General features: G+C 44.1%; 1 long non-coding RNA gene across 1 annotated transcript; it reads right to left on the bottom strand.

Moving 5' to 3' along the window:
• Positions 1-33204: 33204 nt before the first annotated feature.
• Positions 33205-67616, bottom strand: LOC125400198 (uncharacterized). Its single transcript, XR_007231894.3, has 3 exons — positions 67305-67616; positions 34397-34461; positions 33205-33881 (listed from the first exon to the last, which is right to left on the bottom strand). It is a non-coding gene; the product is annotated as an uncharacterized LOC125400198 (long non-coding RNA).
• Positions 67617-72089: the final 4473 nt, after the last annotated feature.

Here is a 72089-nt window from a genome sequence, read left to right as displayed (position 1 = left end):
CTTAGGTAAACAGTCCCGTTCACCCCAGGAGGGCACCTGGGGAAGCAGCTTGGGGCATCACGGGCTGTGCTGGATGCTTTGCCAGCTGGCTTTCTAGACAGGATAATTTTTAGCAGCGGGCTGTGCTGCCTCTGCCAGGAGGGAGGTTATAAACACCCTCTCCTCTCGGTGAGGGGCTTTCTGCTAAACCAGTTCATCTTCCTTCTTGCCCATCTGAGATGCAGGCTAAGCAGGGCCTTTATTTACAAAGGTTAAACATGCCTTTAATTGGATTGCTGGCATTTGAGCCCCAGCCTCCCTCTTCCTTTTGCTTTGTCCCTCTGGTGCATACCTGGAGATGTGCCTGAGAGAAATGCCAAGGGGAGATTTTGTTTTTAATAAAGCTGAGATGAGGCCCGGTCCCTTTAGAGACTTATGTTACAGCTTTGAGGCACCACACACTAATGAATTGCATCACAAAAGGTCCCCAGCTGCTGGCTTGTGGAGCGGAGCAAAGGGAAGAGCTCTCTAGGCTGGAGAGGGGAGCGGGGGGAGCCGAAGTCAGACTCTGCTCGGCCTGTTCTACACAAAGCCCTGTTTCCTGTACTGAGGACGGTGTCACCGTCACCGTGGGATGCACAGTCCTCGTCTGTCCCTCTGCCAGGAGTCAGGAGATCAAGTGCAGATAGCCAAAGAGAGGCAGGACCTCCCCAGTGCCACACTTCACTATGGCCGTCCACAGTGACCATGTCGTACCCTCGCCAGGCCTCAGGTACGTGTTCAAAAACAATTCCTAAGTTCTCCTTGCACCTCTTCTTCTTCTAGCTCACGTGTGTAGGCGGTGTAGGTGAGGCAGAAGAATAAGGCAGGCGGGGAGGTTCTGGAGACTTCAGGGTTAACACATGAGGGCTGGGGAGATGGCTCAGTCAGTAAAGGGTGTACCTTGCAAGTCTGAGGACCTGAGTTTGGATCCCCAGAACCTACCAAAGAAAGCCAGATGCAATGGCGTGTGCCTGTGATCCCAGGAATGGCAATGTTGGAGGAAGAGACAAAGGGATCCCTGGAATCTCAGCGCCAGCTAGCCTGGTCTATGAACTCATGTTCCGGGCCAATCAACAAAAAGGTGAAAGATAACTGAAGACCAGCACCTGAAGTTATTCTCTGACCTCCACACATGCACTGTGCATGCATGCAGCTGCGCTTACATATGTGCCATTATACAAACACACATACATGCGCATATGTGTACACACACACTGTGCACGCATGCAAGTAACTTCACTCATGCCTGCACCCTTACACAAACACACACACATGCACTGTGAATATATGCACCTACACTCACAAGTGCACCTTTACATACAGACACACAAACACATACCTGCAATAATAAAGATCAAGATTTTAAACAAGCATCAACACAAAACACAGCTCTCATCTCAAAGACGTAAGAAATAGTTTACTCTAGAACCAAATATGGGTGACCGTGGCACAGGAACACAGATTCAGATGACACCAAATCACATATACCAACATGATAGCTGTTTTATGGAGACTCTATCATTGCTAAACAAACAAAATAAAAATCACTACAATTTGCAAAAGCCTTGGTGGAAGCATCATCAGGCAAGTGGATTCTTTGTGCCCCCATCCTTAGCCTTTTGGTTTGTACATTCTTAAAGATTTAACTAAGAGGCACAAAGATGTTAGACCCCACACAAGGGGGGCAATAAATGGTTATTAAAGGGGCTAAAGGCGGCCCAAAAGAATCTGGTTCTGGACTTAAAACATTCTAATCTTTCCACAGTCTTTAAATGAGCAATCGTTAATGAGCCTGTTGGAGAGGTTCCAGGAAGGTGTGTTCTTTCCTGGGACTTTCAGTCACCAAAGAAAGAAATGACAGAAGAAGAATGGAGCCCCAGCAGCAGCAGCTACACGTAACAAAACAGAGCATGCGTGAGAAAAGCCTGCTCTCTCCAAATGCCAGAGAAAGTGGGTGTCATAGAAATGGTACATGAAGGATTCCCAAGGTCCTGGCTGGTAGCCATTTCAGTTCCTAAACTGTCCCACTCTCAATGTGACTTTCTCAATAAATCACCTTTGTTGACAGCCCTCTCTGTCCTCATCCTATTCTTTGGTCCCAGACGCGAGAACCTGAAAATCATAGAGTGTGACTCTGGACTCTGATCCATGTGCACCACACAGGGGAAGGACCATGAAGATATACAGAGATGGAAGAGGTGAGTCCGGCTGGCCCAGAGAGAGAGCTCGGGCACTCTGCTCTAAGGTACTACTGTGCCATTTCAGAGGACCCAAAGCCTAGACACCACACAGGGGTGCTGGGACACATTGCAACCCCAGCACCCAGGAGGCTAAGCTGGAAGGGTGGAATGTTTGAAACAAGTGTAGGTTAGATAGTGAGCTCAAGGCCAGCGTGGATTCTAAGCTTCCTGGGAAAAGTAAAGTTAATCTATATTTCTAATAATAATAATATTATTATTATTACTTATTTAGTGTGTGTGTGTGTGTGATACGTGTGTGAATGTGTATTGCAAGATGTGTATGTGGTGTGTATGTGGTTTGTATGTGTGTATGATATCTGTGTGGTACATGTGTGTGTGTGTGCATGTGTGTGTGTGTGTGCCCGTGTCCACAGATACACACATGCCACGATACTCAAGTGAAGGTCAGAAGATACGTGTGTATGCAGGTACATGGATGCCACAGTGCTCTCAAGTGCAAGTCAAAGAGTGTGTGTGTGTGTGTGTGTGTGTGTGTGTGTGTGTGTGTGCAGGTGCCTGCACACCGCGATGCTCAAGAGAAAGTCAGAATTGCAGGAGTAGGTTCTCTCCTCCTACCACGTGTTCTGGGAAGCTAACCCAGATGCCAGGCTTGTTAAGCAAGCTCTTCCAACCCTAGTCACCGGCCCATCCTTGAAGTCATTCTAAAGAAAGATACCTACATACCCTTGTGGGCTGTCAGACTATCATTGCAAACCATGCACCTCAAGAGGCTGGAATTTCCTCAGATAGCTGAGACGCCTGGGAAAGAAACGGCTGATGCCTGGCACTGACCAGAGGAGAAACTTGTCTCCAAGAAGAGATTTCAGGCCCCTATGACAGCCTGTCAATTGCTGCAGGAGAGGCTGGAGCTGAGAGAATGGAGTGTCAATGAGGGGCCACACCTTGACCAGTACTATGTAGCTCAGCATACTTCTTGCCCTCTATTTAAACTTGAACATCAGATCAGAACCCTAAAAATGAGCTTTTGGGGGTGGAAATCAAGGACCTCTTTATTTCTCTTCCCAATATGACCACACTGAATAAACATGCTTTCTCTGTTCTATTACATGTCTGTTTAGTTAGCCTGTTAAGTGTGGGTGGCCTGGCTCATCAGAGCTGCCGTGGCCCAGGCTCTTACCCAGACTGTCTCCATGTCACAGAACTCAAGGAAACAACAACCAGGCTGAACTCACATTTATGCTGAAATTCTTTCAACTTTGATTCGGCTATTGGTTCTCTATAGTAAACAGGAAGGAATAAAGTATAGAAACTCGTTCTTCAGTGGAAATCAAAACAAAACAGAGTAGAGCAGGTAACAGAAAGCTGGACCAGAAAAAGATGCTGCATCTCTTGGAACTAGGGTTACAAAGGGTTGTGAGCTACCATGTAGGTGCTAAGAACTGAACCTGGCCCTCTGGAAGAACAATGAAGAGTATGATAGCATCTTTAACTAAAGGAGGAGCAATTCATCACTTGGCAGGTATTAATACCCAAAACACACATTTCAAACCATGATTCATCTCACCTTGAGTGGCAAGAAATCACTGCTTATCCATTTACTCATTTATTTACTTGTATGTACGGGCACATATGCTGTGTGTACATGGGTACACATGTGCATTGTGCATGTTTGTGTGTATGAGCATAGACACACAGGTGTCATGGTATGCTTATATATGTCAGGATATTTAGCCCGGGAACTTCAGGGTATTCTCCTGTCTCACCCCAGGAACACGGAGGTTACAAACGTGTGCAACACCATGTCCAGATTTACATGAGTTCTGACGCTCCGGACTCAGGACTTCAAACTTGACCAGTCAGTGCTGTATGTGCCGAGCTTTTCCCAAGCCCAAGAGTCTTTCCCTAACAAAATGGAGCTTATTTGTCTTTCAAGTCACAGCAAAGCTTACGAGGGCCTACCCCTGGGTACGAATGGGGTGGGGAGTGGGCGTTTTTAATAAGCAGCTGAAAGACCGGCACATAATTCAAAGTTCTTTCTGTATGTGATTATAGTGATTTAAACAGAAGATCATATTAGGGGAGTTACAATCAGCCAATCATTTGCAGAAGATAAAGTGGGCAGTTGGAAGGGCAGCAAGCGCCTATATATTAAGGAGCTGATCTAATTGCACAACAAGCAAGCAGGGATGGATGAAATTCCTCCTCCATCATTTGGCTTTTTCACGTAGTTTTGACCATTCTTTCCTAAGAGGAGATAAAATAAAGGATCAAGTTAATAGTTCACTCACAGGAAGGTGGTCACTCACGGTAAAGCACTTGCTTAGCATATATAAGTCTTGGGCTCTATCCCCGTTATCTTTAGGAAAGATAAAGAGGGGAGAAAGTAATAGAAAATAAAGAAAACCGATCCAGGCCAGCCAGAGTGAGACACTGATTTAGAAAAAGAAAATACAATCATTCATTATCCCATTCCACCAAATTCACTATTAACTATTTTTAAAGATTTCTTTCAGATACCTAAATTTTTAAAATTGATCACCTCTACAAAATTTGTTTTAATATCTTTTATTCCTAATTAATGCATAGAGAACATCTGCAAAGTTATAATGGTATATAAATCATTATTTTCATGAGTTTATAGCTTCTGAATGCACTTTATCGTGTCTTAGCTAGAGTTCCTATTGCTAGGAAGAGACACCGTAACCATGACAACTCTTATAAAGGACAAACATTTAACTGGGTGGCTTACATTTTCAGAAGTTTAGACCATTATCATCATGGGGCACCATGGTGGCCTGCAGCAGACGTGGTGCTGGAGAAGTAGCTGAGAGTCCTACATCTTGACCAGCAGGCAACAGGAAGTGGTCTGTCTCATTGGGCTGTATCTTGAGCATGTATGAGACCTGAAAGCCTTTCTCCACAGTGACACACTTCCTCCGAGGAGACCACACCTACTCCAACAAGGCCACTTCTCCTGATAGTTCCACTCCCTTCGGGGGCCTTTTTTTTTTTCACTACCACATATAGAATATTCATTTCTTTTCATTTTTAATAATGTAAATAGTACTTAAGTGTATACCTTTATGATAAAATGTTTCCATATTATTTTTTCCTTGTAAGAATAATCTACAAATTGAAGTCTGGATCATCACTTATAAGCATACTTTTGAAGTAAAGTTCATATACTATCAAATCTAGACAGTTTGGGAAAGTCTGTGCTTCCTCTACTGTATAACACTACTCCTTTTCATAGGATCCTAATCCACTGTGAAACATGTGTTAGTCAGCTTTATGCTGCTATGACAAAATACCTGAATAAAACAATTTAAAGACAACAGATGTACTTTATATCGTGGTTTCGGGAGTTTCAGCCCGTCATGGCAGAATGGGTTGGTGGAGCACAGTCATTCACAATGTCAGCCAGGAAGTGAAAAGATGCCTACACCTGCTGGCTTCCTTCTTTCCCCCTTTTATTTGACTGTGTCATGAGCCTATGTGGTACTATCCACAATCAGAAATGAGTTTTCCTCTCTAGATAATCCACCTCGGAAATGTAAGCAGCCTAGCAGAAATGGAGACATTCGAAAAAGACACTTGTGTCTCTCGAACTGACTATCAGGTATAGAAACAACGGGTCCAAAAGAAACAGGGAATTTTCCAGGAATCTCATGCTGGGGGGAGGCAAAGGCACCAGCTGCAATGGGAAATGGTCTCTCAGAAAGAGATTTCACACAGTTCTAACAACTTATCAGACCACCTTACTGGATGAGGCTGAAGGCCAGACAAGAATGGGTCAATGATGGGCAAGATCACACCTTGACCAAGGCTGTTTAAATGTGCCTTCCTTTGTCCTCTATTGAAACTTTACTCTGACTTCAGAACCCCAAAGGCGAACGAACTTTCCGAGATCAGATTATTTTTTTATACCTCTTCCCTATGTCACCACATTGAACAAATTTCCTTTTTCTCCTTTTTTTTAACTTTTAATAGGGTTGTTTCAACAAGTCTCTGGAGGGCACTTTTTGGGATACAGACTATGACCCCAAAGTTCAGTGACACTAATGCCTTACCAGACAAGCCCATAAGTAGGCTTCACAAATCTCCTAGGAGCCTCTTAGTTCAACCAACTCAACAGTTGAGAGGAGCCATCACAATGTATTAAAATGAAGATTCAAAATCTGTAGGAGAAAAATCACACAGCACCACTCCGTTCCTCGACCCTTTGATTACAAAGTAAAGCCAATCATTCATTACTTGTGTTTATTCTAGAACTTTGTTTGTTGAAGGAAATCTCATTACATTTTTTGTCTATTTTGCATTCGTCTTTTTAATCAACAGATCTATTCCCCCAGCAGCTATAAAACACCTTCTCTCTCTTTTTATTCCATTGTAAGAAATGTTTGGCTTTCGTATCTTTAATTAAGGGGAGAGCTTGCATGCAAAATATAAATCAGTTTGGGCTTCAAAACTCCGCTAAACTCAGGATATATCTGTCAGCTCAACGGGAGCTACATGGTGAGTAGCTGTGGTAACTTAAGGGAGAAAGGTGGATTGTCAGGCAATCCCAGTTTTTGTACACATCCCAGAATAGCTCTGCTATGAGTCCCCAGTGACCTCCTATTTGTTAAATTCTGAATCTCCCACTCTATCATCCTTCATCCTTCATGCCTCCATAGAAACTTCTCTCTGCTGCTCCTTCCCCCAATTGGTCAGTCAGATTTAAGTATTGGTGGGTTTTGTTCTTGGTTTTGCTTTGCTATTATTTTGCTTCAATTACTCCTTCTCAGCCTGTTCCCTCAGAACCACTCCCTATCATTCAACAAATGATGGGTAATCTTTGTTGTCACTTTAACTGGACTTGGAACCACCTAGGAGACACACCTCTGGGTGTGTCCATGAGACTGTTTACAGAGAAACTTAGCTTGCTCGGCTAGAACCACCCTGAATGTGGGTGCCACTATCCCATGGGCTGAGATCTCAGAATAAATCAAAGGAATGAAAGGAGAAAATGAGTTGGGTGCCATGACACCTCTCAAAGTCATGTCTGTGGATGCAATGTGACCAGCTGCCTCAGGCTCCAGCTGCCATGCCTTCCACTGGATGGACTATAAACTCAAACTGTGATCAGAATAAACCCTTCCTTCCTTAAGTTGCTTTGGGAGAGGGGGCATTTTGTCACAACAGTGAGAAAAGTAACTGATACACTAAAGTCCTGTCCACTTAGATCAACGTCTTTGCTGACTTTCTAGAGATGTAGCAGATTAAAACCAAGCAGGTGACTCTAGAGCAACAGAAAGATGTTGTCTCACAGTCACAAAGGCTAGAAGTCCAAGACCAAGGACTTGGGAGGCAACGCTCCCTCTGACGACCCTGGGGGAAATTAGCTCATTAACTTTTCTAACTTCTAGTGTTGGACAGTAATAATGAACTTCCTTGCCTTAGAGCCTGATGTCTTCTCTTTCTGCCTCCTCAGCACCTTCTCTTCTCCGTGGGGACACAAGTTATAATGGAAGAAACCTAAATTCTCACTTCCACAAAGCTCTCAGACTAATAGCAATTAACCCGAGTGTTTTTCAAGGTCGCATCATTTAGGTAATAAGACTAGTTTATCTTGTTGCTTTAATGAAACAGCTGTGTCTTCAGAGTTGTGGTGTGTACTGGGTTGACAGAAAATGAACCAGGCTTTCTGAATAGGTTTTTCAACAAGAAGTGTTTTAGAACCTGGGAAGATGACTCGGGGATTAAGGGCACTGGTTAATTTTTTTCCAGCAGTCTCAAGATAGAATCCAAGCTTCCACAGCACGTGACTCACAACAACCTGGCTCCAGCTCCAGGACATCCAGTGCCCTTTTCTGGCCTCCATGTGTACCTACATGTCACACACACACACACACACACACACACACACACACACACACAGAGTTTATGTAGGATAGAAACGTGAGGAAGGGAGAGGCAGAGAGGCAAAGAGTGAAGAATGTTTTATTATATTTTCCTAAAAGCAATTCCCTTAATCTTTAAGGAAATCTTGCAACTTTGGAAGATATAGAAAGCTGTAAAAAATCTTCAGAAACCACTCCCCACCTACTTCTACAACCCCTCACCATCTAGAAGATCCTTGCAGAGAGACTTTATTTTTTCTTTTAAAATGGCTGAACAAAATAATCAGTTTTCTTGTGACATCTTCTGATATACACATCATGTTCTTGGCTCATTTTTACCCCCACTATGTTCTCTTGCTCTCCTCCCCCTTTCTTTCTTTATTCTAATAATCAGCTTTGCTCACATGTCATCTATATGTGTAAGGATGTGAATATTAAAAATAGATTGCCACATATGACAGGATACACGAAACATTGGTCTGAATCATTAGTTCACTTACTAAAATGATCTCCAACTGCATTGGTTTCTTGAAAATTACTGCATTTCATTCCCCTCTCTCTCTCTCTCTCTCTCTCTCTCTCTCTCTCTCTGTGTATGTGTGTGTGTGTGTGTGTGTGTGTGTGTGTAGCCCAGGCTAGCCTCCAACTTACTATCTTCCTGTTTCACCTTTTCAAGTGTGCCTTTCACGTGAACATATACATATATGTAAATATATATAAATGAGCCTTGGGCTCATGGAAATCCTTCTGTTTCAGCTTCACAAGTGTTAGGAGTATAGATGTAAGCCACCTTTGCACATCTTTTATACATATGGTGAAGGTATACATGTATGTATTTAAAAAAGAATTGTAACTCATACAGTCAAAGCTAGTGGAGACCGGATGAATTCATTTTTATTTTCAAAGAGTTCTCGTATCAATATGGATACAGAACCAGATTTTGGATCCTTTTTCTTTGTTAAGATGACAAAGCTTTCTTGCAGTTTTATTTCCTGTTCATAACAAGCTGTCAGAGTTTTTCTTAACCATTTGATGGACCTAAGAGACAAAGCTGCTGTGACATCTTAGATGATCTTCCCATGCTTTGCGCTGAACTTGAGTGAGAGAAGGGAATCTTCTGAAAGAACAAGGGTTTGAAGTTCTGGAAAGATTGCTCAATGATGGTTCTAGGTGCTGGAAAGACAACTCAATGATGGTTCTAGGTGCTGGAAAGACAGCTCAATGAGGGTTCTAGGTGCTGGAAAGATAACTCGATGAGAGTTCTAGGCACTGGAAAGATAGCTCAATGGTTATAAGCATTTGAAGTCCTTTCAGAGGACCAGGGTTCAGTTCCCACCATCCATATGGTGACTCACAACCACCTGTAACTCCAGTTCCAAGGTGTCTGATGCCCTCTCCTGGCCTCCATGAACAGCAGGCACAGACAAGGTGCACAGACATATAGGCAGTCAAACATACAGATAAAGTAACGGTACTAAATATTTTTTAATATTGAATAAGGAATGAAAGTTTTTCCACAATTAGTTACTTGTTGTAGTTAGTTTTGAAATATTTTGTGGTAATTTTGATTAAATAAATATCTAAGTACTTTTTCACAGTGACTTATTAACTATTAAGTCATAGTTAGAAACTCAAACTTTTACATTTTTATTTTCAACCCTGGCTTCCCAAATAAAATTCTCTCTCTCTCTCTCTCTCTCTCTCTCTCTCTCTCTCTCTCCCTTCCTCCCTCTCTCTCTCACTCTATCTTTCACTGTGTGTTTGTGTGTATGTGCACATGAGAAACAAAGCGAGAAAAGAAAGAGATGTGTATGTGTGTGAGCATGTTTCATGTATATGAGTGCCAACCCTAATGCATGTGCAGCAAACACTTCATTAACTAAGCCGTCTCTCCAGTCCCCCACTATTTTGTTTAGCAACAGAAATGGGCTCGGATATGAGTCTTAAAGGTTATTGGAGGGTGATCTGATTATAACAAAAATGCAGTGTGGGGGCCAGAGAGATGACTCAGTAGGTGAAGGTAGCAGCTGCTAAGTTTGATCCTCAGGATCTTCATGACAGAGGGAGAAAACCAGCTATCCCAGGTTGTCCTCTGACCTCTATTTGTACACTATAGGGTGCATGAGTAAATATATACATACATACATACATACACACACACACACACACAATTTTCTTTTTAAATTCAATCTATTTCCCCTTATTTCTTATTCTCCTCTTGATGGGATGTCTTCTAAGATTTTATCTTGTATCAACTGGATATGACTTACCGATTGATAATCTCTCAAAAGAAGAAACTATAAGGCTTATTTCCCTAAACTTACTCTCCTCTTTCTTACCTTCCACTTTTCCAGATCGTCTCATCCTATGTGTTTTGTATGTTGGAATCCGGATAATAAGGAATTGAAGAAAGGACAGACAGACAGACCATAAAGCTGGGGTCAGGTGGGGTCTTCTACCTCTGCAATCCAGAACACGCTATGTTTATTGGATACAATACAGGAGAAGGGGTTAGTTAGTCTCAGTAGTAGGTTTCTGTAGGTGAGCAATCTCAGGCTGTAAATTCCCAGGAGGAGAAAGCTGTAGGTGCTAGTCTTTGCACACATTGGTCAATCATTCATAAACTCTCAGACTCTCGGGGAAAGATTTGTGACTTTTGTTGAGCCTGGGCCATATAGGTAGTAACTCTAGCAGTTTCTCATTGGTTCAAGGCCTTGGAGTCTTTGGCATAACCATGCCCCTGACAACAAAAACATTCACTCAGGACTTCTATTATTCAGAGTTTCCTCTGCTCCCTACTTCAAATTAATCATAAAGTCAATCTGTATTAGCTACTTTTACCATTGCTAGGACAAAACATCTAATGAAAAGCTACAGAAGAAAGAAAGGAAGGAAGGAGGGAGGGAGGGAGGGAGGGAAGGATGGAGGAAGTGAGGACTTCTTTTACCTTAAGGTTCTAGGATACACAGTGCACCATGGTGGAGAGTCAGGGAAAGATGAGTGTGGAGCAGCTGACCGCATTATGACCACAGTCAGTGTTCTAGTTTCATTCTGTTGGTGTGACAAATGCCACGGACAAAAACAACTTGGGGGAGAAAAGATTCATTTTCTCTTATAGGTTATAATCCCTCATTGAGGGAAGTCAGGGGATGCTTTAGGATAATGCTTTCGTACACTGTAAAGATTTGGCACTAATACTGGTTTAATGAAACGCTGATTGGCCAGTAGCCAGGCAGGAAGTATAGGTGGGACAACCAGACTAAGAGAATTCTGGGAAGAGGAAAGGCAGAGACATCGTCACTAGCAAGATTCAGAGGAAGCAAGATGAGAATGCCTCACTGAGAAAAGGTACCAAGCCATGTAGCTAAACATAAACAGGAATTATGGGTTAATTTAAGATGTAAGAGCTAACTATTATTAAACCTGAGCTAAGAGGCCAAACAGCTTACAATTAATATAAACCTCTGTATGTTTCTTTGGGACTGAATGACTGTAGGATCAGGTGGGACAGAAAGTTCCACCTACAAGGGAGCGAATTCAACTAGGAACTTTGAGGCAGAACTAACATGTACTACTCCACACAACATTATCTCCAACTAAAGAATTCACCTCACAATCAAGCAGTGCATCAGAAACCACAGAGATACTTCCTACCGACACACTCACAGGCTCATATTTGGTTAACCTTCTTACACAGCCCAGGGAATGATGCTACCCACAGTGAGCTTGGCCCTCACTCATCAATGGACGATCAAGACAATCTCCTGCAGACATGCCCACCAGCTAGTCTGATCTGGAAAACTTCTCAACTGAGATCTCCTTCCCAAGTTGTGTCAAACTGACATTCAAACCTAAGATAAACAGAAAACAAAGAACAGACAGGAAGACAGTTTGAGCTATGAAACTCTCGGTGGCCCATTTCCTCTAGCGGGAGTCCACAACCTCCTCCAGCGGCACCACCAGCTAAGAACCAAGTATTCAAACACATTAACCTGTGGGAGACATTTCACATTCGAAGCACAGCACAGCACAATGAAAGAGGAGTAGCCAGGCTATAAAATGTGATAAACGAACATTTCTGTAATTGCATGATCCACTTTTACTTCCTATGAATCAGTTATGAAGGCGTTGGCAACACGAACGTAATAAACAGACCTGACTTAAACTGATCTAATAAATAAGGAAATTCATCATCAAGCTCAAAGTAAATCTAAAAATATGACCAGTGGCTTAATCACGAAATGAAGGACATGAGTTTCTTCCATTCCTCCTCCCTGAGAGCATCCACACTCACATCTTTCCAAGGCCAAAGAGGAGACACAACGGGAGTGGTGGTGCTATGGAGGATTAGAACAGATGGAAGGAATAGAAACACAACTAAGGGGATTTATTAGATTAACTTACATGACACAGACTGGGTAGCCCAACGGTGGCTGTTTTCACACTGGAGAAGCTGAGAATCTGGTAGCTGCTTGGTCCATAAGGCTGGATGACTCAGGTGTCATCAAGTGATGCTTAAGGCCTAGAGGATTTCTAAAGAGCCCTTGGTCTTCAACCCATATAGGAAAGTGAAAGAAGCTTCATTCTGATGGCAGCAAAGCCTGGGACAATAACAGCAAAGAGTTTGCTACTGTCTGTGAAGCGTTTGTCCTGCTTTCAAAGCTGGCTTCTCTGTGACATCAAGCTTCACATGAGGATTTACAAAATGTATGTTATATCACATCATATTCTTTCTTTTCGTTTTTTGGTGTGTGTGTGTGTTCATATGTTTTCAAATATGAGTTCAGGTATTCAATTTGCATGCCAGTGAAGGTCAAGTGTCTTACCAATGGCTCTGCACCTTATATTTTGAGACAGGGTCTCTCAGTGAACCTGGAGTTCACAGAATTGACTACACTGATTGCCCTGTGCAGCTCCTGAACCTCAGAGATCCACCTGTCTCCTTCTACAATGCTGTAATTCACAGACACATGCAGCCATGCTCTGGTTTTTGTCATTTTTCTGTGTGTTTTCAGAGATTTTCCTCGGGTCCTTACGTTTGCATGCCAAATACTTCACTTGACCAAATCCTGCCACAAGTTTCCTCTTCTTTCCTTTGTTTACTTGGCTCTTAAATGCTGCATTTCTGTCCCCGCCTAGGTGCACACTGACCTCTAGACATGAGGAAAGCTTGACAGCTTTTTAACTACTCCAGCACGCAGGAAGTGAGATCAAAGCCACATATTCTGTCACTCATGCTGTGTTGTTTTTTTGAGACGGGACCTAACAGTGTAAGCAAGAATAATCTCTAATACATGTTCCTCTTGATTATTTCTTCTGATCATGACTTATTTTTTTAAAAAAAAAAGTTTATAATTCTTCCATATGAGTATATGTGCGTCTACATGTAACTATGTGGAGCTGTATATGAATGACTTCAGTGGCCATAAGAGGCCGCCAGATTTCTCAGGCTTGTCATCACAAGCAGTTGTGAGCTGCTTTTGGAAGGTTCCTAGAAGCAAATTCTGATCCTCCGCAACAGCAGAAAGTATTCTTAACCACTAAGTCATCTCTCCACCCTCATGACGTCTCTTCTTTACTAAAAATAATTAAAAATTACTAAGATTGTCTAGATTGGACAACGCAATAGATCTGTGGGAACATTATGTCTCTGAGGCGACATTTAGCGGAGACACTGCAGGAGTCTGACTCACGGGAGGCGCTGTGTAGTCATTCAGATGACACACACTGTCTTGTGAGTGCTCCTGCCCCTTCTGAAAATAGACTTTGCCTTTGGAAAGACCCCCAAATCCTTCTTCTCTGCCACAACTCCATCTCCTATGGCTCTCACTTACTTTCTTTTAAATTCTTTTTTATTCTAAATTTATATGTATGTGTTAATGTCTGTAAGTGTATGTGTGCACACTGTGTGGGTGTCTGGTACTCACAGAGGCCAAAAGAAAGTGTCAGATGCCCTAAAAGCTGAGTTACAGGTGGCTGTGTGCTGCCATATAGGTGCTGGGAACCTAAATTGGTCCTCTGCAAGAGCAGTAAGCGTCCTTAACCACCAAGCCAACTCTCCAGCTCCTATCACTGGTCTTTCTTAGCCCCTACAAACATGAACAAAGAGTATAATAAAAAATCTTCAGTGTGGTAGATTTAATCTTTTAGGGATGTGTTTCATATTTGTTCTGTTACTATTGGTAATGCGGGGACTTGACCCCAGATCACTGTGTATAGTAAATCACTCTACTACTGAGCTACTTCCACAGTCTTTTTAAATTTTGAGACAAGGGTTCACTAAATTCTCCGAGTTAGCCTTGAACTCACTCTGTAGCCCATAAACTGGACTTGAACTCATACCTGACCAGATTTTATAAAGACAAATTCTGAATGTCTACCAGATACACACAATCTAAACTTTAAGTTTAAAAAAAAGACTGGACTGTAGTAATGGTGGTCTATTTGGTAAGAGAATGGGGACCAAACAGTGGGAGACAATGATGGAGGTATATGAAATCAAGGTGGATTACACACAGACACGAAGACATCAGAATGAAAGCCATAGTTCTCAACAATGAGTACATGCTAATAAGTTTTTTTTTTTAAAAAAAAACCTTTAATATATGGCTCAGAAGTTGAGAGCACTGGCTGCTCTTCCAGAGGTCCTGAGTCCAATTCACAGCAACTACATGGTGACTCACAACCATCTATAATGAGATCTGGCACCCTCTTCTGGCCTGCACACATACATACAAACAGAACACTATACATAATAAATAATAAATAAATAAATACAAAAATAAACCTTTAATACAAACAAGCAAGGCCTTAAGAATCAAAATATTTGATGTCCCTCCGCAGATTCTTTTATGGAGCAAGGGATTCCATCAGGTTTGGGATTCACCAATGGATTCCAAATCTATCAGTCAGTAATACTGAAAAAGACATCAAATTGTATATTTGGGGTCCTGGGTGAGAGGCCTAGGAGCCCACTATTGAGAGGAGTAATAACCAAGTCATGGAATCTCTCACTGTTAGAAATATTCTGACACTTGTTAAAATGGCAAGGAAGACTATTTAAGATGCTATGTGACTGTTTCTTCTGAACCAGAACATTTCTTCCTGGAGAGGGAGAGGCTCCTAAGACTTGCTCAAGAAATTCATGAAGCTTGGGATGCTCAGAGAGTTGAGAAAATGACAAGATGCACAAGTTCCCTCCCTGAGGCTACATAAGCAGGAAGCTGTTTGTGGGGATCTCCGGGGATGCAGCTTTCGCGAGCGGCACTGATGCTGAGAAAGATGCTCAATGAGGCAGCTGCCCTTGAGCCACCTATGTTTCTGTAAGTAATCCTCCACCTTACTCCAATAAACAACTCCAAAGAACTCATTAGTTCAGCCACCTCAACTTGAGTGGAATAATTTATTTGATTCAAATAGACTTAGGTGGAGCCAACTGGGGTGAAGACTTTTTGCTCATGGTCACCCAGGAGAAGGCATACAACGCAGAGCTTGGGGTATCAAAGTAAGATACAGAGGAACACCCAAATATAAATGGGACCTCTATATCGCACTCATTCCCCAAAGCTTAGAGAACAACATGGAAGAGGGAACAGAAAGATTCTAAGAGCCGTGGAGTCAGTAGGACCAATGTGAAACAGCATCTTCTAAACATGCCAAGGACCACTGCAATCCTTCGCTCTTGGCACCTGTGGTCTGCCACACAAGACCTTTATGATGTAATGCCAGCCATCATTCAAGAATGGATGGGAAAAGTGTCCACGAGGTTCCACACTTACATGAGGAACTACTGACAGCTGATAGCAGCTAGAGGAGACAGAATCAGCTTCAACAGGCGTATAGCTGTGGTAGTTTGGCCCTGTTCCAATGGATGGATCCACACCTATGTATGTATAGACAGCACTAATTGGACTCCGTGGGTTATAACAAAAATAAGGCAGGCACAGGCAGAGTCAGAGTAGGCAAATATAATCAAAATTCATTGTGTACATTTATGACATTCCCAAAGAATAAATAAGATAGTATACTTTTAAAAGGACGATATAGAAGTCAGGCTCAACTCTAAATATAACAACTCGTAATTAATAGTCGAAGAGCAGGGCTATACAGTCAGTCAATGAACAGTTACTAAAAGGTGATGCCAAGGATGTGAGATCCCCATTAAGTTCTGGGACTCTTCTTAAAGGCCAGCCAAACACTGTACATCCATGTCAGGGAATGAAGAAGTTGGCTACAAATCAAGAGTGATCAGACCCTAAATATTAATAGGACAGATTCAGTAAGTTAGCAAGCTTCTTGTGCTTCCCTCCACCATGTAAGGATGCCACAGAAAGTCCCTTACCAGATGCTAGCTCCATGTTCTTGGTTCTCCTCAGCTCCAGAACTATGAACCAGACAAATTTCAATTGTTAATGAATTACTTGGCCCTGGATGTCTAGTTACAGTTATAAAAACAGACAGGGCAGCACAGGCCCAAGAGAGATAAGATGCTTATGAAAGGCCAAAGAAATTAAATCACAGAATCATGGAAACTCCTTCTTTTCATAATTGAGGGACAGGAAGTACCATGGGGTCAAATGATCGCTAAAGCTATAGGTCACATCATAGGCATTGGCACAACAGGACATGAAGGTCACTGCTGTGGTTTTAACATGCCCACTGAGAGTGTACCGTGTTGAAACCACTGAGAGTGTACCGTATTGAAACCTTGACCATCAAACTCAGCTGTTAATGACACTTGGAGGCAGGGCCTTTGGATAGGAATTAGCATATGATAAGATCAAGGGGTTGACTTTATCCCATGGCTATCTAAGAAGAGGGAGAGATCCAAACTAGCACACTTGCTTGGTCTCTTCATGTGACATCATATTATAATACCACAAGAAGACATCAACATCACTTTCTTGGGCGTCTCAGCCTCCAGAACAGTGAACTAAACCAACTTGTCTTGTTTATAAATTGCCTGCTCACCGGTATGCTGTTACAGTTATGGAAAGCAGATGGAAATCCATGCTATTTCCTCTAAGCCAGTTGCTAACATGACCCTCATGTCACGTGACCAGGTAGAATCAGTACAGGCTTTTGTTACAAGAACGACACTAGGGATTCTGATTTTTGTGAAAACCCCCAGAACCTGCCTCCTCTTCCTCTCCAGTCTAAGGGAGGCCGATAAAGACGTAGACCGTTGTCAACGGGCTGCTTTGGGAGCTGACTGAGAAGGCATGGGAGCCTCTGTTTCCATTGCAGAAAGCATCCCCATATCTGTTTTGGCTCTGGTTCAATGCCTTGGAAGTTTGCTCTCCTATTCTTATTGCTGTTTTTATAATGTCTCAAATTACACTAGATTCAGTCAGTGGCTTACCAGATTCCCTTAAAAGTATATAACATAGTTAAAGCCATTGTTTTTAAAAAGCCCCATTTAAACCACGACATTTATTAGCCATTATATTAAGATAAACTACGAAGTTATCCCCAATATAGACGTTACCCTTTGATTTAAATTCCAACTTGAGTAAACCAGGCAAAGCGCATTAAAAGCAGAACGGTTTTTAGGACCCACTGGGCAGTGATAGAATCCGTGGTGTGCTAAACACCAGCACCGTGTATGCGAATGAGTCTTGGTTAATCACATCTGGGACCCAATTAAACTTTCCTGACTCTCTCGCCTTTCTTGTTGGGCTTCAGCAAAGTGAGAGCAGCAGGTGACAGTGCCACAGGCAGCAGGAGACATCAACGTGGGGAGGTGAGGACAGGTTGGCTGCTGCTTAGGTGAGCTCTTTCTGTATTCCGAAAGGCAGATAGACACAGTCACTACTTTCATATAACTGTGATAAGATACTTAAGAGAAACAAGAGGAGGGAGATGGGTTTTGTTTTATAATTTCATAGAGTTCGTTCCATGGTCACTTGGCCTCATACATTTGGACAGAACATCATAGTGACAGGAACCTGTGGCCCAAGAAGTTAGATAAAGGAGAGGGAGAGAAAGAATGAACGAGAGGGAGGAAAAGGTGGGTGCAATACAGAACCCCAAGGACAGACCCCCCAAATGACCCACTTCCTCCAGCTGGGCCACACCCCAAATATTTTGCCATTTCCTAATAATGCCATCAAGGGATTAATCCATTGATTATCCCAGAGCCCCCCAAGATCTAATTGTCTTTGGACATGCTATGAGAGAGACATCCAAAGGTGTACTTTACTGCTTCCCTAGGTGTGTCTCAATCCCATCAAGTTGACTGTCAAGAAGACCCACAACAAGGATATACAAAGCTAGGAAAAGCCAATAGCTCTGCATTACTCAGGGTTCTCTAGAATAAAGAATAACAGATTGTACAGAATGAATCTCTCTCTCCGTGTGTGTGCATGTGTGTGTGTGTGTGTGTGTGTGTGTGTGTGTGTGTGTGTGTACATGATCTAGTAGAGTGGCTTGCATGCTGAGATCCACTGGTCCAACAATAGCTGCCTGTGAGTAGAAGGTCCAAGAACCCAGGAGCTGTTCAGTTCATGAGATAATAGCCAGATTAAAGGTGTGTCTGCCCACTAACAGATCAGGATTAAAACTAGGTCTTCTTACCTCAAATTAAGCCACCTCTTCCAAAGAGAGAGTGCAGGCCCAAATGCCTGACAGAAGTATGTCAACAGAGGAGAGATTTACACTGAGTCGTAGCCCAGTTCAATACAGTAGAGAAGGCAGGGTAGATTCACGACAGCAAGAGCTTGCTACTGCGATTCCTCACATCTCAGTGGACTAGGAAGCAGAGACTGCAGATGGGGATGGCTTTAACCCCTCCCCCCCCCAGGGCCCACTCCTGCTGGTCTACAACCATCAGGTGGCCCTATTTCCCAATGATTTCAAAAACCTTCCGCATCAGTACCAACAACTGGGGATGAAATACTAAAACATACAGCTCTGGCGGAGACATATCACGTTCAACCTGTAATAGTAACTAACTGGATTCTGGAGTCACACTGGTGTCTTGGATTTATCAGTGTTCTGGCCAATAGGAGCCATTCACACAACATCTGTTACGTTTCTGATTTTCCTCTTTCTAACTGAGCTCCCCCTGTTCTCTCTTGTCTAACTTTGGTGGTTTGAATTTAAATGACCCCTATAGATTCATAGGAAGTGGCACTATTAGGAGATGTGACCTTGTTGAAGGAAGTGTGTCTCTGGAGGTGGTGGGCTTTGAGTTTTCAGAAGGCGGAGCCAGTTGTTGTTCGCTCACTGTTTCTGCTGCCTGGTGGTCCAGATGTGGAACTCTCAGCTGCCTCTCCAACACCATGCCTGTCTGCAGGCCATCATGCTTCCTAACATGACAATGGACTAGACCTCTGAACTGTAAGCCATTCCCAATTAAATGTTGTCCTTCATAAGAGTTGCTGTGGTCATGGCTTCTCATCTCAGATCAAACCCTAACTAAGACAGTCACTTCTGCTCACCTTTATTAGCCTTCACCCAGCCTGTGGCTAAATCACTTTGCAACAGATTAAAGAAACTGAATGACCATACAAAGTTTTGTGGGCGCCTGAAATGATGCCTCCAGTGTTATGGAGGCTAGCTTTCTTTGATGCATCTGACTCTTCCATTTTGCTACACAATCATATAGTTTCCAGGAGTTCCCTGATGTGGCTTCTATGTAGAAAATAATCTCTCATAAAAGATAAGTAATAGCAACAATAATAATATAGTTGACATAAATGTTACATTCACATTACTGAACCTCAAAAGTTACTGACACAAACACCTAGAAACTAAACAAAGAGAAGATTTAGAAACAAGAATATTTTTATAACTAACATTATTTAGAACCACTGGCGAAAGATGATACTGAAGAGTCAATTTTATTGTTGCTTGTAGATTCTTCACGGGCAATGACTTGCCACGTGGCTCTCTTCTAAAGTGTGCCCTCCCCCAACACCACTCTTGAGATGTCACTGTCTGCTGTGCAGCTATTTCCTCTACACTAAAGGTAAAGGGAGGTTCCTGAACTCTCTGGAAGCAAACAAAACTTAACACCACTCAGGAAGGAAACAACTGACAAGTCTCAGGAAGTTCCTGAAACAAGAATCACAAGGTTATTCAAGCAGTAACAACTACTGGGGGAAAGAGCTCTCTGAGTCCGCCCTTAAGTCTTTTACAAGCTCCAGGGATTCAACTTCCACAAGTCATCACCCATGCTGAAGTGGACTTTCTGGTAATATAGATCCTCCTTTAGGCGATGGATCATTGGCAGTTCATAAGCATGCTTATTGGATCACCAAGTTCGAATTCATTGGACTCACTTGATAGTTAACTTCAGTCTGTCACTGACCACTTCCCCGGGGTAAATATATGTTTGTTCATATCTCCTTAGGAAAGATCTCACAACCCTGTCTTCCAAACTATGTACAACACTCTTGTGTGTACACTTATTCATCCTAAGTGTAAGTATAGCTCTGCCTGTATCCAAAGAGAAATCACACAGGGGTGTTTCTTGATGCGGTTTATGAGATTGCAAGGGACTATGTCTCTTTATGTGGCTTGCTACACACAGATGGCTTCAGCATGGGTCCTGGGGACAATATGTAGGAACAAGAGAGGAGGGTAGACACTCTGCATGATCTATCTCCTTCCCATTCAGACCTTGCAAATGAACGCCTGTGTCACATGGAAGCAGAGAGGAACTGACAAGCAAAGCCTGGGAGGTTACTTCAAGAATGACTTGGCAAAACAACAGTGTCCAATTCTGCCACTAATGAAGTCTCAGAACACAAAGTGAGACACAGAGCCGCAGAACACTTGCTACTGACTGTGGCAGATCAAGGAAGCTTTGGCAGAGCCCCAAATAGTATCCTTGGCACAGAAAAGAGTCATCTCCTGGGGAATGCCAGCCTCTATAGAAACACAGCTCCTTCTGCAGATGGAATGCTTGGAGGAAGTTCTTGGAAATGTTCTTTCTAGACTCCAGGCAGTCACTTGTGCTCAGAAATACGGAAGGCTTGCCTACTTCTGAGTTGAGAGTGGGATTGGACTCATTTCAGGACCAATTATACTTCTATGTTTCTCGCAGAGTCAACTGTGAAGGTTTCCCTCAACTATGGATGCTCAACGCGGGGCACAAAATAAGGAGCACGTCTTAGCTGTAGGCTAAATGCATCATCCTTCATGCAGTCACCCCTTCAGTTACCCGGAACATCCATATCCAGTTCTGCGCCCTTGCATATGTCCTCTCCCTGACAGAAGAGCACAGTTACCCGTGTCCATTCCTGCTCAGAAGCCCCCATCTTGTCAACTTCAAATATCGACCCTGACCAGGCTCCTTAGCTTTGCTACAGTCCCAATACTCAACTCCTCCTCGGGTCATTTCTACCCAATCTTGGTTTAGTACCTGCTGGTAGGAATTAATGTTATCAGGAAACTACTAATGAGCTGCCACCATTCACTCTGGTGTGTGCATGCGTGCGTGCATGCGAGTGTGTGTGTGTGCACGTGTGTGTGTGTGTGCATGTACACGTGCGCACATGCCTTCATGATTAAAAAAAAAATCAAAGCTAGAGAGATGACCTGTGGGTTAAGAGCCCTTTCTCCTCTTGTAGAGAAACTGAGGTCTGTTCTCAACACCCTATCAGAAGGTTCACAGCCAACTGTAACTCCAACTCCAGGGGATCTGATGCAGTGTACACAGTACAGGAGGTTGGGAAATACAAAACATGAATTAAACACAAATTTAAAATGCATCTATCTGAAAGAACAATGGCCCTTACAACAAAAACAAGACACCTAAGCTTGCCTTGAAAGCCATTTCCCCTTCTCCAGGATAACTCGCCCTGATCACTCCCTCTCTGCCCTCACTGAAGAGGATGCTCTCAGAGCCTTCGCCTGCCCACAGAATGCATTTCCCATATGCCTCTCTCTGCCGAGGCTCAGAGCAGCATGCTCAGAACAGATCGCTCTGTTTGAAGGCAATGGACTCCGCCAGAGCATCTCCATTACATTAGCTCCCAGAGCATCCCACTGTTGCTGAGCAAGAGTGGGGTGGGAAGGAGGTTAAAGGAATAAAATCACCTCTACCAGGGGACTAACAGATTCCCAGGGCTTCTTAACTACAACTTCGATGTGCCAAGGAGCATCAAGGGAAGACTCAGTGCCTCGGAGGGGCTGCAAGATCCATTTTCCTGCTGAGCCCCGGAAGCAAGGGAACATCTGGTGTTCAAGACAACCTAATCCTGTGAATGAGAAATGAGTCCCACATGCGAGGGTGCCCATGAAAGAGACAGATGAATCAGGGATTGCACAAAGTGCAACTGGTGGGAGCTGACAAGAGGAAACATGGCCCTAGGTGACGGAAAAAACAGGTGGATTCTTGAGATTTGAGTCAGAAAGACATATGCAGATGACAGAGACACAAACATAGAGATGGATATATACAGGTATAAATAACACAGATAAAAATAATGCAGCCAATATTAATATATCAATAGATACAGACGGGATAAATCTAGACGATGGAAAGTTGTAAACAGATGATGCAAGTATAAATGATAAAGATTGGACAGACACAGATAGAAACAAGCACATTGACATACACGGTATAGTAAATATAGATATTAGTGATATCAATATAGGTAAAATGGGTTAGAGTGATATACATGCTATAAATATATAAATAATAAATTGAATATAGGTGCTTCTAACTATAGATATAGGTTATGTAAATAATAGATGGTATGCTGAGGATGTATAGACACATACAAATTCTATAGCTATGGATGTTATTAATAGATGCAGATTATACAGATATAAGTCATATAGATGCACATAGATAGGTATGGATTATATAAACATAGAAATACAAATGTGCATAGGTAATATAAACAATACAGGACTTATTTATATAGACATGGTAGGTGAGTTAGCACCTTTCTTCTAGCAGGACTCTGCACACCTTAAGTTTGTATCAACGAACCCCTGAAACCAGCGGTCCAATAGTAAAGCTCCAACACATGCTCTTCTCTCCAAACTAAACCATTTCCTCCTGGAGGGAAGTTCTTTAAGACTCCGGAAGCTAATGAAACTTACAAGTCACAATAGCTAAGCTCATGAAACCTACAAATTTACAGGGGCCTTCCCTAAGGTCCTAAAAGTGTTGGGGGCAAGGAATGTGTGGAGGGGCACTAAGACTTTCTCCAGTGGGTCTGACTTCAAGCTGCAGAGGGAACTCCAGGTTGCAGATTCTGGAAGTCACCTCCCAGGCTGTGGAGCACCTGCTTCTGAGGCACCCATGCTCCTGTAAGCATCCCCGCCCCCCTCCAATAAACCCAGCTCCACCAAGCTAGACTGGGGTAGAATGGTTTCTTTGGTCTGTCTTCTGTACTCTACATGGGGTGACTAGACATTTATTCACACCTCCCCAGGAGAAGTGAATGTTATCCCTGTTGTTTGCTGAAAAACCATGCGAGGAAAATAGCTTGGGCTGTTGGAGACCAGTCACCACGGTTACCGCTTGTGATGGCTGGTTTTGATGTCACCCTGCCTTTAATCACCTGGGTAAGCAGCCTCGGTTGAGGAATTGTCTTGATTGCCTTAATGGATGTGGTAAGACCAACCTCAAATGTGAACAGCACCTGCTGGAAGCATACCAGATTTAAAAGAGGCACGCATGGCAGAGGGAAGAGTATTTATTTGCCTTCTGCAGGTTTGGCCTTCCCTCTTTCCACTGAGTTGATTTATCCCATTGCTGCTGCAGCTGCTGCTGCTGCTAATGATGGTGATAATGATAATGATGATGATGATGATGTCACTGATATCAGAACCACCGTTTCCAGGCTTCCATGGCTGAATGAGGACCAGTGGCTCTTCAGGCATCTTCTATATTTGAGGTGTCATATTGGAACCGCTGAGGCACCCAGCCTTGTGGACTGAACAACTAAATGGGTTGTCAGATTTCTCAGTGTGAGACAACCATGGAAGGACTTACTCCTACTCCAGAGCACCCGGCCTCTAGGACTGAGCTACCTCCAGGTTCTGTCTCTCAGGTGTGACTTAACTGTTGTTACTATTTTAACATAAGATGACTTCACAAATTGTGGGTGGTATTTGTGTTTGTGTGTGTGTGTGTATGTGTGTCTTCATCTAATCTGTTCTGTTCCTTTAGAAAAACTGCAACTAATGTACGACTCAAGATGTAGTCATGTAAAGCCGAAATCCCCTTGATCAGAGGAAGGCTGTAAATGAGGATGGGGATGAGATGCTTCATGATCACCTTCTATCTGGCAGGGTACCAAAATGTAGCGTCTTAGGTCAAATTCACTAAAGAGTACCACTGAAATGTGAAGTTCCTATCAAGACTAGCCGCTTCTAGAATCCATTATTCTTCACCTTGATGCCCGTGACTCAGAAGGAGGAAGGAGATTCTTGTCACGATGAGAGATTCTAATTCATGGACAACTCAGGGATATCACTTCAAACTCCATCTTATCTACCGTCAATGTTTTGCCTAACTACACAAGGCCTTCTATGGAGCACAGTAGTTCTAAGTCTGTGGGTTGCGACCCTTACAGGGTCGCATAACAGATATATTTACATTATGATTAATAATAGTACCAGAATTATAGTTAAGAAGTAGCAGAGAAATGATTTTATGGTTGGAGGTCACCACAACCCTAGGAACAGGGTTAAAGGGCTGCAGCATTAGGAAGGTTGAGAACCATGGTCTGATACATCAGACCTGGGAGTCTCACATTCAAGCAGATCCATTTCAAAGAGAATGTATCCCCCCCTCCACCCATCAGAGACCCCAAACTCTACCCTGATAGACTTACATGCCACTGCTTTAGTGTGTCTTAAGGTATTCAAATATGTTTATTAATTAGTCATCATTATCGACTTGACATCCTACTGTCATTTAAATAAACTTGGTGAAATTAATGAGGCCTCTAATAATATGCATGTGCCTTGTGCTAATTATTTTTGGTGAACAAATTCATTGTTAATGTGAATAGCAATATCAATCATGCGAAGAATCAATATTTGTGTGGGAGATGAGCTCCAAAGACCAAGAGAAAGGACACACTAACATTGAGGGAAGTCAGAAGAAGTTCTGAGCCCAAGTTAAAGAAAAAGTGGGTTATCCTAGGGAAAGAGTTTAATCTGAGCTTTGTTAATGATGGGGTCAGAGGAGGAGGGTCCTCAAATGCAAGCAGAACGTGCTCTGTAATAATATCAACTGGATCTCCCTACAAGGAAAGGAAACCACTGTTAGAAGCTGAGAGACACTGAAGAGTATGCTCTTGTCTTCACACACACACACACACACACACACACACACACACACACACCCCACTGATCTCCAAGTTCTTATAGATCTAACATCAGTCAATATATTTCCTTATGCTTTTCCCTCTGAGTTAATAAAAGCTTTTACTTTGGCCTGTTTTCCCGTTATCACTAGACAGCATGATCTACATTAAGACATAACCCCCTCATATAGCTTGGATATAATTTATTTTACACACACACACACACACACACACACACACACACACACACACACACACGTGCCTGCTGCAAGTTTACATCCCAGTGTGGCAGTGTTTAGATGGCAGACCCTTTAAGAGGTGAGGTCTAATGGAAGGTAACTGGTCCAGAGAAGTTCCACCCCCATGAATAGCCTAATTCAGGGGCAGAGTTGGTTTTCTTAGGAGTGAATTAGTTCCCTCAAGAGTGTGTTATTATAATTTAAAAAATCGGAATAACCTCCCACTCTCTCTTACTTCCCATCTTGCCGTGTGAGCCCTTTTGGACCAGTTTTCTTTCCACTTCATCACCCTGTATGGCACAGCCAGAAGTCCTCCTTACGAAACTGGCACCATGGTCTTCGGATTGACCAGGCATGAGAGTCATGAATACTTTCTTTATGCGGGACTCAGCCTTAGGTATTCTGCTGTGTGTAGCAACATACACAGACCAAGATGGCCCTAAATTGGGTCCACAGACAAATACCAGGGCGCAAAGAAGAAAATATTCCAGGAGGTTTCCACTGGCTAGAATTACTTTCTCCAGTCCAAGCTCGTTTTTATAAAATTCAAGTTTTCCAAATCCGAACTTTCCCTACCTTTCCTCTTATATCGCATCGAAATGAAACCCTTCAGGAAGTCGCCCCTCCCCGCACCACTGCAGCTAGTTAACCTTATATGCTTCTGCCCCTTAAACCCACACTTGTTAGAGGGGATGAATCCTGAATTCCCCGGTTACAGCCTTTCCTCAGCACTCAGAACTCCTAAGCTTTCTGGTTTTATTGCATTTACGTCACGGATCAGAACTTTTCAGTATATGATCTTTTCTGATTTGCTTGACTTTGAACCTCTCGAGGAGATGATATCCATCCAATTCCTCTCAGACTTCACAGAATCTAATGGTCCATAAATCTTTGATGAATAAACCAGTTAGCATCACCTTAATGAGAGAGAAAGGGTAGTGGGAAAGATTGAGGCGTCATCAGACAGGAGGCTGGGGATTGGGTAAGTGACACATGGAGGCCTAAGGTAGTGGGGACACTTGAAGCTCCCTGCAGGGGGTTAGAGGTTGCTGATATTTTCCTGTAAGTGGATTTGGTACAGACTAAGGATGTTTAGAAGGAACCAATACAGAGAAATAACCAAGAGTGCAGACTCCTGCATTAGGGTCCAGAAATTGTATTTGATGCTGGCAAAGCACAGAGCTTGAGAGAGTATGGAACTGGGACCGGACACATTTGCCTCCATGTTTGCATGGAGACTGAGAACTGAAATGGGTGAATGGACCCCAGGTGGTCCCAATAGGCAAAGAACGGTTTATTGCCGACAGATTGAGAATGAAGTTCCTTCAACCCCATATAGGTACGTTTGGATAGGGCAGTACCTCCCGAACTGAGAAACACGGGATGTCTTGCTAAGTTAGGGATGCATTTTCTGGCTGAACAAATCACATGCCTATGAGTAATCAAGGTACTGAGGCAAACAAGCATAAGAATAGCTTAATGATTCAGGACTCTTCTTGACTTGAGCGGTGGGCGCGCACGCACGCGCGCGCGCACACACACACACGCATTGCCAACAAAGCACCTAACAACCTGGGACCCCACACAGACACTCACTTTTATTGAGTTGTATACACAACCCTCTTTAGAGAAAGCAACAGAACTTCCTCTCTAAGCTTTATCTCTCTAGGAACCTTAGTAGCACCCATTTTGGGGAACAATCATATCCTAAAATGCACCCTGGAATGAGAGGCTAATAGCTAATTCAGTCTGGACTGGTTTGAGATACCTGTATGGCTTAACATACTCAGACTTCTGAATGAACTTTTAAGGAAAATTCCATATCGGTCATCTTATAGTTGTGCATGATTAAGGCATGTTCATGATTAAATTCAAATGCACCATGGGAAAAGATATTCACAGTAAATGGAGGGTTACTTCTTCCGTGGCATGCTTGCTCAGGGCATTTGTTCCTTTGAAATGTAGCCACTCTGTACTTTCACTTTACTTCTGAGCATAGCATTTTGCTACTCTTCTTTAAGCCTGAGCTCCATCAGCCCCTTAAACAAGACACCGAGAACCTAAAAACCCTCCAATCCAGACTGAGACTACCAGGTTGCATGATAATTTTCTCCTTCAGGAAAAGAGGGGAAGGTTTATGAGACATGAGAAATAAATTTTACATGTGTGAGAAAGCTGATAAGACCCAAGAGGGCCCCTCCCCAAGGGTAGAGAAGCGGGAAGCTAGTGCTGGAGGAGGAGGCTGTGATCAGCCAACATGTCAAGTGAGAGTCTCAGACAAACCCAGCCGGGCAGACAGCACCAGGGCTGCAGGTTTTGTGAGCTAGGGTGGGTTTTTTTTTGATGATGCAGCTGCATCTGAGTAAGTGTCCATCACTCAAACTCCTTTTGGCAACAGAAATGAAAACTCATCAGTTCGCCAAGTTGGACTTTGGTATAATTGTTACTTTGATCTGTCCTGAGTTTTCCACCTGGGGTAAGTAGGTGTGTGTGTGTGGGTGGGTGGGTGTGTGTGTTATCTCCCCAGAAAAGTTTCACAAAGCGCCCTTTGCAAACTTCTGCTCGTTTATAAAATGCATTTAAAGCAGTGGTTCTCAACCTGTGGGTTGTGACCTCTTTGGAGTCGAACGACCTTGTCATGACGTTGTATAGTAGATAGGCTGCCTATCAGATATTTACATTACAGTTCATAACAGCAGCAAAATTACAGTGATGAAGTAACAACAAAAATAATTTCAAGGTTGGGGGATCACCACATGAGGAACTGTGTTAAAGGGTCACAGCATTAGGAAGGTTGAGAACCACTGATGTAGAACATCTGTACTCCACCTATGGCAAAACACAAAAAGACCCCAAGAGATTCTTCCCTGGGATGCAAAGAGCTGGGTGATCGATTCCATCACTTAGCTCTGAGGAACCTCTCAAGTCACAGAGGCACCCTAGGAAGGTGCCCAGTCTGATGACTACGATGTAACTCCCTAGAGGTCCAAGAAGAGATTTACTGAAACCTCGACATATATCAGACACTGTGCGAAGGGCTTAATCTCACAAAACCTTTCCTGCCCTCATGAGTTTCTAAAATGTATTAGTTCACCTTAGATGAAATCTCACAAAGCATGATCTGCGGGGTGAGGGGAACCCAGGGGCTGTTGTGCTGGCCCAGAATTTTTATCACATGATTGCTCATCATGCCCTTCTCCTTGAGAAGGAGAACCCTGTAGTAAGAATGGGAATTCTCTCTCACCATGCAAAGGGAAGGTTAGATACGCGAGCTAAGCTTTATTGGAGTTGAAAAATCCAAAAAGCTCTGCCTCCCAACTGGAGAGCCCAGTATGTCAGAAGGCGGAATCCCCCCAGGGAAAGGAGCTGCATTAATATTCAAAGATGCTACCATCTTCCTTCAGCTTTCAGAACTGATACTAAATTAAGCCATGAAGTGCAACCATGCTAATTGGCAGAGGACACATGACAGACAATGATGGGGTAAAAGTTCACTTCTTACTCCAATTAATTACAAGAAAGAAAAAAATTTTTTTTCTAATGAAGGCATGAGCTCCCACGCACGCCATATGGATCCTGAGCACCTAGATTGACGGGCACAGCCGTATGCCGCTGGAATCCCATCCTCCAAAGACCTAGTGTGAGATGGAATAGCTTCGCGTGTTTGCATGTTGAGACATGAATTTTGGGCCCAGTGTGAAGCATAAGTGGTGTATAATAAATTCTCTGAATATGAACATGAGACCTGCCTTGGCGGTACACCTGAGCACATCTATCCAGTATACAATACGATAGCCCTGCTTCCTTAATACTAATCCTACTTGAGTCAAGGAACCAAATACTTATCCTTCAAGAATTAACCATTAAGATCAGATATAACACAGACAGTCCCTGTGTTCAAAGTTCCCTTTTTCATAAAGTCACCTACCCTACTGACCTTCTTTTAACTTAACTCTATGAAGACTCTGTCTCAAAATTAAATCATGACCAGCAGCCCTGGTGGGGTAAGAATCCAATATATCTGTGATGGGTTTGAATAAGGATGACTCCCATAGGCTCATATATTTGAATGCTTAGTCACCAAGGAGCAGAACTCTTTGATAGAATTAAAGGGGTTAGGGTGTAGCTTTCTCTAGGAATTGTATCCTTATGGAAGAGGATTATCTGTCTATGTGTTACTTTCATTGGTTAATAAAGAGACTGCCTTGGCCTTTTTGATAGGTCAGCCCTTAGGTGGGTGGAGTATACAGAATAGAATGCTGGGAAGAAGGCAATGAGTCAGTCGCCATGACTCTCCTCTCTGAAACAGACGCAGGTTAGGATCCTTCCTGGTAAGCCACCACCTCATGGTGCTACACAGATTATTAGAAATGGGTTAATCAAGATGTAAGAGTTAGCCAATAAGAGGCTGAAACTAACGGGCCAAGCAGTATTTAAATGAATACAGTTACCGTGTAATTATTTCGGGTAAAGCTAGCCGTGAGCCGGGCGGCGGGAACACAGCTTGCCGCTCCTTCTACTACAGTATCCTTGGGGTGGGTTTTGAGGTTTCAAAAAATCATGATACTGTCTTCTCTTCCCTCTCTCTCTTCCCTCTCCCACCTCCCTTTCTCTTTCTCTGCCTGTGGGTCAGGATTTAGCTCTCAACTACTTTTCCAACACCACACCTGCATGCCACCATGCTCCCCACAACAGACTAAACCTCAGAAACCACAAGCAAGCTCCTAATTAAATGCTTTCTTTCATAAGAGTTACCTTGGTTATGGTGTCTCTTCACACCAAAGAATGGTGACTAAAACAATACCTTATGATATGGGGTAACACAATTTATCATCATAGGACACAACATGGATGGAATTCTCAGAACACATTCAAGGAGTCATCGGTCAGTTCTTTTTTGCCTTTTCATTTCTCGCATTCATTCTTCGGTAATTTCACGCACCAATACAATGCGTTTAGACCTTATCTGCATCTCATTTCTCCTCTGCAACTCCTCCCAGAAATTCTCCCGACTTCCTCTTACCAAATTCATGTCTTCTTCCCTTCTTAAAGAGCTATGGGGGTCCACTTAGTGCTGCCTATACAGTCGTGGGTGTAGGATTTCATCCACTGAGCATGGGAAGCTGACTGGTGGGGTCACAGTGTTGAGAAGAAGTGAGTTGCCCTCCCACGGAGGCCATTGGCTACCAGTAGTTTCTCATCGAGAGGCAAGGCCTCCCTCACGAATATCATCCAGTTCCATGATGCACCGTTTACTGGACTGGATTTGTGCAGCCACCACAGCTGCTGTGAGCTCATGATTACACATCTGTACACATCCAAATGACAGTTTCTCAACAGTCCTTCACCTGCTCTTCCATGACGTCCCCTCAGCCTTAGGGAGAGGAAGTATGATCTCGGAGCCCTATTTAGAGCTGAGCATTCCATTCGCTACCCTCAGACCAGTTATGAGTTCTTATACTAACCACCATCTGCATCGTAAGCCAATTCTGTTGAGAAAATAACCATCTGGATAGTGCTTCCTAGTCCCCAGGATTCTGAACTCTAAATAACAAGAAAGGGTGATCCAAGAGATCCCTTAATTGCTGGGAATTGGGGTCAAATTTGCATCTTCCTGGTTAAGAACCATCTTCACAGCAGGATCTTCCTGGGCTTCCAGTGAGCTAGGGAGTGGGAATTTGTTATTCCACATTCTAGATCTGCAGCAGAAGTCCCCCAGATCAGAAATGCTCATCATTTTTGCAGTCAAAAAATAAAGATAAACCCTACTTCCTAAGAAAATAGTATAGTCCACCTACCCCTTGCTTTAAATCCTCCCCTTTTTATTTTGAATGGGGCCCCTACCCCAGATTTGACTCAGACTCCCAGTTTATGTCATGCTGGGGATGGAAACCAAGGCCTCGTGCATTCTAGGAGAGCACTTTACAAGCTGAACCACGTCCCCAGCTCACATTTGCCTCTGAGCTGTATTTGAGATGGGGGTCTTCCGCAATTAGATAGCTGCAGCCGTGCTTTATTTCCCTTCCCATTCATCTTTGATACGCTGCAGAATTAACAAGGCTCCCCTTGACCCACCTGTGAAATCTGCCATCTCTCTTGGCTGCTCACTGGTCTTTGCTGGGAGATGCTCTAGCGATAGCACTGGAGCAATTTGATGAATGTTTCTCTCCTTCTTATTACAAGAATGCTAATCTCCTGACATCTCTCCCCCTATGTACATTCATTAAAGGACTCTGGGCTCCCCACACTCTGCTGCAGATAATATTCGGCACTGACTGTATTTGCTGACATTACAGTGGTCGGCTCACACAGAATTATCTGATGATGTGGTATTAAAGAATTAGGTCAAATAATCTGGATAAACCTTTCGGATTAAAGGCTCTGTGCTTGTCTCACTGACCAATATTTTGACAATCTAGTTGGACTCGAGCATACTCAGTGTCCTCATTGCTCATTCCTCCCACAGACTGTGATGTGGGCTGAGTGTAAAGAACTCTTCTAGGCACTGAAAAATGAGGGCTCTACTTCCCAGAACCTTGCATACAGGAAAGAAAAATGTGAGCAGATACGTATGATCCAGACAGGGGCTTGGTTAAGAGCTTGCCGCTGCAAGCAGGGAGACCTAAGTTTGAGCCCCAGAACCGACCCTAAAATCCCACCTTAGCAGAGCATGTCAGAATGTAACATGAAGGGCCGGCTAGTTGGGGTTTCTATCCCGCCTGGTAGCCCACAGCCAGCAAGCCCCAAAGAAAATCACACAGAGGACTCCATAAGATTATAAACTGATTGGCCCATTAACTCAGGCTACTTATTAGCTCTTATAACTTATGTTAGTCCATTATTTTTATCTATGTTAGCCACACAGTTCAGTACCTTTCACAGCTGGGCAGGTTACATCTTGCTTCTCGGTGGTCTGGGCAGGAATGGAGAAGGGAGCTTCCTGCTTCCCAGAATACTCCTGTTCTCATCACCCCACCTCTACTTCCTGTCTGGTTGACCCACCTATACTTCCTGCCTGGCCAATCAGCATTTATTTAAAACATGATTGACAGAATACAGACAATTCTCCCACACCATCAGAACATGCTTGCACTCCCAATACTGAGAAGGTAGAGACAGACCTGCTGATCCCTGTGACTCACAGGCAAGCCTGCCTAGCCTACCATGAAAAAGAAAGCATCCAGTATATGAGGAATGACACCTGCAGATGCCCCCTGGCCTCCATTCATGCTTGAGCACATGCATCTGCAAACACAAACAAGACACATAAAAATATAATGACAACAATACATTGATATAAATAATTTGGGATGGTAGGTGAGATCCGGTTCTCCTGTAGTCAGAAGGGCTTCGCGGAGATTGGAGTCCACCTGGAAAAACGGAAGCAGCTCACCAGGTGCAGCATCCTGTGTGTATATGAGAAGGATTCCAAAGAGAAGAAATAGCAGATGCAACAAGAAAGGGCACGATGTGTACGTCACCCTTCCCCCTAGAGAATGCACAGAAGATGAATGCGCTGGAGGGACAAGGAATATTCCGGTCTCCTCTCTGTCACCGTGATAAAGTACTCTGACCAACAATGTGGGAAGGAGACGCTTTATTTTATCTTTATTCTATCTTACACTTTCAGGTTATAGTCCAACATGAGCAGCAACTCAAGGCAGAAGCCCAGGACAGAAGCAGGAAGGAGCACTATGCTCTGGCTTGCTCTCTGGTTTCATAATAGACTCGTGTTTTCTGATCCAGCGCAGGGTCACTTGCCCAGAGACGGTACTGCTTGCAGTGGCCTTTATCCTTCTACATCAATTAATAATCAAGACTCTCCCCTACAGGTACGTTCCTAGCCAATCTGTCTCAGACATCCTCTCAATTGTGACTTTCCCTCCAGATGACTGTGGGCTGTGTTAAATCAGCAGCTAGACTACCTAGGACAGGGGCTAAAGCCAGCCTGACTTGATTATCAGGCCACAGAGTTCATCTTCTCAACTGCGTCAGAAACCAAGGGCTTGTAGGGACGACACTGGATCGCAGAAAGCTGACTTCTTCACCTGACTGCAGGCCAACACCTTAGCTCACAGGTGACGGTTGTAGGGAAAGAAGGCACAGATTCAAGAGCCACTGAAAGTCAGTCATGGTGGTACATGTCCTGAATCCCCATATTCAGGAGGTTGAAGTGGGAAAATCACATATTCAAGGTAAACCTGGCGTCTTAGTTAAGGTTTTTATTGCTGCGAGGAGACACCACAATCACAGTAACTTCTATAAAAGAGAAACATTTCATTGGAGTGGCTTACATGTTCAGAGGCTTCGTCTATTTCATCATGGTGTGAATTGGTGGTGTGCAGGCAGACATGGTGCTGGAGAAGGAGCTGAGAGTCCTACATCTTGACTCGCAGGCAATAGGAAGTGGTCTGTCTCACTGGGCAGTATTTTTGAGCAAATATGAGACTGCAAAGTCTGCCCCTACAGTGACACACTTCCTCCCAGAAGACCACACCTACTCTAAGGTCACACGGCCTAATAGTGCCACTCCCTTTGGGGGGGCATTTTCTTTCAAATCAGCACACATAGACTACATAGTCAAACCCTGCATCTAAATACAAACAAGCAAACAACAACAGAATCATTCAAAGGTGACCTTCTTAATCAATACTCTCAAAAAGAAAAAAAAAACACAACCAATGTGAGACATACATACACAGATTGCATCCACACTCAGAAAGTGAAGAATGAACAGGAAGCGAGCCCAGCCTGTTAAAACATCAAAAACATACCTCAGTATGTAGCAGTTTCCTCCAAGATAAAAACTTTACATTTTGTAGAGAAAGTCTCTTAAGACCTAGGATGCAAAAAGGGAGACAAAACAACAGGATATTTTAGGTTGAGGTGTTTCCCAGAAGGTATATCTTAGGTATAGCATATCCTAAGGGGAGGCAAAACTCCATTCTGCAGGAAACCTTCTTAGGACAGTTGACAACTCAACACAGATTCAGGAAGTCCCTGAAATTGACAAGATCCACTAGGCGCCTCCCTCCCCAAGAATACATAAACAGTAAAGACTGCTGAGAGTCACTCTCAGCGAGCCAGGCTTCAAAGGAGATTCTCAGCCCAGCCCAGTAACCCAAAAGAGGCAGAAAACAACCAAGCTACCAAGACTCCCAGACAAGCAGAGCTGTGTGAATGTGGCTCAGACCCAACTTACTAGGAAAGGATCCCCTGTAACCTTTGAGCTTCGGGCAAGTTGTGCAGTGTGCTTCAAGTTTCTAGTGTTTGTAAACTGTCACTCATCCTCGGGGTGGGCTCGGGTGATGCAGCTGTATCTGAGTCATAGCTACTCCTGTATTAACTAAGCACTCACTCACTCCCCTGCCCAATGCACAGACAGCTACCTCCCCCAAGAGTCATCCATCGCCTGGCAACCACTTAGTGCTTGTATAAAGGAGAAGGGCCTTGTGAGTCCTGCCAGTTACTTGAATGTTAAACTGAGTCTCTCTCCTCCCTTTGGGAAGAAAACATTTTGAACCAGAAGGAAAATACATATAAATGTAATAGTCAATATTGACAATCAACTTGACGGGATCTACCCTCAGTGAAGAGACAAACCTCTGGGCGTGTCTATGAGGAAGCTTCTAGATTCAGTTAACTATTAACTAAAGTGAGAACCCACCTTAACTATGAATGGCACCATTCCATGGGCTGGGGTTTAGACTCGTAAAAAGGGAAAGGGCATGCAAGCATTGAGTTCTCTCTGCTTCCTGACTGTGACCACAATGTGATCCACTGCCTAGTGGTCAGCAGGTCTTCCGCCTTCCCCACCATAATGGACCATCCCCTTTCAACTGTGAGCCAAAGTAAACCCTTCCTCCATTATGCTGCATTTTTTTGGCATTGATCACATTGAGAAAAGTATTTAGCTCAATAACAGACCCCATCCTTCATGACAAGCTTATAGGTTGGAACCTTCTAACCAGCTCTCCCAAGAAAGTACACTGATCTGCCTCCTACTAGAGATTTGGATCTTTTTTTTTTAACTATGTGACAACTCTTTACACATGTTAAATCTGTAAACTTTTTTAGTGTAAAAAGTCCTCCAGTCTAGAACCCTAATTTAAAGTCTCTCCTTGCTACATCATCCCCAGAATCTCAAGAGTTCCAAATGATATCCCGAAAGCTATCCCAGCCCTTTGAGCCCTGCTGTTTTCAAAGTCAGCCAACGGTCCCATCCTCCATCACCAAGGCCTCCCAGTTCAGTACAGGGCAGAGGTGTAGACAAAATGGAGCAGGATATGTAAGCCAGGGCTATCAGGGAGTCCCTCATTTCCAAAACGTTCATTTGCTATTCAGTGGACGGCTCTCTGGGTTATGTCCCCTTCGTGTACAGCCCGGCATATCTCTGTGGTTTGAATAACCGGAACAAAAACACTACACATTTCCCCTAGGTAGCTAATAGCTCCTTATCTTGCAGTTCTGCACATAATTTACTTAGGATGAAATCTGATGCTCATAAATCCATACTGTGTCATTTTCTTTCCCTTGCCTCACAGTGAATTTATTCAGCAAGCAATCACCCTTTAAGATGTGCTGATAGCCTTCCCTTCCCTTCTGATTCTTGAGTGTGGGTCTGAAGAATTCCTGGACAGACTGTTTTCTTCTGGAACCTAGAAGCTACCGCAGCACTACAACGTCTGCTAGGACCACTTGAAGGGTTGCCATTCCTCTTCTTCACACACAGCACTGGACTGGGAAGATAGTTTAGTATAGCTTGATGGGGGATGTATGTGGCCACAGATGCATGAGAACCTGAGATAGATCCCCAGAACCCACATAGAAACCTGGGAGTGGTGAGGCTCACTTGATATCCCATTGCTGGAGGGGAGGAGATAGTCTAGTCTATTGAGTGAGCCCCAGATCCCACTGGGAGACCCTGTCTCAAAAACCAAGGTTGAACCTATGCCAACATTGACCTCTGGCTTCCACATGCACATACATGTGCATGTATGCGCGCACACACACACACACACACACACACACACACACCAATGCGGTCTATGGAGAACATACTTGGAATCAGGAAACGTTTGGCTATTTACCCACTCAACAAGTATTTATTGTCAGCCATGTAGTCCAATCCCGCTTCTGCCTGCTAAAATCATGTTAATGAGCAAACAAGATAAGTAACATTCTTCCTGCCTTTCCAGAATGAGATTGAAAGCTTGTGTTCTTGAGCTGCTCAATCTTGGGCAATTTGCTAGATCCCTCCTCACCTGACTTCTGTTCTGGTACCCATGTGGATAATGCTATGAGCTGGAATTTTAAAAGAAGGGGCATATTAGAGATTAAAACCAGGACTTGGGCCATACTAGGAAAATATTCTACTGCTTAAACTCCATCTTCAACTCTCTTTTCACTTTTCTACATTGAGATAGTTAGTGTCTTACTAAGGTGCTCCAGCTGGCCTTGAACTCACTCTGTAGTCTTGGTTGGCCTTGAACTCATGGTCCTCCTGCTTCAGCCTCCCAAGTAGCTAGACTGACAGGCCTGCAGCAGCGTGGCTGACTGCAATGTTAAACTGAGTAACAGATACCGCCACCGATGCTTAAGTGGCTAATAACATTCCAGGCACTCAAACCCATCATCTGACACATGTAGAGACTTTCTATCTTGACCCAGAATTCCCAGGAACACCCTCAGGTTTATGGTAACCACCTGATGGCACCATCAAATTTAAATCGGGGGTTTGTGAGCCGGTCGGAAATAGTCAAGGTATAAAAATTCACAGACTATGGCAGAAAAGCAAATATAAACCTCTTTATGTGGTTCCCTGCTTAATTTATTCCCAACTTTGTCTTAAGTGATACTTCTCACCAATATACAGGAGATGGAAAAAACTATCTAGGGTTAAAATTCCCAGTGATTGCTTCCTACCAGGTCTGTGGTGCACTACTGCCCCCATGTGTACCAAGTTTGGCTAGCAAGGATCTGGGACCCACATTGACATTAGGATATTTTATCATTTTTGTTGTTGTTGTTGTTTTCCCAAGCAAGAACACTTAAGAAGAAGAAAATAGACTCTCAAAAATCCTCTTTATCCAAGATCAAATAGAATAAAACTCAATTAAGTCAAAGCAGCTGTTGGTGTTTAACCAACTCAAGCAGCACAACTTTTCCTTCCGTCCGTGATGTGCATTGGACATCCAGCTCCATTTATAGGAAACGGTGCCTTAACCCTGGAGATAAGAAGAAACCCCTTAATAGAGAAGAGGGCTCACTGTGCTCCCAAGTGACAATCTCTGGTTCCTGGCATGGGCACATATCTCTGCTCAGGATGATTTCTAGCATCATTGAACATACAGCTGTGTTCTCTGCTCAAGAGGAAACTTCTAGATACCTCTGCTTCAAACTAGCGAAATGAGTCTTGGGTTGTATGAGTCAAGATCAATAAACATTTGTCAGACTAGATCTTTTGACCCTGTTAGGATTCTAAGGTTCGGGGATTGTGTGATTTAGAGGGTGCAGCTCACTGGTGGCTGAACTGACTGTGGTGCCTAAGATTGAGAGTGAACTTGACAGACCTCAAATCATCCAGGAGGGAATTATCAGGGTGTGTCTGTCTGGGGTTTTCTCAGTTGGGTTAATTGAGGTGGGGAAACCCACCAGGAATGTGGAAAACACCATTCGGCAGACTAAATAAAAACGAGAAAGTGAGCTGAGCACCAGTATCCATCTCTCTCTGCTTCTTGACTGTGGATGCCGTGTGGCCAGGCACCTCATGCTCCTGCCGCTATGGACACACCCTCAAACTGTGATCCAAAATAAGCCCTTCCTTCCTTCAGCTGCTTTTGCCAAGCATTTCGTCCTAGCAGCATGAAAGTGACTAAAACACTGGTGGAATATTGTAAGATCTGATGCCAGAGGCCATCTGCTGAGATGTCCAGATTTCTGTGTCCTAGAACAAAGGATTGGATAGCAACTCAGAGGATATGAGAGAAACAGAGGTAGTTTATGAAGAAAGTGCAAGCCCCAAGAATGAAACTGAGCTAGAGAGCTATGACAGGTCTGAGGGCTATACTAGGAGCCTGTTATGTAACACTTTTACTGAAGAGACATAAATCTCTTCAACCAGCTAGGGCAACGTTTCTTAACCTGTGGGTCATGGCCTGCACAGGGGGGTTGCATATCAGATATTTATATTACAGTTCATAACAGTAGCAAAATTATAGTTATGATGTAACAACAAAATATTTTTATGGTTGGAGATCACCACAACGTGAGGAATTGTATTAAAGGACCACAGCATTAGAAAGGTTGAGAACCACTGAGTTAGAAGATCAAGGACAGACAAAATTAAGGATAGCACCAAAGTCCAACTTGGTCAAACAATGAGTTTATTGGGGCTACTTAGAAGAGTATGAATGAGGGGTGACTTATAAAAGCAGGAAGGACTCAAAGACAACTGCATCACTGAAAGCCCACCCCCAGCATGGGTGACAGCTCATAAAAGCTGGAACCCTGAAGCTCACTCCATGACTTACAGGCAGCTCCACTGGCTAGAAAAAGTATCTTCTAGGCATCTCAACTCATCTGAGTCTCTTCAGTAGCCTTTACTGCTTACATAGCCTTTGGAAATGAGGGTTTTGTGCATCTAATCAGTTTCAGGGACTTTCTGGGACTTCTGAGTTGTTTACTTCCTGAGTCTTAATGAGCCTACCTTTAGAACATCCTGGGTCTTATTAAGCTTCCCCCCATGGTAGAACTAATAGAGACACAAGAATATTCAGGAGCTTGAAAGTAAGAGTTTTGGAGAGGTTGAATACAGTTCAGTGTGGACAGAACATAGGGCATGAGAAAGAGAGTATTGTAAAACAGGAATGCACGGAGATGACCAGAGGGAGTGGATTGTAAACTAAAGATGTGAATTGAAAGGATTGACCACAGAATGTTACAGAGGAGAACAGGAAAGTTTGATTTTTACCAGGACAACAATGGGCAGTTGAATTGTGGGAAAGTTCTGAATGAGAAGACCAGGAGAAGACAATTATAATAGTCTAGACAGAAGACACCAAGTATAAATTAAGTATTGGAAGAAACAACTAGATAATTATTATAACAACTGTTAGTTTTTAGAATGGTGTAGCCCACACCAAACTCTTCCCTAATTGCCCCTGACTGATAATATAAGAATTAACAAGTTTGGGATCTTGAGAGACAGATCATTCAATGAAGTGCTTGCCTTGTAAGCAAATAGACCTGAGTTCAAGCCCCATAGCAAACGTTTAAGAAGAAGCAAAACTTAAAAAGCAACATGTGGTGACACACATTTGTAATTTAAATGCTGGGGAGGTACAGAAGACAAGAAAAGTTCTGTAACTCATTGGTCATCTGGTTTTGCCCACTTGATGAGTGAGAGATTCTGTGTTAAAAGTCAAAATGGTGCCCAGTCCTTCTACTTGGTTCTAGTCCACACCACTGAAGACATTCCTCAAGCCTTCTGTCTCTTGTCTGCCCATCTTTCCATGTCCCTAACTTCATCACATGCCAGAGGTTTCATATGGCAAGCCATATGGTGTGATGCTTTTACACCTCAATATCAGCTGGAAAGCTCAACAGGGAAGAATCCTGAGACTTTCTGACATAAGCTAGCTTCCCCTGGCTTTGGGTTCAGATGCCTACCTATGCCTTGAATGTTATTTGTTGACTGTTCTATGGAATATTCAGCCTTCCAACTCAGAATTCAGTGAGGCTGTTTAGAGGTAACATCTCAGGGGAGACAATCTGGTAAGGAGCCAAAGGCCAAGGCTAACTGTACAATCTGATATACCACTTGTTGTGGGACTTTTCCAAGGGAATCGTGAACAGACAGAGCACTGATGACAGGTTAAAGAAATAATTCTACTCAAGTCTAGTTTCTCAAAACATTGAGCTCATTTGGGCTACTTGCAGGGGTTAACTGATGCAGATGTGGATGTCACAAAGCCAGCTGCATCAACAAAAGTCCTACATGGACATGAATGACAACTCATAAGAGACTGTGCCTTCCTTGTGCTTTTTTCATGACTTGCAGGCTGCCTGGAAAGTTGGAGAGTCTCCTTTCCACAGCAGCTGTTACTGTTTACATAACCAGAGAGAGGAGCCATATGAGTCTTGTAAGTTTTAGGAACCTCCTGAGACTTGTGAGTTTAGTTAACTTCTAAAGCCTCATAAGTATCCTTTACTTTCTTCCCAGGAGAAATGTCTCAATCCCTAGAAAATACCCATGCAATATCACTTTGGTCTTTCTCTATGTCTTCTGAGATGATTGACACTTTCCTCCTGGGGCAGCTGTGAGGAAGGAACAAGGTCATGTGAGCAAAAGTTATTCTTAAGCACAAACCATTAAACAAGTAGCAATGATTGTGGACCCTTGTGAGTACCAAGACAGAGGAGCCCTGACTAAGTGTTAATGACTTTATTGTATGGGACTACATGAAAGAGTGGTGATTCTTGTTAGGATTCACCAACTTAGTGTCATGACTCTTCCCTAGTACACTTGAACCAATACACAACTATTGAAAACACTCAAAAGTGTTTCCTAACAACAGATTTCTTGCAACCAAGAAAATGATAGCTCTCAGATATTCAAGTCCATCAGTGCATGAAAAATATTATCCACTAAGTGTCGATGAAATATGAGAGTACTGTGATTAAATGATTTTTTTAAAAAAAAAAACAGGCTATTTACAATTATTCTAAACATCATGGATGGAACTCACAGTTCTAATGCTGAATGAGAAAAGATAAAGACAGAGTGTATGCTTATGGTTTCGTTTATATGAAGTATCAACACAGGCAAAAGGAATTAATGTTGATAGAAATTAGGATAGTGCTTAGCCTATTAATAGACTAATTACTAACATATAGGGTAAAGTGGTTCTCTGAAGAGCCATGCGTACTGTTGTTTTTCCTGATCTGTTCTTTTATTAGAAAGCACGCTGTGTTTGTTAAAATCTATGCAGCCATCACATTATAATTATAATCACTTCATGTATATTCCAACAAAGAGAGTGCTGTATGAGTATTTTAAGCTCATCCATGCCTACTATAAGAGAACAAATCTGACGTTAGAGTTAGTAGGGGAAGTATTTACCGCGCAAGTATGAGGACCCGAGTTCAAATCCCCAGAATCCACAAGAAGTCAGGTGTAGTATCACACTTCTGTAATTCCAGGACTCCAACGGTGAGACAGGAGAGAGAAACAGGAGAATTCCGAGAAGCTCATGGGCCTGCTAGCCTGACATAGCCACTAGACACCAGCAAGGATCCTTTTTGAAACAATAAGGAAAGAGAGGACCAAAACTTGAAGTGATCCTCCAACTTTCACATGGGTTCTGTGTCACACATATACATGCACATATGTTCACACAAAGAGGTTTCTTTTTTTAAGAAAACAATCTTTGCCTATGATCAGCATCTTAAGTTTATGCCAAGGCTCTACAAATGACTGCAGTGACACTTGTATCTATCACTTTGTTTCCATCGATATCTTTTGCCTAATCACTAATGGAGCATAACCTTTAGATTGCAGATTGGGTCAAATATATCATCAAAGGTCAACACAAACACCAAATTATTTAGGAGAAAGCCCTCACTGTGTTTGAGGTTATGGTCAACACCAAATACAACCTTAAAACAGATTTTTTAAATCAAAATTTTTAATGGATATTTTCTTGAGCCTCCCTCCAGTGTTGAATCTGCTTTGACAGGTACTTAAAGAAAAAATACACATCTTTAAAATGTGTTCTTAGTATCCAGTTCATACCACTGGGTTATCCATGTGACAGGCCTAAACAAAATATAAGAGGCAGAAGATTCTGGTACCTTGAGATAGTAGAAGTTTTACTTTGAGTACACTGAAACATTTAAGCTAAAAGGAGAACTATAGTTTGTGTTGCGTTCATGGGCGTGGCCACGTATTGGTACTAAGCACAAAGCCCTAGGGGAAAGATTTTTAAAAAATAGTGGAGTAAATTTTAAGATCAGAAGTGAGAAAGAGAGAGAAAAGTGGGTATGGTAGAAGGTGTAGCAAACGTTGTATCACTGTGAATGAGGAAAATAAAAGACTTTTCCTAAGGTTTTGGGGGTGGGGGGGTGGTTCCATCCATCATGACAGAAAAAACATGGCCAAAGCAATTCTGGTTGCAGCAATAGGATCCTGTAACAGAGGCTGTACACACCACAGTCAACCAGGAAGCCGAGAGAGCAAACAGGAACTAGGGGATTCGAAGGCCCACCCTTAGTAGTCTACTGCATCTACCTAAACCCTGTATAAGAGATCTACAGCCTCCCAAAACAGTGCCACTACTCGGATTTGAATGAGAATGTCCTTCACAGGCTCTTGTATTTAAACACTTGCTCTCCAGTTGGTAGAGCTGTTTGGGGATGTTAAGGAACCTTCAGAAGGTGGAGTCTTGCTGGAAGACATACACCATGGCAGGATTTAGAGCTTTGCTCAACTTCCTGTTTCTCTCTCTCTCTCCTTCCTGTTTGTGGATGAAATGGGATCTCGCAGCTTCCTGCTCCTGCTGCCATGCCTTCCCTACCATTATAGACTCTATACTTTCGGGACCAAAACCTAAAATAAACTCTCGCTTCCTTAAGCTACTTTTGGGCATGATCGTTTAATCGTATCAATAGAACAGTAACTAATACAACCACCTACTGGACAACAACGAGGGTTCAACACATGAACCTGTGGGAGGCTTTTCACATTGAAACTGTAGCAGAAAGCAATGTAAACAACAAAAAGGAACAGTTACGGAGTCTGAAAAGAAAAGTATGATCTTACTCTTAATTGATGTTTTCTATATCAGAGGATAAATTACATGAAGACAATGGAATAGAAGAGACCAGGTCATCTAGGTGGACATGAAAAGCTAAAAGTATATTTTTTTTTGTGGTTATTTTGTTCTGTTCTTCTAAGGTCATTCTCAAGTAATTATGGGTCACTGTACTTTTATGAAATATGAAAGACTCCCCAGTGAGCATACAATCAAAGAACAATCTTGGAAACATTGCATGTTCAGGTAGAGGGTACCTATTGGGCTACTGAGTTTAGGAACAGTGTCAAAAATGCTGAGGAACGGGAACTCATCCATGAAGTTGGAAACAATCATGACCCCACCAAGACAGGACCAACATCAGCCATGAACACACACCTGAGTGACAGCTAGGATCTCACACGTATGCTCACTCCGTCATGCAGATCTACCCAAACATTTGAATGGACTGTCAAGGTCCATCCATATATTTTTTGCAAGAAGGCATCTCTTGGGTGACATACGCAAGAGCAATATCTAAAACAATAATTTCCTAGGAAGAGCAAAGTGTAGCACTAGGGAAATGTCTCAGAGGCTAATAGTACTTGTTCAGATATGGTCTGAGTTCAAACTCCCAAAACCTTCATTAAAATGTCAGACATAGCTGGGCATGCCTAAAACTCCAGGGTAGAGACCAGAGAATACCAGGAGGACCCTGGACAGCCAGGTTGTCTCTGGTACAGGGAAGATCTGTCTTAGGATGAAACCATGGAGATCAATAGAGGAAGAAACCTGGATGTCCACCTCTTTCCTCTACATGCATGTGCATGGGCACACACAAGCAGGTACACCCACACACTTATGTACATGCACTACACACAAACACACAACATGCCACGAACACACACACAATTAATCAAAGTTTCAATTCTGAAAAAGAAAAAACAGAGTTACCCATAACATTATACATCAAACACAAATAAACACTAACTCCTCAGAAATGCGTATCATTCAAGAGTACTAACCCTTATATGGGACATTTAAAGGACACCCCCCCCCCACGAAAGACTCAGTGGACATTACAGAAGAGAGGACAGAAAAAAATTTCAGAGCCTTCTGGCTAAGACATCGGTGTGGGAAGTACTTCTGTATATGTGTTGCTTTTAATGGTTAATGAATAAAGCTGTGTCAGCCAGTAGCTCAGCAGAATAGAGCTAGATGGGAAAACTAAACTGAATATTGGGAGAAAGAAGGCAGAGTCAAGGAGAAGCCATGGAGCCACCAGAGGAGGAAGATATGAGCTGTGAGCCAGAACCTTGCTGGTAGGCCACGAGCCTTGTGGTAAAATATAAAATAATAGAAAATGGTTTAATTTAAGATATAAGAGTAAGCCAGAAATACACTTAAGCTATTGGCCAAACAGTATTGCAAATAATATAGTTTCTAAGTGATTATTTCGTGGTCTGGGCAACCGGGAATGAACAAGCAGCCTCCCCCAACAAGACATGGCCGTTGAACTCATAAACTGACTGCAGTTATGGCTACCTGCTCAAGACTAAGCCAGCAAAGTAGCCAATACCCAGCAGGCAACTCTAATTGGACTTGGTGAGTTATAACAACAACAGCAAAAAGAGAGGACCCGAAAGCGTGGGACACACACATAGACACACATATGGAATAGCAGCCTTCTAGGATGTGGGAACACAAAAGTGTTATATACATCCTTTTCCTCCCCCACATCCTTAGAGAGATCTCATTTTCTTAGATTTATCCATTTCTCACATTATGTTGGCCTAGAGATTTGGCTTAGAGAGAGTCGCCCATGGGTAGTGACTACATTCTATTAGGGCTCATAATTGCACAACATAATGGTCTGAAATCTATGTATTGAAAACAAGTTCATCTGAGTCTCCTCCTCAGAACAGAGCATGATGCCAGACACCAGCACTCAGGGTATCGTTACTGGAGGGGCGTGCTAGCCCAGGGCTCTGCGCTGGGAATCTAAGGGTGTGCTTAAGAAACCCCTAGTGTGAGTCTAGGGCTCCTCTGATGTTGGAGTTCAGATTCTCTACTCCCGTGGCTTCCTCTATCATGAGTAGCTAGCATTAATTAATCTGGTTGGAAAAAAATCAGGACCTGATAAAGCACAGGTAAGACAAAAAATGAATTTCGGACATGCAGAGATAGGCTATTAGTCGTCTTTCTTGTCTATGCGTAACCTCTCCAATAAAAGCAACCAAACCAGGTAAGGGCTTCTGTTGACTCACACTCTAGGTAACGGTCATGGTGAAAAGGTGTGGTGACCGGAGCCGGAGGCAGCTGGTCATGTGACATCGCAGGAAGCAGAGGGATGAATGCTGATGCTCAGCTCACTTTCTCCCTTCTGTTCCATCTAGGGGTTAGGATGGGGCTTCCTACACTAACTAACCAAGTCTCCAAAATCTATCCCAGACCTACCCAGGGATCTGTCTCCAAGGTGATTCTATATCGTGTACAATTGGTAATCAATGCAAGCTATCGTGAGAAGTCCACTCCTTGTTGATTTGCCACCCAGACACAACATTTTCAAGTTATAACCTTCTGACCCTTGTCCTCATAGGCTCACAGATGCAAAATGCTTTCAGTCCAACTTCAATTAATCAACATGGTCATTATCCCAGGGGACTAGTAAGAACTGAAATACAGGGAGGTACAGCAACTAAAGGCACACCCCAAGTCCTCGTCACAGACCACTGTGAATATGGCTCTTATTTCAAACATTCAAATCTAAAGACTCACAGATGGGGATCCCAGACCACAGACACAGAGAACAAACACGCCAGTGAAGTCCGGAAAGCAAGTTTGGGGTGGTAATGGCTTGCTATGGTAGACTAAGATTTTGTCTTCTTCCATTCTTGTCTTATTTATCTGGTGATGGCCAAGTCTCCGAATTGATCTGAGCACACACAAGGTGAAGATATTGGTCCAAAGCTCCTGGCTGAAACCACGGGTGCATCCTTAAAGTATCAACACGAGATACCCCAGGACCAAGTTCTCAGCACAAAGGAGATGTATTTGCTCCAGAGGGACAAAGGACAGGGATTAAGAGGCAAAGGCAGGAGATAGAGAACAAGGGAGAAAGGGGGAGGGACCAAAGGAGAGGAGAAGGGTTATCTATCCTAGAGGCTCCGTCTACAAAAGCTCTTGTTCCATAGCATGAAGGGCTTGCTTACAAGACCCACATGAAGCATGCAGGCATGATGGAACACATTTGTAACACAGTACTGAGGATGAGGATCCCTGAGACCTACTGCTCAGCCAGCTACACCTGACTGGTATGCTCCAGACCAATGAAAGACACCGCTTTCCCCACCACACACACACAAAAAAAGAGAAAACAAAAGAAAAAAAGAAAAGAAAAGCAAGACAAACAGAGTCTGAGAAATGACATCTGAATTTGACCATCGGCCTCCACATGCACATGTATTGCATGTACACGCACATGCATGTGCAAGCCTGCACTTGCTTGTGCATGAACATACATAAATAAAAAGATAAATAAATGGAAAGAATATGGAGAGAAAGAAGAAAGGAGAGAGAAGAGAAGGCAGGAGGGAGAGGTGGAAAGGAGGGATGACCTACATGAAGGTAATACAGTGACTCCAGAGACAATACCATGTTCAGGAAGAGACAGTTAATGGATAAAAACTGGAGGAAAGTCAGGAGAGACAGAGACGAGGTGGGGAAGTAAGTAGGATGCAGCCCATCCTCTGTAGGGCATGGAGAGCGATGGGGAAGAGCCCCTGAGCCAGTCTGATGTGGCATGGAGCATAGTGGCCACTTTGCTAGGGAGGGCAGGCCTTGTCCAGGGGTATAATCTACCCTGCTGGGGCTGCAGGTGGGTTGGCAGAGCTGTTGCCTAGCATGCCTGAAGCCGTGGTTCCAACCCATGTACCTCATTATATCAACCTATAACCCTAGGAAGGTCATCCGCAGCTAACAGTGAGTTCTGTGGTAGTCTGGACTCCATGAGACCCCATTTCAAAAACAAAAGAAGAGCTCCCCCATTCTGAAATACAGTAGCACATCCGAATGCAAACACACAAGAACAGTCCAGCTCTCCCCGCAAGCTGTCCATCACATCTGGCCGTGAGCCTGTTTACAACACGATATGAACTTATGTTCAATTACCCGCAGAACTTTATCATTAAAACAGAACTTGAAAATATGCTTGTCTAATCTTAAGAAAAAAAAAAAAACACCCAGCTCACACACACTCCCCAAACCAAATCTGAGAAGTCTGTACCGGGGCTGTGCCAGGCTTCCAAAGCCATCTGTTTTCAAAGCCTACCTTTCTCCTTGTTTACAGCAGCCTGTCTGCTGGTTTAACAACCTCCAGTGGGATTTCACACGCCTCATTATGCAAAATCACTGCTTATGCATTCGCTCTGCCACTTGCCTAACTAATCTCAACTCAGTAACACCTCTCCTAGGTGGCTCCCCAGTCTGGAGTCCTCCTACCGGGCCGCAGATCAAGCACGGAAGAGAAGGAGGGAGCAAGACAAAAGGCGGCATCCTCCAGAGTGCTTGCCTTTATCAGATGGTCCAGAATCTGAGATGCTACTTAAGGTGAGAAGCCAAAAACAAAAAGCAAAGCAGAAAAAAAAAAAACTAAGAAAGAACACCCAGCAGGATTATTACATACATTCAAAATAGAAAAGAACACTCTTGCATTGTATGTAAGTTAGAAAGGCAAGTTCAGTCACCTCCTTATTCACCAGTTCTCCCTCTGAATTGTCTGTTTGGAATGTCGTGTGTGTCAGGATACACACGCGCTGGTGTGAAGGTCCAAGGAGATCCTGAGGTGTCTCTCCTTCAGTACCACCCACCTCTTTTGTTTGAGGAAGGATCTCTCATCGTCCTGGAACTTTCGACTATGTAGGCCAGGTTAGTTAGCCAGGCATTGTCCAGTTTCCACCCCCATGTCACAGTGCTGGGATATGCATATGCCTTTGCATTCAGTTTTTTACATGGGTTCTTAATTTCTGCCTCTGCATAAAGCTTTGACTGGTGGAGCCTGGGGAGATGGCTTAGCTGGTAAAAGTGCTTGCTGTGTGGTAATGTCCTCAGTTCAAATCCACCCCCCCCCCCCCGAGCACACACATCAAAGCTAGGCATTGTGGCAGAGACCTTTAACTGGACAGGAGGAGACACGCAGATCCCAGGGACATGCTGGCCAGACGATCTGGCTGTATTTATATTTCTTTTCTTTAGGGGGAATCTTTTCAATCCCTCTTGACTTTTCCTCCTTGAAATCATAAAACTATCCTATAGCAATTCTCAAAAGGTGTGGGCTAATTTTCCAATTTAGGTCTGTATCTTAGTCTTGGCTCTCCAGAGGAAGAACTGATAGAATGACTGTGAACTGAACGTGAACTTCCTAGGCCCTCTGTCTCCCACCACAAAAGCTGAGCGCCTGGTAGCCGCTCAGCCCACAGTGCTGTGTGTCTAATGTGGCGGTTTGAAAGAAAATGGCGCCCAAAGGGAGTGACACTATGAGGTGGTGTGACCTGGTTGGAGTAGGTGTGGTCTTGCTGGAGAAAGTGTGTCACTGTGGGGGCGGACTTTGAGGTCTCTTTTCTCAATCTTCACTCAGTGTGACAGTCAGTTGACTTCCTGCTGCCCTCTGGCCAAGATGTAGACAGCACCATGTCTGCCTGCACACCACCATGCTCCCTGTCATGATGATAATGGACCCAACCTCTAAAACTGTAAGCCACCAGCTCAATGAAATGTTTTCTTTGTGAGAGTTGCCATGGTCATGGTGTCTCTTCATAGCAATAACAAAAGCCTAACTAAGACATCTTAGAGTCCCAATCTGGCATTGAGGGCCCACAAGATTTTTGATAGCTGTGAGTCTTCAGCCCGAAAGAAGTCGGTTCTGACATCAACAGAAGAATGAGCAGGAGCAGTAACAGGACAGAGTAAGGCATCCGTGAGAGTGAAGTCAATCAGGTGAGAAAACCAAGCACTTTCTTCTTCAATCTCCTTTACTAGAACACCACAAGGTGCTCCCCACATTTAGGATGGGCCTTCCTATTTCAAATAAAATCCCTAACAGGAGTGCCCAACAGTGAACCTTATAGATGGTTCTAGGTCCACTCATGTTGACAGCCATGATTAGCGACTACGCTCTATAATCTGCTTGGAACTGATTTGAGGATCTTGTACAAGGTGTGAATCAAGATTCATTTTCATTAGAATATTTGGTTGACCCAGTTATCAGAAGCAACAGGTTTACTACTGTGCCCTTCGTTCCCTTATAGCAACAAGTGGAATAAAACCAATGAATGTTTGTGATAGTTGGGGTACCTGATTTTAAAATTTTCCCAGAGTTGGATTTCGTGCTCTTGGTGAAAGAAATACAGTGACTCTTTGGATGTAAGGCAAAACCACAATGGGATGCAGACTTCTGAAATGCAAGAAGCAGGAAGATCTTCGAAGGTGCATGTGGAATGAACAGTTATGTCATGGCCTGCTCTTTGATTCTTAGAAGATAAATGGAAACATGATCTCCTTTCCCAGGAGAGAAAGATGACAGCTTGGAAAACAACAGATCTTGCCTCAAATCACCACCAACCTTGTATGAGGGCAGAGCCATCATGAGTCACAGGGAAGATAAGCTCCCAGAGGTTGCCATGTTTTCTGCACAGAAGACCACGCCTCCATCCCTCTCCCCTCCCCCCCCCCGCCCTGTTCTCTTCCCTTTACCAGGCTCACTTGGGAAGACGGTGCCCATTAATTACTAGTTGCAAACTAGTAAATTGAAGTTAATTATCTGGACAGATCTCATTGCAATTCCAACAAGGCTGAAGTTAAATAAAGCCACCCCTTTAAAGTTCATAGAGCCTGTCAAGATATTCCTTACAGGTATTTGGACAGCTCTAGCTCAGATCATGTGCGTGGTGGAGAGAGTGGTTGTTCTATGACATCTCAGTTCAGGCTCCAGTAACCACCTACCACCCCACCCACCACCCAGCAACCCCAGGGTGCCAAGAAGAATGGCTCTGATCCGTGTTGTGTGCCTTCTGGTGGGTTCTGCCCCATTTGCCTCCCCTTAAAAAGAACCTCACTGGACTGGGGAGATGGCTCAGTCAGTAAAGTGCCTGCCACATCAGCAAGAAGACTTAAGTCCAATGGGCAGAGACCACATAAAATGCTGGGCAGATGGCAGGCATTTTAATCCCAACACTGAAGAGGCAGTGGCTAGGGCTCAGTGACCAGACTGCCTAGAGAAACTGACAATTTCCGGGAGAATGAGAGACCCTTATCTCAAAAGAAAGAAAAGAAAAAAGGAGACAGGGGCTAAGAACAGCCCCCCAAATTATCCTCTGGTGCCCACGTGGGAGTGTAGCAGTTTCCTTCAAATTGAAACTTTCCCTCCAGGAGCAGGGTTGGGGGCGGGGATGTGGACTCATGAGACTCAGAAAGCAAACAAGCTTCAGGAATCTGAGAAGGCTGAAACTGGCAAGGTTCTTAAGGGTCCCTCCCCAAAGGTGTGGAAGCACCGAGCAACTGCTGGGAGGGTCTCCTCTGGCCAGTCAAGATGCCAAAAGGAGATCCTCTGGCCGGTAGAGCAAGTTGTGCAGAGAGCTCCAGGGTTGTAGCTTTCTTGAGTCATTGCTCCTGGTGAGGCAGCTCTGCTTGAGACATACCTGCTCCTGCAGTAACCACTCACACATACTCTTGTTCGTAACCCCAGGAAACTCGCTGGCTCGCCAAGCTGTAGTTTGGTAGAATCATTACTTTAGACTGCAGTGGGTTCCCTATTGGGGGGGTGAGTAAGTCTCTCTCTCTCTCTCTCTCTGTCTCTCTCTCTCTGTCGCTCCCTCCCTCCTCTCTCTCTCCCTCCCTCCCTCCCTCCTTCCTTCCTTCTCTCTCTCTCTCTCCCTCCCCCTATCTCTCTCTCTCTCTGTCTCTCTGTCTCTTCTCTCTCTCACTCTCTCTACCTTTCTCTCTCTCTGTCTCTCTCTAGTGTTCCCTCTCTCTGTCTTTCTGTCTCTCTGTCTCTGTCTCTGTCTCTGTCTCTCTCTCTCTCTCGTGTGTGTGTGTGTGTGTGTGTGCGCGCGCACGCGCGTGTGTGCATGCACGCGTGCACATGCTGTGTCTCCCCAGGAAACGTCTCCCACACATGTGGACACACATGCACATAAAACGACAAACATGCACTAAAAAAAGTTTTTAAAGAAGAAAAGCACCATCTGGGAGTAAAATAGGATCATGAAATTCAATAAGCGTCAGAGAGGAACTCAAGAGAGGGAAGAAGCAAACCCCTCAAGAAGCTGCTTGTGGTTCATGAGACATCAGAACCTGGATTTACAAGTCCCCTCAGGGCTGTGAAGATAATTGGAGTGAAGCAAATCCAGTATCAGAGTACGGGTAAGACTGAAAAGAAGAAGCTGAACTGAGAGCAAGTGCAAGAGAAGCTCCTGCATGTTCTTCAGTCCCTGGGGAGGGTGACTGTGATTGGTCGAGAGACCTACGTAGGCTAGTGGGTCCTCTTTTCCTACCACCACTGAAATTCCCTGTGTTGCTCTTCTGTTAGTCTGTAATGCACCAGCAGGGAGCACAAGCCCTTCGGAGCTAATGGTCTACAAAGGATGTTATCAAACTTGGGGTTACATCACCAGTGACAGCCTAAGAAGCCAGGTTCAGCCACCTGTCCTTGGGAAGTCCATTAAGACAGCCTAATTGATAGCAAAAAGCTAAGAGGGAGCTGGGCAGTGGTGGCGCACGCCTTTAATCCCAGCACTCAGGAGGCAGAGGCAAGTGGATCTCTGGGAGTTCAAGACCAGCTTGGTCTACAGAGCAAGTTCCAAAGTAGCCAAGAGTACACATGGGAACCCTATCTCAACACCCCCTAAAAGTGGGGTGGAGGGGCATTTAGTAAATGTGGCCATGTTGGAAAAAGGGAAAAAGAGATCCAAGGATATTCTCAAGTCCATGTTCAGCATCCTCAAGTGTGGTTAAAGTCTCAATAGAGGGCCAGGGAAACGCACGTCTAAGCAGTCTTGATGAGAGTGTGGCCCTGCCCACCACTGACCCATCATTGTCTGAACTCCAGGCTCTCCAAGACGGTACGACGGTCAGAACTGTGAGGAATCTCCTGGGAGACAAGTGTCCCCTCTGACGGATTCCAAGGTTTCAGAGAATTTCTCTTCTCCCATCATGAAAGCAACTTCTAGTCCTTGGAATCCATAGCTTCGGTAGTCTAATATTCAGATTAAGAGGCGTGTGTGTGTGTGTGTGTGTGTGTGTGTGTGTGTGTGTGTTCCCCACAGATGAGGAGGAGACATCAGATCCCTTCCATCTGGAGTCACAGGTGCTTGTCTGCGAGTACCGGAATCTGAGCTCTGGCCATCTGGCCCTCTGGTAGAGACATAGGCCCTCTCAACCACTGAGCCATCTCTCCAGCCTCAAACATCTCTTTAGAACATATTCGCGTCTGCCAGGCTGGTTCCAGGGAGGCAAACTCAGCACACGTGGAAGAGCGGACACTGATGACTAAGCAGGGAGCTGGGGATGCTCTGAAAAATCAGCCCACCACGGTTGGAAAGGCGACAGAGAGGAAGCGGAAGCGCCCTGTGAACTGAAAATGGGATTTTACAAGGTGATAAAGAGCGGTGTGAGTGGAAGGGAAAGGAAAAGAGCGGCAAAGATGTGGGCAGAGCATCTCAGGAAGGCGTGCCAGGGATGGACAGCTGCGCCGGGGCTGAGGCACACCCGGTAGCACGGGGGAGTCGGGGCTGCAAGTCCCAGGTGGCCAGAGAACGAGATAAAGTCAAATCCAGATGTGTGGGCCCCCCCCTCCGCCCTGTCAAGGTCCTTCCAGGACAGCAGGAGAGACAGCAGCTGATCAACAGCAGGGCAGAATGGAGGGTGAAGGGGGGCAAGGAGAAGTCTGGACAGAACAGGGGCAGAGATGAGGTCCCAGATCACAGGTTACCGGGTTGCTTTAGGGCACAGTGGGGTCACGTACTGATGAATTTACTGACTTCATGCCCCAAGCCTGCACTGCTATTCCTGGTAGAGTCAGATTTTTCTTGTGGGCTGCCAGTTCACAAACAAATAATGACATAGATTTATTATTGATATGAAAGTTTGGTCTTTAGCTTAGGCTTTTTTCTAACTAGCTCTGATCACTTAAATTAACCCGTATTTTTATTAACCTACATTCTACCGTGTGGTTTTTACCTCTATCCCATTCTGTGTGTCTGACTTGTTCTGACCCCTACACACATACACACACACACACACACACACACACACAATCACATTCATCTTTTATGGCCTCACTCTGCCCAGAAATCTGGCCTATACCTCCTGCCTAGCTATTGGCCATCCAGCTCTTTAATAAACCAATCGCAGCAATATATCTTCACACATTGTACAAATACCCACAAGAGCCCAGCGCTACTGAGGCAGACGTGCTGCTGTCTCTTGGTCCCACAGGTGGCCTGGAGCTGAGGTAAATACAGAGGGAGGCAGCTGTTTGCTTCACCTCTCCCTCAGCTCGCTGCTGCTACTCAAGGTAGCTTCAGCTGACTCTCAAAACTCTGGCAGCTGGCTACCCAGCAACCTGACTTCCCATTCCAGAGCCTACCACATGCACACACAGACACACTCGCATATATATGCACGCTTATGCATGAGCACGTACACTCAACAACACGTATCTAGTCATCTGTACATACATGAATACAAACATACCCATAAGCACATAAACATGCACACTCACTCATGCACATAGATACACACTCATTTATGCACATAGGCACACAGATATACATGTGAACACACGCACACTCTTCTGTGCACAAGCATGGGCTGCTGTGTGGCACTAAGCCTGAGGACATGTGAGCATAGGTCTAGTAACCTCAGATAGGTCATTGACAGACCAAAAAACCCTACAGGTCCAGCTCAGCAAAACAGTGGGTTTTTACTGGGGTTACTTACAGGAGTACGGGTTCAGAGTTCCTTACAGGAGCAGGAACAACTCAAAGGCAGTTGTATCCCTGAAGGCCTACCCCAGCATAGGTGATGCCTTTGAAAGCTAGAAGCCTGTGCATGACTTGTGCACAGCTCGGTGGGTGTGTCTTCAAGGCAACTCAGCTGGTATCTCTCCTCAATAGTACCAAGGGCTTATGTAACCTTGGGGAGACAGAGACATTGTACATCTGGTTAGTCTCAGGGACTTCCTGAGACTTTTTAAGTTGTTACTTCTTGAGTCTTAACAAGCCTCCTTTAGCACTTCCGGGGTCTGAGTTCCGGAGCAACTGAGAAAATTGCTACATAGCGTGCATATGTATGTATATATACATATATATATATGTATGTATATATAATATATATATATTACTTAGTCACACATGCATATGCATGCACTTACACAACCAGAGCACAAACACATGTACACATGTGCATGCATGCAATGCATACATACATAGACATATACACTCACCCATGAGCACATATCCAGGTATACACATGCATGCATATTCACCCATGCACACATGTAAAATTTACCCCTGTGCACATACACGTGCACACCCATGTGGACTCTCACCCATGCACACACACATATGCACATTCACTGTGCATTTCTGCATACATATATACACTCACACATGCACACATCCACACTTTCCCACACACACTCATCGCACATTATTTGCATGCACACATCCACATTCTCATGCACCCACACACATGCAGGATTCTGAGAGACAGCCAGCGCTGAAAGAAAAACTGGCTGATGTGGGGGGGGGGGACAGCTGGAAGGAGCCAGGTGGGAAAGGCAGCTGGGAGCACTGCAGGGGTCCAGAGAGCTCATGGGGAGAAGCCCGGAGTCCATGATTAAGCTAGTAGGACTTGCCAAAGGCAGGCTCCCTTTGTTGCTGTCACCCATCATGACCCCCTGGCACAGGACTGAATTCCCCGAATTAATACATTCTTGTTCTGACAGCCACCCACATGCCTGCCACCCCACCGGCCTCTGCCTCCCAGAACTGACAAGTTCCATAATGCCAGAGTATCAAGAGCCTGCTGCAAAGCCAAGAGCAATTTCGCAGCCTGGCTTCGTGGGTCCTTGATGCTTCCATTCAGAATCCTCCTAAATTAAAAACACGGCGTCATTCAGTGCGTGCAGCCTGCTTCATCCCGCTCCTGACAACTGCAATCAACCTGAGTGACCCAGGAGCCCCCATGAACAGTAGCTGTCTGTCTATCAGCCGGTTTCAGTGCCCGGCTTACAGTCTGTGGGGTGTAGGACTAGCTCAGTGCCTACTCTTCTTGTTGAGATATATATACATATACATATATACATATACATACACACACACACACACACACACACACACACACACACACACACATATGACTCCAAACCAAGTAATTGCTGTAGTTTGAATGCACCATTTACAGACTGAATCAGATAGTCCCTCATAGGCTTGTGCTTTCAGTCTTTGCAACACTATCAGTGATACCATCTGGACAGGGAGGGTGCACCAGAGAGGCTGTATAGGGGAGGCTGTGTAGCCTTGGGAGACAGGGCTGTGAAGCGGGGAAGGAGACACTTCTGAAGGTTAGAACCGAGCCACTGTCTCCTGCCTTGCTTTCCCTGCGTTCTGGTCCACTAAGATGTGAATAGCCTCTGCCACACACTCCTGCCCCCACGATCTGAGCTACCCTGCTAAGCCTTCCCTGCTATGATGAAACCGTAAGCCTTTTCTCCGTAAGACATGTTTTCACCGCCTAACAAAGTGACTCGCAGCCTTCCCACCCTAAAAGTTCACATGTTAGGAACTTTGCCCCCAAGGTCATCTGTGACAGGCATTTGGAGGTGGTATATTTAGAAGGACCTGGGGTTGAATGTGAAACCTCCCAGACAGGCTCCCATGTCTGAACGCTTGGACCCCATCTGGTGGTATCCTTTAGGGTGGTGGTTTATGAAACATTCAAAACGTGGAGCCTTGATGGAGGACGTATGTCACTGGTGGTGGGCTTTGAGACTCTCCACTGTGGCCCCACTTCCTGTCTATTCATTGCTTCCTAACTTCAAATGCTATGCCAGTGGCCAGGCTCCTGCTCTTGCTTGCCATGCCTTCCCCACCATGATGGGGACTCCCCCTTTCGAGTCATAAGCTAAAGTCCTCCCCCTCTACAGGTATTTTTCCCCCAGGGTGTTGTATCACAGTGACCAGAAAGTAACTTATACACAGGGCTATTAGAATTAGTAAAGGGTTAAGATTGGGTCTTCATAATGATGTTAATGGGTCTTTAAGGAAGTCAGAGCTAGCTCATTAGCTCTGTCACCATGTGACATACAGCAGCAGGTTTTAAAGTGACAAGATCATCCTCTCAAGCTGACTTTGAACTTCTACAAGCTTCTTCACTTTGCATCTTAACCTACCTGTGATTCCCTACTGCAGCAACCGGATGTAAAAATTGTCTATTAAAGAGTCAGACGGAGCGGGACCTCATCTCATCTGTGCCGTTCTCTGCCTGTGTGTCCTTCAGAATAAATATCTCCTCTGCACCTCTGCTTTCTCGTCTGTCATACAGGGATGGCAGGATGGTGCAATAATAACACGTAGTGCTCGCTAGAGAAGACTTCTTCTCTGAGGTGGAGAGATAATGCTATTAGTAAGGTGCCTGCCGTGCAAGCAAGAGGATCTTCCCCAATTGGGTGGGGTGGTAAGTGCTTGTAATCCTGGTGCTGGGAAGATGGAGACAGGCAGATAGATCCCTGGGGTTGCTAACATGCCATTCAGTAAGCCCCACTGATCTTCTTGACTCTGCCTCCCACAAATGCTGGAGCTGCAGGTATAGGGAGCCATTCCCAGCTGCTTACATGGGTGCTAGACACTCAAATTTAGGTCCTTGTTCTTTCTGGTCACGAGTATTACCCAGTGTCATGACATCTCCCTGATCTCATTTAAACCCAGAAGTGTGCCTCAATCTCTTGGTGACTCAAAATCTAGCTCAGTTGACAATAAGAAAAAATAACCATTGGCAGCCCTGTTTATTCCAATTGTGTCTAATAGGCTACACACTCATTGTGCTATTGACTTGCCCAGTTTGTCACAGCTAGAAACTGGTAGGCTATGAACTCAGGTCTGCTAGATTCAGTAGAGCGTACCCATTCTACTGTAGCAACATCTCTCTTTCTCCCAGAATAACAGATGAGTATTCAAAGGGCTGGATGAGGGGCTGGGGTGTGTTTCAGTGGCAGAACACTAACTTAGGACCTCTCAGAGAGGGGCTAAGTACCTACTTCAAAGGAAGAACACTTGCCTATAATCCCGCAGCAAGTGTCTGGGGAGTGGCTCAGTAGTACAGCACCTGCCTAGAATCCCCCAGTGAGGAGCTAGGGTACAAATCAATTCTAGAGGTCCTGCCTAGAGTCCCCGAGTGAGGGGCTGAGGATGTGGCTCAGTGGTAGAGCACCTGCCTAGAATCCCCCAGTGAGGGGCTGGGGTGTGGCTCAGTGGTAGAGCACCTGACTAGAATCCCCCAGTGAGGGGCTGGGGTGTGGCTCAGTGGTACAGCAGTTGCCTGGAATCCCCCAGTGAGTATCTGGCAGTGTGGTCCTCTGGGAGAGCACCTACCTAGCTTGGGCAAAGCATAGTGCTAATTCCCAACACTAAGAACAAAGCAAACCAAAATGGATGACTACTCATAAAGGGTATTTAAAATAAAATAATCCAGGACAAGGTGACTGTCCCCATGAGGACCAAACATATTACATAACTACCGTTTCTAATTCCAGTTGGACGTCCTGTTGGAATTTGGTGGCCGTGTCTTTAGTCTGTAAGTGTGACTTCCCTTTAAGAATCCGTGCCCTTTCCAGCAAGTCTACACCGATGTCTTTGACCTTCCCTTGCTGGTTAATTAGAGCCTTGGAGGGGAAGCAGAGAAACACGTGTTCCAACAGAAGGGGAGTTTTCAAAAATAAATGCTCCTTAGGACCACTTGACTGAAAAATTTCATTAATTCATTAATTAAGATCTACAGCGTGAGACTCCCAGGGACAGAACAAACACCATCTGTACGGCAGAGGCGCCAAATTTTTCTTTTAGCCTCTAAGACCCAGTAATGAGCACATGTTCTGAATTGTCTCCCCCAAATTAACCGCTTCATGGGCAAAGAGCGGTACTGGCAACCCAGCTAGGTGTGAGCCAGGGTCCATAAAGAGGCAACTGTAATCTCTAAGGAGTGCTTCTTTAGATTTAGGCACGGGGGTGGGAAGCGTGTTATAGCTCAATATACACAGCTTCTATCCAAGAATTAGGCCATAGATGTTGCCGACACGCAGGTTGAGTCCAAATGAATTTGCTCTTCTGTGCCGAAAGCTGGTGGTGGGATCAAATAACTGTTCAAGTTGTTTGCAAATGTGAGATTCTACTTATTGCCCTCTAAAAAAAGTGAGTCTCAGATGTTGGAGAGATGGCTCAATGATCAAGAGCTGATCGATGATCATGAAAGCCATAAAGTCTGATTTGCATCCACCCAGAGTCCTCCTCTGAGAGCCTCTAACACACAGAGGCATGGACACTCCATCACATGCACATGTGCTGCACACAGGCACACACAGAGTTGAGCGCAGCCACACACACCTGCGATACTAACACTGAGGGCACAGATAACCAGCATTTCTCAGGCCTTTTAGCAGTCAGTCTGGCAGAATTGGCCAGTTCCTGGTTCAGTGAGAGACCTATCTGGAAAAATAAGGTGGAAGACATTGCATGAATCCTAATTGGTCTTAATAAAAATCCAGAGTCAGATATTAGGGGTTGAAAGCTGAAAGCTCAGAGAAGCAGAGCAGCCAGCCACTAGTTCTTACCTCTTCTGAATCCTCAGATCAAAGGGACGATCCTGTCTCCGCAAATCCTCAGATTGAACTCTCAGACTGAATACTGTCTCTATGAAACCTCAAATTGAATCCTGAGCTCCTGTCTCCTCCCACTTTATAGTCCTCTTTCCACCTTGCCATATCACTTTCTGTCACCACCTCCCTCGTGCTGGGATTAAAGGTGTGAGCCACCACTACTTGACTGTTTCTCTTTTAGACAGATCCAATCTTATGTAGCCCAGGATTGCCTTGAACTCACAGAGATCCATCTGCCTCTGTCTCCAGAGTGCTGGGATTAAAGGTGTGTGCCACCATTGCCTGGCCTCTATGACTAACTAACGTGGCTGGCTCCGCACTCTGATCTCAGACGAGCTTCATTTGTTACAGCACAAAGAAAATGCCACCACATTTCCCCTATTTTGCAAGGGGAAGACATTTGTAGGTTGATTTCTCCAGGTGATGTCTTCAGCAACAAGGTCTTACTCCCAAGATCGATGAGTGACTGAAAGCAATGACACTAGCCTGGATTGTTTGAGGCATCTCTGGGACCTCCCGACCAAGTCACAACAGCCGCAGTTACCTACACAAGACCTATGCATGATCAAGTCAGTCAGCTTTCTAACGCGGGCAGGGGAGGAGTTCATCCCTAAGGAGCCTTGGGCAAGCGTGGGTTGAAGGGGGAGGAAAGATCAGGTTTCTTCAGCATTGCCACCCACAGTATTTTGCTCCTGCCCTAGTGGATGACCCTGAGCCGCAAGCACACAGGGACCACTAATTGTACTCAGTGGGTTGAAGGAAGAAGAGGAGAAGGAAGAGGAGGAAAAAGAAATGAAGTTGGGAAGAACATGTGAAAGAAGTTGGAGGGGGATTGGATATGACCTAAATATATTCATGCCAGAAATTACCAAAGATTATATAATTTAAAATAGAGAGCAGTCAAGACCCATCCAGCCTCTACATGCACATAGACACACACGATCATGTACTCAAAGTCAACACATAAATAATAAATAAGATGTGACACTCGTACCCACAAATCACTGCCGCGACTTAACCGAAGTAAACATGTGATCTCTGCTACCAAGCCTCCTCAGTGGCCACAGCAACAAGTAGCACAGACCGATCATCTCTAGTAGTCATAGCCATGAACGGGTACCAAATGCCGAGGGATGACTTTCCCAAGGGATGCAGAGTCCCGCCATTACAAAAAGCTGAAGTAGCTCCCCCTCTCTGCCTAAAATCCCCAGCTTTGTTAGGGGCCCAAATGCAAGCCCCAGGGAGGCATTTCAAGAGCAAACTGTGACTGATGACACTATTTTGGGGGTCCTCAGTTGCTCTGCCTGTTCGGGTGACCATGAAGTATCAGGCGAGAAACCTCCCCTGGCACCTTACAAAATGTTTGGATTAATCAAATTTTCAGGCCAGCTCTTGTGTGGGGAGGATGTTACCAGGAGGGGTGGTGGAGCATTTTCCAGTTATCTGCCTTACCATAGAGGGCAGCTTGATTGCTTTTCTAGCAATTACAAACATTGGATCAGACAAGTGTTACATTGGTATGTTTAATTGGTTAAAAAAGAACTACTCTAATTAGATTTTTTAATAGCTGGCTTCTGACTGCGGAGACAACAAAGATGATTGATTTTTTTTTCCACATAAAGTCTTTGGAGGGGAAAATATCTCTCAGATTTGTTTAGAAGCTTTCTCTCTCTCCCTCTCTCTGAAGCCCCTCCGGTTAACATTTGGGCTCCGGCAAGCCTCTCGTGCATAGAGTGTGTTTCAAATATTAATGGCCATCTAAATCTGTGTTCTCTCTCAGCTCAACCTTTTGCGCTCAAAATTCATGAGTGTGTATTGATTTAGGCAGCCTTCCCAAGACCCTTGTACCACTGGGCTCTTTTGTTCCATGTTAATTCGCCCCGGCTTATCAATTATTCACTCGCTAAGTGAAAGCAATATAAATCTAGGATCCTGAACAACAAAAAAAAAAAGAAAAGAAAAATTGTTCTTTTTATTTCCTGGTAACACAATGGCAACCAAGCCCGGGTGACCTAGCCAAAGCAAGGCTTGATTTAGTGACAATACATCTGGGTCTTTCTTTTTTCTTTTGTTGAAGGTGCAAATGGGAGAGGGAAAATGTAAACCAAAATTAGCAAGCACACACCTGCTGAAGCCAGTGCTCTCCACATACACCGAGGGAAAGGAAATAAAACGGAAATCGTGATGCAAAACCAGGCACAGGGGCCTGCACCAGCAGTCTCAGCACTAGAAAGCCAAAAGCAAGAGGAAGGAGAGTGTAAAGGATAGCCTGGGCTATGCAGCAAGACCCTGCCTCAAAAAATAATGGTAATGATAATAATAATAGTAATGATAAGAATAGTAATAATAATAATAATGAAAATGTCAGAGATCATAAATTGTAAGTTTCTTCTTTCTTTTTTTAGTGTATTTTAATAGTTCAAAATAAAGGATTTGTTTCTGTAATGTAGTGGTCACCATGCTTACCTAACAGTAATGGGTTTGATTGTGACTTTTTAATACATGTGTATAATGTTAGAGGGCCCTCTCCTGTTTGGGCCCTGGCTTCCATTTCCCCCCACCATCCCTAATAGTCCCCTTTCATTTCTTCTTAAAAATCTAGATTCTATGTTTGAGAGGAGAAAACACACAATATTTTCCTTTCAGGGCCTGATTTATCTTGCTTGACCCAAGGATCTTCAATTCCATTGTTTTCCTTCAAACAACAGCTATGTTCTTCTATGCGGTTGTATAATATTCTACCATGTACCAACTGGGGATCAAGCAGTCAAATATTGAGCCTATGGGTGGTGGTTGGGATGAGAATGGCCCCAATAGGCTCAATATTTGACTGCTTGATCGCCAGTTGGTGGAACTATTTGGGAAGGGTTAGGAAGGGTGACCTTGTTGGAGGAGGTGTGTCACCAGGGGCGGGCTCTGATGTCTCCAATGGTCATGCCATTCTTAGTTAGTTCTCTCTGCTTTGTTCTTGTTGAAGAGGTGAGCTCTAAGCTACTGCTGCAGCACCATGCCTGCCTGCTACGTTCCCTACCACAATGGCCATAGCCTCTGGCTCTCTGGAACCATAAGCCCCAAATTAAATGATTTCTTTCATAAGTTGCCTTGGTCACAGTGTCGTAGAGTCTTTGTTTCATCTTTTCCTATGTCTCTGTTTCCCTCATATGACCTCAGGCCATGTTGATAATACCAGTCAAGGCACCATGGGTGTAAGATCCATTTATGACACTAGACAACTTAGCTAAATAGATACACATTTTGTGATGAAGAAGCTGAGCTATAGAGGCTGGGGAGATGACTCTGTCAATAGAGTGCTTGCCTTGCAATTATGAGGACGTGAGTTCAAGTCCCTGCACTGGGAAAAAGGAAGAGGTGGAGAAGGAAGAGGTGGAGGAGGAAGGAGGCTGAGTGGATTGCTTGCAATACTACCAGTGGGGAGACAGACACAGACAGATCTCTGGGGCTCCTGGACCAGCCAGCCTAGCTTGCTTGGCAAGTTCCAGGCCAGTGAGAGACTCTATTTCAGAAACAACAAAGTCAGACCTGGAGAAATGGCAGTGGCTAAGAATATGTACTGATTATGCAAAAGACCCAAGTTATGTTCCCAACACCCACATCAGGTGGCTCACAACTGCTTATAAATTCAGTTCCAGGGGATCCAAAGACCCCTGAACTCACATGTGCACACACACACATGCATGTCATCCTGACAATGTGTGTACTCATATGGACACAATTAAAATACACACAAAAAAAAGAAAGAAAGAAAGAAAGAAAGAAAGAAAGAAAGAAAGAAAGAAAGAAAGAAAGAAAGAAAGTCTCTGCTAGGCTGTTTACAGCATGTCTTAGAATTCCAAGATTTCTGGCTAATTAACTTTCAGTTAATCAGATAATTCAATTAACCATAGCACCCTCTTCCCCCCAAGCAATTGGTTAATTGAAGTTTCAGGGGTAGAAAGCATTCCAGAGCATCCTCCAGTAACTGAATAGACCAGAATGAGTGCAGGACGGGAATCCATAAGACACGAACCACATAAGCTTTGTGTGTGTGGAAGCTGAGTTCGTCTATGAATGAAGATGAGTATGTATGTACCTGAGTGTTCGTGAGCCTGTGGGAGTGTGTAAGAGTGAAGGTTGTTAGAGTGAATGTGGCTGTGTGTGTGTGTGAGTGCTAATGTGTGTGCCTGTCAGTGTTTGAGAGTACGTGTATGAATGGTGTGTGTGTGTGTATGCTTGAGGGTGTGTCTGTAAAGCTGTGAGGGTGTGAAGGTATGTATTGTGTGCTTGAGTGTGTGTGCATTTGTACGCACGTGTTCACAAGTGTGAATCTGTAGCTATCCACGAGTGCACGAATGTATTCGGGAGAGAGAGTGTATGTGTGTGCTCCCTAGCATCAACCACCAGCCTGGCACAGTTGTCTGGGAGAGTCTGGATTAGATGGAATTTTTGTCAACTTGACACATACTGGAGTTTGGGAAAAGGAACAATTGAGAATTATGCCTTTATAATATTTTCAAAATCAGATCTTCAGGAAATTTTATTGATGATTGATTTGGGAGGGCCCAGCTCACTAGGGACACCAGCACCTGGGGCAGATGGTTCTGGAATATTTAAGAAACCAGGCTGAGAAAGCCAGAAAGAGTAAGCCAGTAAGCAGTGTTTCTCCATGGTCTCTGCTTCAGTTCCTGCCTCCAGGTTTCTGCCTTGAATTCCTGCCCTGAGTTCCCTCAATGATGGTGTGTGCCCCCGCTCCAAAAAAAATCCTTTCCTCCCCAAGTTTCTTTTGGTCACAGCATTTTATCACAACAACAGAAATCCAAACTAAGACAGAGTTTCCACGGAAGGATTGTCCAGACCTCATATTCCTGTGGTCATGTCTGTCAGAGATGGTTTGGATTGAGACCATGGAAGGGCCCTGCCTACTGTGGATCCTGCTCTGTATGAGAAAAATTAGCTAAACAGAATCCAGTTAGACAGCTAACGAGTGGCATTCCTTCTTGGTTCCTGCCTTCTCTTTCAGGCCTTGAGTTCTGCCCTGACTTCCCTTAGTGATGGATGATGACCAAGAAGTAGCAGTCAGACTTGCCCCTTGCTGCCCCAAGTTGCTTTCCGTCAGAATGTTCTTTCTATCAGGCAACAAAAAAGCAAGCGTGTGAGGCTTCTGAGTCTTTGTGTTTGACATCCTGAGTTCCATTAAGGGTGAGGGTTTATTTACAGGAGCATGAGCAGTTTCCCACTGTCTATACCACTAAAGCAAATGCCTCTCCCTCCCGCAGCGACCAGGGAGGGGGTCTCACGATTGACTGCTCCTGTTGTGTAGGTCCTGTGGAGGCAGGCACAGCTTCCGGGAGACCAAGAGTGTGACGACCAGGTCATGCCCAGAACATAGTAAGTATCCCACTGCATCCCACCCTTCCCAGATGTCCCGTCACCTCAGGGCCAGACAGATGGTTTAGTGGTTAAGAGTATGTACCACTCTTGCAGAGGACCAGAGTTTGATTCCCAACATCCACATCAGGGGACTCAAAACTGCCCGTAACCCCAGTTCTATGGGATTCAATGCCTCTGGCCTCCATGGCCACCTATACTCATATGAGTACACCCACGCACAGACACACACAAATGAATAAGAATACATCTTTACACAATTAATTGAATTTACAAAGGTCCCATCACTTTAGTGCTGCTACAGTGGAGACCAAACTTCCTCCACGTAACTCTTGGATGGGACAAACTACATCATTTCAAAGTTTTGTTACCTTCCACCCACATCAGAGCTCGGCTCCCCACTGCCACCCTCCTCTGTTAAGCCATGTTGTGGTAGGCTCAGATTGAACTATTATTATACCACAATCCGTGTGGTAGCACGGATTGAACACCTGCTTCAGACTCACATGGGACTGGTTCTATGGGTCCCATATCAACCCTTATTGTGAGGGTGCTATTGATGACTCAGTACCTCCCGGGGTGCTTCCAAAGCACCATGTGAATACGACAGCAGTCAGTGTTAATAACCCACTACAAGCCTGCCCCCACCCCACCCCCAAAAACCGCTGATTTCTAAAGGCAGATAAAGAGATTCTAATTGCAATCATCACTTGCAATCTTCTCCGAGGAACGGTTCCCGCATCAATATTTAGCAGAAAAATTCTGTTTTATTTCACTCCCCTCCCCCTAAATTATTTACAGGAAAACATCAAAATGCGTGATAGCTCTAACTTGAGCTTTTCTTAGAAAAAAGAAAGAAAACTCCGAACAAGGCTGAGAAGACAGACAGCTGTTGACAATGAACTCGCCGTGCAAGCATAAAGACCTCAGTGTGACCCCCCAGAATCCATGTTAAAAATAAGCTTGAGTTTGTAATCCAATACTGAGAAGGCAGACAAGAAAATTCCGGACCCCACTGGCCAGTCAGCCTAGCCTTACTCAGCTAGTTCCAGGCCTGGGAGAGACCCTGTCTCAGAAAAACATGGTGGGTGACCCCGAGGCTGGACACCCAAGGTTGTCTTCTGGCCTCCACATTCACATGCAAAAACACACAAAGGCATGCACACATGTGCACATACAGGCGAATGAAAAAGAAAAGGGGGGAGAGGAAAAGGAAAGGAAGGGAAGGGAAGAGAAGGGAAGAAGAAGGGGGAAATCCCCTAAAGGCGGAGTTACAGACAGTTGTGAGCCATGAGATTTGGGTCCTGGGAACTGTGGCTCTCATGGCCACTGAACCAGTTTTTCCAGCCTCCCAAATATACTTAACAGTAAGAAGTCACAACATTTGGTTAGGACAATATAACGACCAAAACAACTGATATCACTGAGTCACACAAAATAAGCACCAGGCTGGCACAGGACCTACTGTTATGATTTTGGACAAACCAGCACACGGCTGGCACTTCTGGGTTCCAGGGCCATACATGTGTGGACAAGCCCTCAGGCAGAAGTGCCTAGTGTCCCCCGGGGCCCTAAAAGGGTCCTGAGTGATCCACGTGCAGCATGCTTGTATTACCTACGTATGACACAGCTGCATGAGCCCTTGCGCGCATGCGTGAGTTCTGTCGTCTGCTTATGAGGTAACCACGTCATCTCCCTGTGCGCATGTGCAACGCAACCTTTAAAAGCTGGCCATGCCATTTTGCACTCTCACGCTGCACACCGATTTCACCAGACCTGTACACGTCTCCTCTAATAAACTCCTTAGCGGGTTGGTTGCGTGTTTCATGCTTCCTTTTTACCTACTTATGGGGCTGGAGAGATAAGTGCATGATTAAGAGGGCTTGCTGTTCATTCATGAGGAAAAAAGTTCAGATCCCAGCAACCATGTACCAAGCCAAGTGTAATAGTCTATCAGCAGAAGATGACCATGGCCAATCGGAGCCAAGGGGCACCACAAAGTCAAACCATGAAACAGAGCTCATGTGGGAGGTTTATCGATACGGCCTCTCAGTGAGAGCAGAAGGAAAGAGAAAGGGTTTGCTGAAATTTCAGAAAGGGACATAGCGCATGCGCATAGGGAGTGATCTGCTTAGTGGCTGGAGCAGCTACAGTATCCCATCTTGGCTGCTACTGTCGAACTGCTAGGTCACCAAGAATAGGCCAGTGTAAATACCTGAATGCTAACACTAAGTGTCCGTAAAATAAACATAACTCAGACTCTGAGGAATCTGATGCCTTCTTGCCTCCATACGCACACACACACAAACCTGTGCATACATGCGCAAACACACATACACTAATTAATTATTTAATTTTTAAAGGGGGAGCTGGAGCAAAGAAGACTCTTGCAGAGAAACTAAGTTTTATTTCCAGCACTCAAGTCAAGGGGCTCCCAACCTTCAGTAATCCCAGTTCATGGGGATCCAGTGGATACTTGTGCCCACATGGTTGCCCGCGCATTATACCTAACTAAAAATATAGACATAAATACGTTTTGAAAAGATGAGTTTGGTTTATAGAACTTTCCTTACTTACCAAGTGTGATGGATTGAATAGCAATGGCCCCCATAAACTCACAGATTGGAATGCTTGGTCGTTAGGGAGTGGCACCACTTGCCAGGAAGTGTGGTCTTGTTGGAGGTGTCACTGGCGGTGGGATTTGGGGTTTGCTCAAGCCAGACTCAGTGTGTCTCTCTTACTGAGGCCTAGAAATAGAGATGTAGAACTAAAAATTCCCTTTCCAGCATCGTGTCGTCCTGCCTGCCACTATACTTCCGGCCACGACAATAATGGGCTAAGCCTCTGAAACTATAGACTGTCCCCAACTAAATGTGTTTCTTTCCAGAGTTGCCGTGGTCATAGTGTCTCTTCACAACAAAAGAACACTGACTAAGACAGTAAGCATTCCATTTTAGAACTTCAGGACCCTTAAACACCTCGTGAAGTAGGGTTGGTTTCTTTGTTATGGTTCTTTGATTTTTTTTTCTTTTTTGGTTGTTCTTTCATTTCAGACAATAACCTTTAACAGAATTAATTAAAGGCACATTTTTAAAGTCCCCCTGCAATTTCTCTTTTATATTATGGTTATAAAATACACCAGACTAACCTTTCCTGGTTTTGTAATTACTGGTTTGTGAAATTCCAATTATTTTCCCCTTTATGAGCAATCACCTTTAAATAAAGTTTCCCTGGTGTTTGTTCTGTGGCTTTTGGTTTGATAATGAAAATTATAAACTACGGCAGTCCACAATCCCAGGCCATAAAATCTATGTCATATAATGTTGTGTATAATTACACACTGCCTCAAATGGCTCATCTATCTATTGTCAGCTGCCATTGTGATTCTCTCCTACGCGTCTGTTTTCTCCAGTAGTCAAGGGCAGGGACCTGCAATCAGTACTTGTTCCACGTACCCTAGTGCCAGATATTTCTGCAGCTGATAGGATAAGATCTTTTTGAGACCAGAAAACACCATGTAATTGCTTTTACTGTTACCTTGACACAACCTAGAATCACCTGGGGCTTGTCTACATTGGGTTAGCCTATGGACATGGGAGGGGTTTCTTAATTGTTAATTGATATAGGAAGACCCAGCCTGTTGTGGGCAGCACAATTCCCTAGGCTAATCTTGAACCTTGGCGGGAGGAGAAATCTAGAAAGCAAGCATTTATTCTTGGATTCATCCTCTCTGTTCTTGACTGTGGCCGTAATGGTTTAAATTGCTGCCTTGACTTCCCTACCATACGGGGATTGTAACTAAAATAAACTTCTTTCTTCCAAAGTTGGCTTTGTCAGATACCGGTCACAGAAAGAAATAAAACTATGACAGGCCCCATTCACACATTATTTTATTTTATTTCACTATTTATTTATTTTAAAAAGAAAAAATCTTTTTTTTATTTATATACCAATCCCAGTTTGCACTCCCTCCCCCCATCCTACCCAAAATCCACTCCTCAGAGAGAATAAGGCACATTGCTTTGGAGAAGGTTCAAGTCCCTCCCTACTGTATCTAGGCTGAGCAAGGTATCCATCCCAAGAGAATAACTTCCAAAAAGCCAGTAGGGATAAACCCTGGTGCCACTCAGTCTGCCCCAGTCATACAACTGTCACCCACATTCAAAAGAACTAATTTGGACCTATGCTGGTTCCTTCCCTGTCTGGCTGGAGTTGGTGAACTCCCATTAGCTCAGGCAAACTGTTTTAGTGGGTGTACCCATCATGATCTGGATCTCTTTGCTCATATTCTCACTCCTCCCACTCTTCAACTGGACTTTGGGAGTTCAGCCCAGTGCTCTGATGCTAATCTCTGCCTCTGTTTCCATCAGTTGCTGGATGAAAGTTCTATGGTGAGATATTCATCAATCTGACTACAGGGCAAGGCCAGTTCGGGCCCACTCTCCTCCGAATTCCTGGGAATTTCTCTAGTGCCAGGTTTCTTGCTAGCCCCATAATAGCTCCCTCAATCAAAATATCTCTTTCCTTGCTCTCATCTCTATCCTTCCTCCATCTAGACCATCCTGTTCCCTCAAGTTCTCCTCCCCCGTCCCCTTCTCTCCCACACATCTTTTCTATGCATCATAATTTATTGGATATCTTATTTTGGTGTTCGGGTACCTGTGTGTATTATGTAAGTGGGTACAGGTATGTGTGGGTGCGGGTGTAAAGGCAGGGGTACAAGTCTGTGGAAGTCAGAGGACAACTTCAGCTGTTATTCCTCTTTTTTAATCTTTTTCTGTTTGATATAGAGACTAGACATGTAGTCCAAGCTGACTCTGAATTCACAATCCTCCTGCCTCCAACTCCCAAGTGCTATATCATATTAGTATACCATAACCCCGAGCCTGGATGTCTTCCTTTAAACTTAATCTGGAGAAAATGGTCCTAAATGTTTAAAATCCTCACTTTGGAAGTGCAAAGACCAATGAGGATTAGTGTCTTCTTCTTTACACTATTTTGTGCTTTCAAAATTCTCTCCAAATAATGGCCCAACAATTTCTTGATAATCTGGTCATAATTTATAATTGAGGCCCCCGAGAAGACAGACAGATAATAGGTGGGTGGGTGAATAAATAGATGATAGATAGATAGATAGATAGATAGATAGATAGATAGATAGATAGATGATAGACAGACAGACAGATAGATGATAGACAGACAGACAGATAGATGATAGACAGACGGACAGATGATAGATAGATAGATAGATAGATAGATAGATAGATAGATAGATAGATAGATAGATGATAGACAGATAGATAGATGACAGACAGACAGACAGACAGATAGATGATAGACAGATAGACGGACAGATGATAGATAGATAGATAGATAGATAGATAGATAGATAGATAGATAGATAGATAGATAAAAAGATAAAAAGATACAAAGATACAAAAGTACACAGGTTGATACATAGATAACAGAACTGTACACACACAAACCCACTCATCTTGGCTCCAGATCTCTAGTAAATCTTGACTAATACAGTCAGTGTCAAGATGAAAACTGCATTTGACCTTCAAGCTGCCAAAGCTACAACAATATGGCAGCATCTTTGGCTAAAGTCATGCGTATATATCTGAAATAATGGGGTAGCACAGGTTACCTCAAACAACAAGATGAGATTTACCAGTTCATCTCAGTGAAAGTGAATGAGACGTTCAATCATAAAAGATCACTGAAAATACACTTGCAAAACATGCCATAGCTCATATATTTATGTATGTGGGTGTATATGTGCTTGTGTATGTGCATATGCTGTGTATATGTGTATATGTATTTTTATGTGTATATATGTGTGTGCATATTTTCCTGTGTATATATGTAAGTATACATGTATGATGAGCCTAGGGATGTGTCTGAGCATGTGTACATGTATATGTGTATAAATGTACATGTATGTGTGCATGTATGTGCATGTGTGTTTGTGTGTGTATGTATATATGAGCATATGTGTATATGTAATGAATATATGAGTACATGTGTATGTATATGCATCCATCCATTGGATACAGGCTATCTACTTGAAGTTCTCCAAATGTCCTGCTTTATTGACTTGAAGCGAAGCAAGACACTTAAAAGCAACTGAAGCTCAGAATCCTTCCAGATTTGTATAATCATCCCCAAATTTTACAGTTGCTGCCTGCACTTAATTTGACAGCAGTTGTTAAGCAATTTGCCTTTATTAAGTCTTTCCCAAGCATTCGACTTAATTTTCATAGAAATGACAACTCTATTACTTTCATCCTCAATTCCATCAGTACTGCAATATTTACCTAATTCTATAATTGCCATAAGAAATATATTTGCATGAACAGGTTTGGGGACAAGAATAATTGACTCTCGCTAAGCGTGCAGTTTTCCTGATTGGAACAGCTGTGAACATTAGAGGGCTGAAGGCATTGGTCAGCCGGTTTCACGGAAGGAAGGAACACTAGCTAGCAGAGCAAGTTGGTGTGCTGAGGTCAGAACAGAGCAGTGCATGCTCGTGACTGCTTCATGATGGGGTCCAGGTGAGGGAGTGCTTTGTGAGTTTCGGAGAATTCTGTGGTGGTCGTGTTCCCAACATGACATCATAAACGTAGACTTGGAGCTGGGGAGATGGCTCTGTTGGTAATGTTGCCGTGGAAGTATGTCCCATGCAAGCGTGAGGACCTGAGTTCAATCCCTGAAGCTTACAAAAAGAAAGAAAGGAAGGACGGAAGGAAGGAAGGAAGGAAGGAAGGAAGGAAGGAAGGAAGGAGAAGGAAAAGAAAGGGAGAGGGGAGGAATGTAAGGAGGGAGGGAGGGAGAGAGGAAGGGAAGGAGGAAATATTGGTCACGGTCATGCACGCCTTTAATCTTAACCCTTAGGAGTCAGTCAGAGGCAGAAATCTATGCATTCAAGACCAGCATAGTCTACATAGTGAATTCCAGATCTCCAAAAACAGACTCGGTGTGATAGAGACAAGATATGTGCTTTTAAGTCCAGAACAGAGGAGGTGGAGACAAAATGATCCTGAGACTGGCTGGCCAGTCAGGCTATCTGAATAGGCAAGCTCCAGGCCAGGGAGAGATTCTGTCTCAAAACTCAGGGTGAACAGCATCTGAGGAATGATAGCAGAGGCTAGCCTCTCACCTTCACACAAACACACGTACACACAAATGCATGCTGACATGCACACACCACACATACACACACACACACACACACACACACACACACACACTATGCACATGCACACAAAACTAAGGGAAAGGAAAGTTCCAGCAAAGATCACAACAAGTTGGTTTAGTGGGCTCCCTGAGTGCCTACTGGTGAGCTATAAGATGGAAACA

This window comes from Myodes glareolus, chromosome 2 (genome assembly GCF_982192425.1).
Source record: "Myodes glareolus chromosome 2, mMyoGla1.1, whole genome shotgun sequence".
Classification (NCBI taxonomy): Eukaryota; Metazoa; Chordata; class Mammalia; order Rodentia; family Cricetidae; genus Myodes; species Myodes glareolus.
Note: the sequence above shows the minus strand (reverse complement) of the source record. Positions and strands in the feature narration are given on the sequence as shown.